We start from the raw sequence: 72,089 nt of genomic DNA on the forward strand, positions 1-72,089 counted from the left end.
TGTGACCCAGTATGTCATCTATCTGGGAGAATGTTCCATGTGCACTTGAGAAGAAAGTGTATTCTGTTGCTTTGGGATGCAGAGTTCTAAATATATCTGTCAAGTCCATCTGATCCAATGTATCATTCAGGGCCCTTGTTTCTTTATTGATCCTTGTCTAGATGATCTATCCATTGCTATAAGTGTAAGTCCCCGGCAATTACCACATTTTTATCAATAAGGTTGCTTATGTTTGTGATTAATTGTTTTATGTTTTTGGGGGCTCCTGTATTCGGTGCATAGACATTTATAATTGTTAGCTCTTCCTGATGGATAGACCCTATAATTCTTATATAATGCGATTCTTCATCTCTTGTTACAGCCTTTGATTTAAAGTCTAGTTTGTCTGATATAAGTATGGCTACTCCAGCTTTCTTTTGACTTCCATTAGCATGACAGCTAGTTCTCCATCCCCTCACTTTCAATCTGAAGGTGTCCTAGGTCTAAAAGGAGTCTCTTGTAGCCAGAAAAAAGATGGGTCTTGTTTTTTTACCCATTCTGATACCCTATGTCTTTTGGTTGGAGCATTTAGTCCATTTACATTCAGTGTTATTAAAAGCTATGAGTTTAGAATCATTGTGATGTCTGTAGGTTTCATGCTTGTAGTGATGTCTCTGGTACTTTGTGGTCCTTGCAACATTTCACTCACAGAACCCCCCTTAGGAGCTCTTGTAGGGCTGGTTTAGTGGTGATGAATTCCTTCAGTTTGTGTTTGTTTGTGAAGACCTTTATGCCCCCTTCTATTCTGAATGACAGACTTGTTGGATAAAGGATTCTCGGCTGCATATTTTTTCTGTTCATTACGTTGAAGATTTCCTGCCATTTCTTTCTGGCTTGCCAAGTTTCAATAGATAGGTCTGCCACTAGTCTTATGGGTCTCCCTTTATAGGTTAGAGCCTGTTTATGCCCAGCTGCTTTCAGAATTTTCTCTTTATCCTTGTATTTTGCCAGTTTCACTATGATATGTCATGCAGAAGATCGATTCAAGTTACATCTTAAGGGAGTTCTCTGTGCCTCTTGGATTTCAATGCCTTTTTCCTTCCCCAGATCAGGGAAGTTCTCAGCTATGATTTGTTCAACTACACCTTCAGCCCTTTTCTCTCTCTCTTCCTCTTCTGGAATTCCGACAATACAGATATTGTTCCGTTTGAATGCATCACGTAGTTCTCTAATTCTCCCCTCATACTCCTGGATGTTTTTTATCTCTCTTTTTCTCAGCTTCCTCTTTTTCCATAATTTTATCTTCTAATTTTCCTATTCTCTCCTCTGCCTCTTCAATCCGAGCTGTGATCACCTCCATTTTATTTTTCACCTCATTTATAATGTTTTTTAGCTCCTCAAGACTATTTCTTAGTCCCTTGATCTTTGTAGCAATAGAGTCTCTGCTGTCCTCTATACTTTTTTCCAGCCCAGCGATTAATTTTATGAATATTATTGTAAATTCTTGTTCCATTATATTGCTTAAATCGTTTTTGACCAATTCGTTAGCTGTTGTACTTCCTGGAGTTTCTTTTGCAGAGAGTTCTTCCAGTTTGTCATTTTGGGTAGTCCCTGGGGTGGCGTGGAACTGCAGAGTACTTCCCCTGTGCTGGAGTAACTTGTGTTGGTGGGCGAGGCCGTAGTCAGACCTGATGTCTCTCTCCAGCCCACTACTGGGGCCACTGTCAGACTGATGTGTACATTATCTTTCCCTCTCCCAGGGCAGAACTCACTGTGGAGTGGTGTGGCCCCTCTCTGGGCTACTGGCACACTTCTAGGCTTGTGGTGCTGCTTCAATGGGATCTGGCCAAGGGTGTATTAGCCGGGTGGATCCTCTTTCGTGGGCCTCTTGTCTACACATGGCTCCAGACAGTCCATTTTGTTAGTCTTCTGGAGGTTTTCTAGGTTAGTTAGGTAGGGTGGGTGGAATCTAAGTGATCAGCAGGATGAAGTGAGCCCAGCATCTTCCTATGCTGCCATCTTCCTACCTCTTGTTTTTTTCTCAAATTTGTTTCCATACAACACCCAGTGGTCGTCCCAACAGGTGCCCTTCTTAATGCCCATCACTCACCCTCCCCCCCTCACACCCCCCATCAACCCTAAGTTTATTCTCAGTTTTTAAGAGTCTCTTATGGTTTGGCTCTCTCCCTCTCTAACTCTTTTTTTTCCTTCCCCTCCCCCATGGTCTTCTGTTAAGTTTCTCAGGATCCACATAAGAGTGAAAACATATGGTATCTGTCTTTCTCTGTATGACTTATATCGCTTAGCATAACACTCTCCAATTCCATCCACATTGCTATAAAAGGCTATATTTCATTCTTTCTCATTGTGTATATAAACCACAATTTCTTTATCCATTCATCCGTTGATGGACATTTAGGCTCTTTCCAATGGAAAAAAAGTCTCTTTAACAAATGGTGCTGGGAGAACTGGACAGCAACATGCAGAAGGATGAAACTAGACCACTTTCTCACACCAGTCACAAAAATAAACTCAAAATGGATAAAGGACGTGAATGTGAGACAGGAAACCATCAAAATGCTAGAGGAGAAAGCAGGAAAAAAACCTCTCTGACCTCAGCTGCAGCAATTTCGTACTTGACACATCTCCAAAGGCAAGGGAATTAAAAGCATGCTGTCTTGATGATTACAGCTTTGTAGTAGAGACTTCCTTTCCTCTTTATCTCTGTTTCTAGGCTACCTACCACATGCTTGGAAATCAGATTTAAACTCCAGCTGTTCACAGTCAAATCTGATTGCCCTAAATCCAACACCTTAACCTTAACCCATTTGCCATACTGTCTGCTGTGCAGAGAAAACTCTGTCCCAATTTTTATTCATGAAGGAGAAAGAATGAGAACTTTGGATTTAAAAAAATCTAAAAAGTTTTTCATTAGTAAGTCAGCCTTAGTGCTGAAGCAAATCAAGGACCTGAAAACATTTCAATTCCTTGAAATAATGGAATGAACTTGGTTGATGAACAGGTACCATTCACCATTCATAACTGCTAAAACAATAAGTTTCTAAGATTTCTTATTTCATGTTTTCTTGGAAAGTTTAACTAAAGGACCCTTTTAAGTTAACATAATATACTTAAGCAGATTATAATTAATGTAATTTTATATATATAAAAAAGATTTGATATGTCTTTAACTTATGTTAATATGGGTTGAATGTAAGTGAAACAAAGGATTTTCCAATTTAAATTGTTTAGGAAACAACTATGATATGACAGGAGAAAAAGAAATAAGTATATAACAATATCCACATCTTTTAAAAAGTCACCAAAATACATATACAAAATTTCCAAACATTCAATAGTCGTAAGATAAGCTTATATATTCTGAAATTATTTCACATTGAATTTTCTTATTACATAAATATTTAAAACACTAGGCTTAAATTTTAACAATTTTATTTATAAATATTAAAATGTGGCTTAAATTAAAAAGTTAAATCAATTAGATTTGCTAGGTCAACACAAGAATTTCGACCTGTGAAGTTAAGACTGTTGACTTCACAGAACTGAGCCAGGCTACGGAGTGCTGATGCCTACATACAGTATTCAGACCACAAGTTATGTGCTATGCCTGTGATAAACATTTTATTTTTTGTTAAGTACCAAGGATTTATAGACACGTATGTCTTATTCTAGGTCTTTATTAAAGCATGTGAACTTCTAAAAACATGTGCTTTAGAGTCAAATTCAAACCAAACAGTTTTAAGCTATTTAACCAGGCATTTAAGTGGATGTAGACAAAGAAGGACAGATGTGGGTATGAGGCATTCATATTTACTTGAGGAATAAAAGTTTTGTTTTGTTTTTTGTTTTTTAATTATGACAGTGGGGCACCCGGGTGGCTCAGTTGTTTGATCGTTGATCTTCGGCGTAGGTCATGATCTCAAGGTGTGTGAGTTCCAGCCCCACATCAGGCTCTGTGCTGATGCCGTGGACCCTGCTTCAGATCCTCTGTCCCCCTCTCTCTGCCTTCCCCCATTCATGCTCTCTCTCTCAAAAAACAAACCATAAAAATTATGACAGTGTGCTAGGTAGTATACTAAATATAATTACCTGATTATCTGTTCTTGTAGTTTTTTAATGTTTATTTATTTTGGGAGAGAGAGAAAGTTAGAGTGCAAGCAGGGGAGGGGCAGAGAGAGAGAGGGAGAGAGAGAATCCCAAGCAGGCTTCATGCTTTCAGCACAGAGCCAGAGGCAGGGCTTGATCTCACAAACTGCAAGATCATGACCTGAGCCAAAATCAAGAGTTGGGCCCTTAACTGACTGAGCCAAATCTTGTAACAATAATTTTAATCTGGTTTAAGCAAAGTTCTTAAAAGCATTAGTTATTTCATAAGGCTATTCTTACAAACTAATGTTTTAGAACTTCTCAAAACTCATGATATCTTTGTATAAACATAAAAATGACAGAGATAATCTAATATATCCCTTGTCTAGGATATATCCCTTGAGAGATATCTGACCCTAAAATCATTGAAAGTAGTTATGGATGGTAGACACACACAAAGTTACACACAAAATAGGAAAATTTTGTAGAGTCCTATTTTCCATTGTATTTATTATAAAGAACTCTTTCTTGTTGCTTGTTTCCAGCAGATAGCATAATATCTAACAGGCTTGTTAAACTATACATAATACTCTGAAAATTGTGGCGTGCCTCACCAGGGAGGCTTACCCCCAAACTCCTCAGCCTCAGTATCCCAAGAAATGATCACAGACATAAAAAGATTGTGACAAAATATATCTTTGTAACTCACCCTGTAACCTCACTTTAAAATCAAACTTCTCCAGAGACAGATGCATTTTTCTAGCTGGGCATCAAAGCTCTGTAGACAATTGCTTTTGGACAGGCATCATGGCTGAGGACACTATTTCCATGAAAATTCCCACTTTCAAACTCATTCTGGAACAACATTCCAGAAGTTCTCTTATTCCTTCACAATTCTCCTTTCTTCCCTTCCATTTCTTTGTGAGATGCACAGTGGACTAAAACACTGGGCTCTGCACCATTAAGTGCACCTGCAAGTCACATAACTATTTCCTCATCCAAGAACAGGATAGATAGGCTTATCTTTTAATATAACTTATAAAGAATGTGGCACACATATGGACCATAGATTTAATTTTTCTTGTAAGAGACCAAAGGGAGGAGTCAAATTTACATATTGAATAAAATAAATCCCAATAGGGCAAGGTTTCCGCCATATATTTTTGTCTTTTGAAAGCAGGAAACAAATCTTCCTTTGCAAAAGGGAATCCCTGTTACAGAGCTAGGCAAAGAATCTTGACATTGCACATGACACCCTATTCTATAGCCAAGAATATTATTCTGTGATTTTTAATCACAATCACAATCCATGCATACGCAGACAAGTTGATGGTAATTTCAATTCTATTTATGACAAAATATCAGTTGACCACTGCACAAACAGAGGCATTCATTATTAGTGGGGATTGGAAAATGTGAGCAGAGTAGTGTAGCTCATTCATTTCCAAGCATCTTCAAGAATAAAAGAAAGAAGCTAGATTCAACAAGGTATTCAATTCCATTACATACATGATAATAAAAATCCAGAACAAGAACCATTACTAAAAGAATCCTAAAAATTTCTGGAAATTTTTACAAATGTATTGTGTCCACAATTTTTCTCATGCCTTCTCTGTTTTAATGCAATTATAGGTAATAAAACCCTTGAAACAGGGAAGTTCTCTGTGTAACTGTTTCAGAGAAAGCAAAAAAAAAAAAAAAAAGAAAGAAATTAACTCATAAGATAGCATACTACCTGATGGCTTACCCTGGATGGGAAAGACAAGAGAAAAACTAATAGGTAGAGTTATCCTTAAATAGGAAAGGTTAGCCTTGTGTCTCCAACTGATATGGTGAATAAAGATCAGTTTGGGGTCACCTTAGAACTGAGGATGACCCTCAAGTCCAGGAATAGGCCCAAATGGTTACATTAAGTGACAAGAGGGGAAAAAAAGGAAACTAAGGTAGAAATCCTGCCCAGAAGACTTTATAAAGGTAACAGGAAGGAAAAAAATAAGAAGAGGATGAAGAAGACCAGAGAGCAGACAAAAAGACATAGGAAAGGAGATATAGATGGTTCTACTCAGTTTGTAATTCTCTTCAGGGTTTTCTTCAGAGCAAGTTTGATATCTTTATTCCTGAGGCTATAAATGAAAGGGTTGAGCATGGGTACCACATTGGTGTAAAACACGGAGAAAAATTTCCCTTGGCTCACAGACCCAGAAAATGATGGCTTGACATGAGTGAGCAACCCAAATCCATAGAACAAGCCAACAGTTACTATGTGGGAGCCACAGGTGCTGAAGGCTTTGGGCCAACCCTGAGCTGATGAGATGTGAAGGATATTGAAAAGAATCAAAAAATAAGAAATAAAGATAATGAAGCTAGATGCAATGACAACTGAGCCCACAATAACAGAGATAACCAGCTCACTGGCATAGGTACTGCTGCAGGAGAGCTGGAGGAGGGGAAAAATATCACACATGTAATGGTCAATGGCACTGGAGTCACAAAAGATCAACCTGATCATGCACCCTGTGTGGACCATGGCACCAGCAAAACCCATCACATATGAACCAGACATCAGCAGAGAACAGACTTGAGGGGACATGGTAATGGTGTATAACAGAGGTTTACAGATGGCCACGTAGCGATCATAGGCCATGGCTGTCAACACATAGCACTCAGAGTTGACAAAAAAGCAGAAGAAAAATAACTGAGTCATGCATCCCATTAAGGAGATGATGTTCTTGTCTGAAATAAAGCTCATCAGCATTTTTGGGGTAGAGACAAATGAATAACAGAGATCAATCAGGGACAGATTGAAGAGGAAAAAGTACATGGGGGTGTGAAGGTGTGAATTCAGGCAAATTAAATTAATTAAGCTCAAATTGCCCACCACAGTGACCACATAGTTCACCAAAAACAGAAAAAACAGAGGTAGTTGGAGTTCAGGTTGGTCTGTTAATCCCATAAGGATAAATTCAGTCACAGAGGAGTCATTTTCCACAGCCATTCGCTTCACAGGCATGATCTGCAGGAACAGAGGTAGAAGCCGACATTAACAATAGACCCTCACTCTTGTCTCCAGAGGTAGAGATGCATCTGCTGGGTTACAGGCTCAAGGTTATCTAAAGACACATGCAAGGAATCCAAGGAGAAAGACTTCCTATGATTATTCTGAATGACTCCTCATTTTCTCCTCTAATTCTACACATGCTATTTGTGCAGAAAGAATGCTGGTAGACCCCCAATGTCTCTGCACATCATTTCCTCCCTTCTCCCCAGTTTCCATTCAGGATTAAGGCTGACAAGAGCAATAAATTAATAAATTGGTGTTGTTCCCCACAACCCTTGACTTGTGCAGTCTGGAGTCTGAAAGAAAATTATCCAGACAAATGTAATTCAACCCTCACCTTCGCTTTCCTAGAGGCTTCACTGCTGCTGGACCTTACGGCCACTTCTACTCTACAGTCCTGAGGGGTCAACGTTTCTGACAAGGAAAAAGGCAATACCCATCAGTACACCCTAGGTCTTTGACAGGCTAAAAGAGGCATTCTGGAGAACAGGCCATGCTCTCTATTTGAGAGTTTGTCCAGAAGTCCTCTTCACTTGCAAGAAGGAAAACAACCTTATTTGAGCTCCAAAACAATTGACTCAAATGGAAATCTATTGCATGACCTGTAGTTCTGGGGAAATTGATTAGAATCACAGAAGACTTATTCTCTCCCTCATTATTTCCTTCCAAGTTAAATGAGTCCACTGAGGATAGACATTATTGAGCCTATGTTTATATCCTGTGTCATAGACCTAATGTTGGATCCCTTAAGACTCCATGTTCTGCTCAGTTTATAATTTCACAATAGACATTCTTAACCCTCAATTCAGAGGAAGGAAGTTCCTCATCTCCTTCATCATCCCCTGGAGTCTTTGCACAGTTCTAAGAGGAAAATCTGGGCATGGTCACTTGCCATTTCTAGCATTTTCCTAAAGCCTCTGGGATCGCATAAGCAAAACATTAAATCATAGCTGTAGCCCTGTCCATGTTTGTGGATCTCACTCCTGTAAAGGGATATTCTAGCAAAGTGGTTGAGAGAGTGGGAGTGGGCCCTCAAGTGAGACTGAGTTTAAGTCTGGGCTTTAAAGTCCTTAATTATGAGACTGAAGGCAGTGATAACTTCTCCGTCCCGTGGATGTATACTTTTATATTTACTTATACCTATGTATATCTATAAATGAGTTTAGTAGAGCAATCTCATAAGGATTTCTGTGAGGATTAAATGGGTTAAATCATATAAAGTATCAGAAACACGCCTGACACATAAAAGGGGCCTGATAAGTGTTGGTACCCCTCCCCTGTTCCCAATCCACATTAATTATATCAAGGTTTTTCAACCTTGGCACCATTAACATTTTGAACAAGATAATTCTTTATCATGAGACCATCCTGCATATCGTAAGTTGAAAGCATCCCTGGCCTCTACCCATTAGATGCCAGTAGTATCCCCAGCACCAGTTGTGACCAGCAAAATGTTCTCCAGACATTGGCACAGGTCCCTGGGGCGGGGGGCAAAATCACTCATTTTGAGAAATGTGGATCCACATGTAGATCTATATCTACATATATATGCACTTCTTCCTTAAGTACCTCTCAGAAAGCTCTATCTTATGTCCACTTATGTGCCACAAGCACAAAGTTCCCAAAACTGAAGTTAGCATTTTCTTACGATTTCCATTGCTCCTCCTCCAGATCATCATTTTCACCATCATCCAAGGCAACTAGTCTACAAACTAAACTGAAGCAATTTCCTCTCACTTGCCATCTTCATCCAGTCTCCAAGTCCCAGAGAATCCAACTCCTTGAAAGGTTTGGTCTTCCCTCTTACACAGTTTCTGCATGCTCTCATTATCTCAAATTCAGATTACTCTAACAGTTTTCTAACCTGGACTCCTACAGAAGATAAGAATTTGGAACTTTTCTACCCCCTTTCATCACTGCACATTCGTGCACATTCTCTTCTTGCTCTCTATTCCTAATTCCTACCGACATATGGTTATAATCATAAATTATCTGAGTTAATGCCATTTTAATCCATTCTGTCACATCAGTGAATTTCAGGAAGAAACAGAGACAAGTTGCTTACATTGTCTTCCGTCTTTAACCCGAGTCCTCCACTGCACATCTAGGATCACACTAAGTCCACAGGAACCTGGAGCCTGGAGTTTAATGTTCCAGGTCTTGATCAGTTATATTCCACCCAAAGTAGATGGTACATGAGGGCTAAAACTCCATAAATAGACTTTCTCTTTATTTTAGAGATTTTACTGGCTCATTTCATTTAATGAACAATTTTTTGAGCATTTAGACTACAAGACAGAGTGAAAACGAACAGAATGAGGTATAGGCCTTGACCCTATGATTTCTCAGTATATTAAAGAGATAACCAAGGAAACTGAGATTTGTAGCACTATTAGTTATTGTTAGCCAGTCACAGTGCTAGATTCTTTATCCACCTTCCCTCATGTCACCTTACACCCACCCCCTAAATCAGGCAGGAGGGATTAATTGCCGTTGCAAGGTCAAAACAGCAACTGCCAGAGCAAGATTCACATTTAAATGGCTATGAATCCAAAATTGATTTATTTTACCACTACATAATTGTGTGGTATAGGTGATATACACAATTTTCTAAAGCATACATAAAGACTCCTTCAAATTAAGTGACAGAAATTCAAGTCAAATTTATCTCGATAAGCCAGCCTGTAACACAGAAGTGTGTGAAATTGGTGAATTGAGAACGCACATGGCTTCTTGTGTGGCTGTACAGGACCAAGTCCTTCATGGGTATGTCTCTCTTCCCAATTTTTGTTCTGTTTAATTCTACTCAGTTTTAATCCTAGATGGGTTCTCCCCATGTAGTGAAAAGAGAACCATCAAAATCCCTAGATTTAATCTTACCAGCTCAGTAACTCTAGGGAGAAAAGAAAAATGTTTTTTTAATAGTTATGGCAGAAAAGACAAGTCAAATGCCTATTTCTGACTAATCACTGCCATTGAGATTCGGCATGTGCTGATTGGACAAGACAATGTCTTCTAACGTGAGCAAATCAATCCATCAAAATCACATAAAATGAGTTACCCATATCAGACAAGGTCCAGTCAGGAAAAAACAAATGGCATGATATGTACTTCCTATAGAGTATATTTAAAACAAAGAATTGGTTTATACAGATATTGCCAGGGGGAAAGAGAAAAAAATTGAAAAATATAAAGACTGTTAAACTACAGAAAATATTAAACTACAAAAAAGTATAAAGACAATTAAACTATAGAAAATAACCATTTTCACAACTGGTGGAACACATAGAAAAGGAAGAATAACCAGATTCTGGAATCTCAGAGGAGCAGCTCTATGGGATCGGTGCCTGGATGAATGGAAACCCGACAAGTGCTTAAGCTGCTCAGGATACACACAGCCCATGCACTGAAGCTTGGGCAATACAGTTGCCAAGGGAGTGTTGTCCAGCTACTGACTGTGCATCTAAGGAGGTATGGAAAGTTAAGCACATTTCCATGTGCTTATTGGCCATTTGCATGCCTTTCTTTGGGATGTATCTTTCAAATCATTTGCCCATTTATGAAATGGCCTTTTTATTATTGAGGTATCTCTTAATTTTTAACTTGTTACATATTATGGTTACAATACCTTTGTCAGGTATATGTATTGCAAACATTTGCCAAGTCTTTGGCTTGCCTAAGAATAGTTTTCTGATAAACAGATGTTCTAATTTTTTTTTAATTTTTTTAATGTTTATTTCTGAGACAGAGAGAGACAGAGCATGAGTGGTGGAGGGGCAGAGAGAGGGAGGGGGACACAGAATCCGAAGCAGGCTCCAGGCTCCGAGCTGTCAGCACAAAGCCCGACGCGGGGCTCGAACTCACAGACCACGAGATCACGACCTGAGCCGAAGTCGGACACTCAACCAACTGAGCCACCCAGGCGCCCCCAGATGTTCTAATTTTAATGAAGTTTATTTTGTCTTTGTTTTTTTTTTCTTTTGAATGTAGTACTTTCTAGAGTATGTCTAAGAAATCTGTGCCTACACCAGCATACTTTTCTATATTTTCCTCCAGAAGATTTATTTTTAAGCTTTATATGTGTGGTTTGATATATTTAAAATTAATTGTTGTATATGGTGTGAGGTAGAGGTCATTTAATTGTTTTCTCATGAATAGTATTTCCAGCATCAATTTGCTTAAAAGATTTTCCTATCCCTATGGATTTACTTTGCTGCTTGGTCAAAAATCAATTGACTGTATAAGTAAGGATTTCTCTCTGAACCTTCTATGCTGTACCATGACTTATTTATCCATCTTTATAACAAAACCAATCTGTCCTCATTACCAGAGCCTAAATCTAAGTGGTAAAATCAGTTAGTGTAAATCTTCTGTGTCATCTAAAGTTCCCCAAGAAGCAGATGCCAAGGAATAGTTAGACCTACAAGACATTTATTGTGGTAAATCCCTGAGAAGGATAAAGTGGGAAGGAGAAGGAATCAATGATAAAGGCTTTCAGACTGGGTTGAAACCTCGACACCTAAGAAAGAAGGAAGAGAAGGAAGGACAGGGTAGGAAAATGTCAGCCTACAGTGCAGTTCTAAAAATTCTCTGTTAGGATGACAGGAAGTCCCTAAGCAAAGACTGCCTATCAGAAGATGCCATGTTACGCAGATATTGGCCAGCTCCTGTCTGACCCATCATGCTCAGCCATCGGCTGGGGACATCTCAGAGTGAGCGTGGACTCTGCCTGAACATGATGGTGAATCCAAAGGAGTATCAGCTATAGACTATTAGTCAACAATTCTCCACACAGCTGGTTCTCTTGAAGAGGAGCTCTCTATGACTGCCACAGTCCACTCCCCAAAACAAAATATATCCCAGTGTTCTTTCTTATTTATCTATTATTGTTATTTTATTATATTTTATTAATTATTGTCTTAGCAATAAATTTATTATTGTTGTTATTCAAACAAGACAATCCAATTCAACAAGCATTTCTTGCCCTCCCAATGTATCTGAAATTCTAATATACTAATGAGAAAACATGGAGAGATAGAAAAATTGAAGGAAACAGCATCTACTGTAAATATTTATTTTCTTATTGGTGAGACAAAGTGCTGTGGTCAAATGTTGAAATCCTAACCCCCAAACATGATATTAGAACGTGGGGCCTTTGGGAGGTGCTTAGTTCATGACAATGGAATTCTCATAAGTATGATTTATACCTTTTAAAGAAGCTCCACAGAGGGGTGCCTGGGTGGCTTAGCTGGTTAAGCATCCAACTCCTAATTTCAGCTCAGGTCATGATCTCATGGTTCATGAGTCGAGCCCCGAACTGGGCTCTGTGCTGACAGTGCAGAGCTTCCCTGGGATTCTCTCTCTCCCTCTCTCTGTCCCTCTCCCACTCTTTTCTCTCTCTCTCAAAATAAATAAATAAACTTTAAATCAATCAATCAATCAATCTCCATAGAAATCACTAGTTCCTGCCACCATGTAAGGATGTAATGAGAGGTGTGTGACCTAAAAAACTGCTCTCACCCATTTGTGCTGGCACCCTGATCTTGAACTTACAGACTCCAGAGCTGTTAGAAATAAATTTCTGTTGTTTGTAAGCCACTAAGTCTGTGGAATTTTATTATAATAGCCCAAATGGACTATGAGACAGGTTTAAGAAAGGTCACAAAATGTTGCTAGAAATAAAGTTTATTATCATTAATATATACCCTTTCTTCATGATAAATTTCATTAAATAAGTAAAAGTGTTTAACATGTTTCTCCCAATATTCAATATTTTCCTTTAAGTGATAAGTAACAGACTAGTCATACACCAATCATCCCCCATATTTGGATCCTGAGATACATAGTATTATTCCTTTAATCATATATATTAATGCTATATTTGGCAATATATGTATTCACTTCAATTTAAATGAACTAGACTGTTTGAAGCTCTCAAAAGCTGTGGTGTACAGAATGCATTTTGCCATTTTCAATGGGAACAAGAAAGAACAGAATGGTACAAGGAAAAGTTGGTAAGAAAATAGAACAAAATGAAAATATCAGAGGACTTGATTATACTTTAGGCCATATACACAGTTTGTAATGAACACATTTCATTGAATCCTCCTGCCTATACCAGCAATAATATGGAGAAGAATAAGAATGTTTCTTTAGTTTTTGGCACTTCTGTGTTTAAGAGAGATAACTGTAAATTCAACTTTCTGTGACTTATGAAGCTTATCATATTTGTTCAGATTAAGAATACCTTAGAGACAGAAACAGTATGAAAAGAAAATAGCCAGTATATTTTTTCTTTTTATAAACATGTTATTAGTTATTTAGTAAGCTGGTTTCAGGTACAGAAATACAAAAGCAAACAATGAAACAAAGTAGCTATAAGGGAAATGCTATGACGGGTCTATTAAAACACAGATAACACAATCTGCAGAAACAACACTGATAATGATCAAAACCTCTTGAAAAACATAATAAAATTTTTAAAATTGAATTTCTTGGGGTACCTGGGTGGCTCAGTCGGTTAAGCGTCCAACTTCAGCTCATGGTTCGTGAGTTTGAGCCCCATGTCTGGCTCTGTGCTGGCAGCTCAGAGCCTGGAGCCTGCTTCGGATTCTATGTCTGCCTCTCTCTTGGCCCCTCCCCTGCTCACACTCTGTCTCTCTCTCAAAAATAATTATACATACAAAAATTTTTTAATAAAAATTGAATTTCTTTATGTTATAATTTCTAATCAGAACATGTTTCTCCTTTGGGTTTTAAACAGTGCTTTCCACAATGTAACTTTCATATCCTTGTTTCTCAAACTGTAGATTAAGGGATTAAGCATGGGCACCACATTAGTGTAGAAAACTGAAGAAATTTTTCCCACGTCCATAGACCCCGGAGAAGAATATTTAAGATACATGAATGCTGCCGAGCCAAAGAAAAGAGAAATAGCAATGATGTGAGAACTACAGGTACTGAAGGCTTTCGATCGTCCTTGAGCAGATCTGATATGAAGAATGCTAGTGAGGATAAAGACGTAAGAAATTAGGATAGTAAAACTGGGTACTGTGATATTAATTCCCACGACTATCAGAACTACTACCTCGTTGACATAGGTGCTGCTGCAAGACAGTTGGAGGAGAGGAAGAATATCACACAGGTAATGGTTGATGACATTGACACTGCAGAAGGTTAGTCTGAGCATGCACCCTGTGTGGGCAGAGGCTCCAGCAAACCCCATCATATATGCAGCAACAGTCAGCAAGGCACAGACCTGACGGGACATGGTTACCTTATACAGCAACGGATTACAGATGGCCACGTAGCGATCGTAGGCCATTGAGGTCAACGTATAGCATTCCGAGATGACAAAAAAGAGAAAGAAAAACAGCTGAGTCATGCAGCCAACATAGGAGATGATATTCTCCCTTGACACAAAGTTCATCAGCATCTTGGGGGTGACAGTGGAAGAGTAACAGACATCAATGAAGGACAGGTTGAAGAGGAAGTAGTACATGGGGGTATGGAGGTGAGAATTTAGACTAATAAGAGTGACCAAGCCAACGTTGCCCACCATGGTGACAACGTAGATCACCAGAAACAGGAAGAAGAGGGCTTGCTGGAGCTCTGGACGGTCTGTTAGGCCAGCAAGAAGAAATTCAGTCACTAAGGACTCATTCCTAACCAGTATTCTTCTCTTCAGAAATCTGTGAGAACAGAAGAAACTTCCATTAATAGAGACCCCAGCTCTCTCCTTCCTTACATGCTCTTATTTATGAGAAGACTCAGACCAGCAGAAATCGAATAAGTCCCTTTGCTTCACAGGGTCCAAATGGACTGCACACATAGCCATTGGCATTAAAATCACTCCGTCTTTTGTTCCATGAGTGTATGTGACAAACAGCTATTCCTGTCTTTACTAGAAGATACAAGAATGGAGTGGCTGAGGACTAAACCCACCTAAACCTCAGAAGGGAGGTATCCCCCTTCTCTCCCTCCCACTCATCTGATCCTTCATTTCCTAGTTCCTACTCACATTTCCACTACCTTACCAGATACTTCAGTTCCCCAGTGATGACTAACAAAAAAGAGAAACTTCTGCTAGAGTAGAGCTCATTCAGATATTTTGCTTCCTAGAAGGAAGTCTCTCAGAGTCTACAGGGTTTCCAGATCTTTCCCACAAGAATCTACAAAGTCAACTGATAACACTTATTGAGGAGACCCTTGGTAGCCTAAGACTTATATTTAACCATACATCAGGTGTTTCTACACATTCTCCTCCTTTGTTCCATCCTAGCTGGACAGAGAATGTAAAAGGAAGGTGGATGTGCTTCCTTCTCTTTGTAGGAGGGCACAAAAGAGAAACATAATTTGGATGTTGATTAAATTAGTTAAGTTTGTGAAAATGTAGCAAGCTATATACTTAGGACATTTAAACTTTATTGTATGTGTATTTCAGCTGAAATAGCATATTTCAGCTAAAAAATATTTTTAGGAAAAAAAACAAATCTTTTCCTCTGATGTTTCTATTTTCTGGACATGCCACTTGGAACTGCTGTAGCTCTCCTGCTACTAGACTGAGGATGAAGCCAACACAGGAAGGGTGTGCTAAGAATAATGCAGGCAGTGGATTAAGGGCTGCATACTTCTGAATTCCTTGCTATTCAAAATAAGTACTTTCCCCCATTTTTCAGCCACAGAGTGAGAGAAAAATGGAAACTTGCATAACTCACTCTCCTTCCATTGAGATAACTCAGTGCTGATTCTTCGTGAGTTTCACCTCCACTTCCCTGTAAGAACTGGCTTTTATGATGTCACCACTGAGCAGATATAGATAGTCACAGGATCTTCTTCCTTTACTGGCAAAAGAGCAATAGCATAGATCTCCCAGACCGAATGTTCCAGGAGTCAGCCTGAGAAGTAGATCAAACTTCTAGTTATAAATTTACGAAGATAGTTTGAAGGGAAACCACACAGGTGACACCTGACCCATCATGACATAGAGCACAAGGCTTTTGCTTAAGGCTTATAATTCTTTTAGACCTCATTAGAAATACGGTGTAGGTCTTCCCTAAGATCTCCCCATCGTGATAAACTCTGCAGGGAAGAATCTGATGTCTGAGTTTACATACTAATTGTAACCGTAAATGTTAATTTCCCAACAGGGATTACATATTCCCTAGGTTTTAGGAGAAAGGGTCCTCTGCTGTCCCTTAGAAGGATGCATATAAATAGCATCACTGAAAATGTCACTAATTATTCTGTGTAACCCAGTTCTAGTCAGAATTTATACACATCTCCTAAAGTTTATTTATTATGCTTTTTTAATATTTTGAGAATTTTAAAATAATCATTAAGTATATTTTATAGACACAGCAAAAGGATACTTTTGTTTTCAGAGATTATTGTTTAAATAGAAAGTTATTTGATAGAATAACAACCCATTATTCTATGAAATGTTACTTTGCGTTGTTCTGACTCAATATGGCTTTGCTTTCCACATATTAAAATTAAATCTATAAGAAAAATCACTGGTAATAGGTTTCCATCTTAAGAAAACACAATTTTAGAATTCCAGAGTATATATTAATTTCTCCTTATGCTTGTGAGAAGATATCTAAAGTTTACTTTCAAATGAATATAGATTCACAGGGAATTATAAAAATAACGTAGAGATTTCCTGGAACTCCAGATTCCTACCTACATCTCCAACAACTGTAGTATAATAGCAAAACCAGTAAACTGACTTTGGAACAATAATGTTAAGTAGAATTTAGGACTATAGATGTTATTCAGCTTTCAGCAGTTTTACATGCACTGAGAGTTTGTGTTGTGTGTGCCTGTGTGTGTGTGTGTGTGTGTGTGTGTGTGTGTATGTGGAGATCAATGCAGTCTGATCCCTTGTACAGATTCGCCACCACAATTAGGACACAGGACTGTTCCACCAGCTATTCTACCCCTTTACAGTCAAACCCAACCCCTTCCACCTGCATCTGTCTTCCGGCAACCACTGACCTGTTCTCCACCTCTTCAGTTGATTCCTTTAGAGAACAATAAGTGAAATCATATAACATGTAACCTCTGAGATTAGTGTTTTTCACTAAGTACCATGTCCTGAAGTCCATCCCAGCTGTTGTATGTATCAGCGGTCTGTCCCTTTCATTGCTGAGTAGTATTCTGTATTTTACAATTCAAGTTTATTCAACCTTCTGTAGTAACTTAAGATTTGGGTATTGGGAGGCACCTCGGTGGCTTCGTCAGTTGAGCTTTCGACTCTTGACTTCAGCTCAGGTCATGATCTCATAATCGTAGGATTGAGCCCTGCATCAGGTTCTGTGTTAGGTGTGGAGCCTGCTTAAGATTCTCTCTCTCTTCCTCTTTCTCTCTCCCTCTGCCCCTTCCCCACTCACACTCTCTCTCAAAACAAAAATCTGGGTATTGATACAAAACTAAATCTGTTTTATTCATGGAAAATGTTTCAGGGACAGGAGCCCGATGACAGCTGAGACTGGTTCAACTAGGAATTCTCTTTAAGCTAACCTGAGTCAAGGCTTTCATTCTCCCTCTCTAAGAATAGTGGCTGAAACACCCAGAATTTAAATAGGTCTTATAATCAGTCAAAGACAAGGGGGAACACAGTGTATGTACCAACATGACTCTTTCTGAAAGTGTACCTTAGTAGTCACAATCAAATAGTCAGGAAAAGGCATTTGAACATAATGCAAATTCTATTCGCTACAATTTCTTATTCATTCAATCTCAGTACATGTGTATTTGAGTTTCAGAGTTGCAAACCCATACGCCTTTGGGAAACCAATTTATCAACCAGGGTACAGTGTTTATGTACAGGTTTTTTTGTTTTTACCCTTGCAACTATAGTCAAGTGTTTCTGTCACAGAAAGAAGTTGTAAGTATACAAAAGGCGGAGTCTAGAATGAACTATGTGGTGCTAGATTAGCACCACATAATATACATCTTAATACACATATTAAGATACATAGATTCAAAAAGATAGGTAGATAGATGATAGATAGATAGATAGATAGATAGATAGATAGATAGATAGATAATAGACAGACAGATAGATACACAGCATTTGAATACATACACGTATTTCCTATCTCTCTCCACTAAGAGGGCCTAGAAGCAGTGATACCCTAGTAAAAATGAACACATCCGGGGTGCCTGGGTAGCTCAGTCAGTTAAGTGTCAGACTTTGGCTCAGGTCATGATCTCACAGTTTGTGAGTTTGAGCCCCGCGTTTGAGCCCCTGTGCTGACAGCTTAGAGCCTGGAGCTGGCTTCAGATTCTGCATTTCCCTCTCTCTCTCTGCCCTTCCCCTGCTTGTGCTGTCTCCCTCTCTCAAAAATAAATAAATATTAAAAGAAAATTTATGTTAAAGAAATGAACACATCCAACACCCAGACCTTCGTTTCTTAATAACATTCTCTGATAATAACTGGGCACCTTGGAGAAATGATTCATTTTGGGGATGAACCAGGGAAATCACAAAATGATTCTGAAGCATCTTATAATATAGAAAGTACAGAATTGACTTTTAAAAAAGAAGACAGAGTCATGGCAAAAGCTTACAGTATCCAACCTGGGAGCTCTGAAGGAGCAAAGCTGGACCTATTTGAACAACAAAATAAGTACCGTTGACCCTTGAATCACATAGGCTTAAATATATTAGAAAAAATTTTTAGAGTCTTTGACAATTTGAGAAAACATTTATTTTCTCTAGCTTATTTTATTATAAGAATACAACATATAATACATATAACTTACAAAATATGTATTTATCAACTGTTTATGTTACCAAGAAGGATTGCAGGGGCGCCTGGGTGGCTCCGTTGGTTAAGCGTTCGACTTCAGCTCCAGTCATGATTTCACGGTCCATGAGTTTGAGCCCCTAGTCGGGCTCTGTGCTGACATCTCAGAGCCTGGAGCCTGCTTCGGATTCTGTGTCTCCCCTTCTCTCCGCCCCTCCCCCGCTCACGCTCTCTCTCTCTCTCTCTCTCTCTCTCTCTCAAAAATAAAAGTAAACATGAAAAAGAATCTTAAAAGACAACGCTTAAAGAGAAATTGAGCTGTCAGAAAGATTCATTACGGTGTCTTTATTGAACTCGTTTTATCTTAATAAAAACCTTGAGCTTTGAACTCACTTCTCTACTTATCACAGATACCTCAGCAGCAATCGGAAGCATCACTGACTTGATATGTGTGAGCTCAATTTCTGCCCAATGATTCTCTGCGTACTTGAATATGTTGATGCTGAACGATCTCTCAGATTTCAGACTTAAGAAACTGAATAATTTTTTTTTAAATCTCAGTTGACTGACATCTGATTCCAGCCAAGATAGAATACACCATTGCTCCCTACTCTACCCTCTTAAACTAAAAAACGCTGGGCATAACACAACAAACAAACATAGGAAGACATTGAAAGGTAAAAACAAGACAGACTTCCATGGAGTATGGGGAATTGAGGAATATGGCTGGTAAGTTCCCTGGGTTGTTTTTTGCCCTAATGGTACACTGAATAAGCCTGCAACCCCAAACTACCAAAGACAGACCCAAAAAGCTTTCCTCTAACCAAATAAATAGGAAAAAAAAGGTAGTCTAGTAGAACAGAAAACATTTTTTATAATATCCACCCAACAACAGGCAAAAATTAAATGACAACCTGCCTAGCAACCCATGTCAGAAGGGCCAAGCAGAGAGCTACATCTCTACCCTCTGCTTGAGGGTAACAGGAAGTACTCTGATTGCTTCACAGGGGTGATGCCAGCAGGGCCATGTGGAGACTGAACTGCTATCCTCTGGCTGGAAATAGGAAGCGGCATTCTGATGCCCCCACCAGCACAGTGTTAAAGACTGGGCAATAATCTGAACTCCCTTCCTACTCAGCAGCAATTAAGTTGAACAAAATGATACTAATTGGCACTCTATATTCCCTGCTGGTATAGAGTCAGTGGGGCCAAGTGGGGAACTAGCTTCCATCCCACCCAACAGCAGTGATGTGAAACGAGACTATACAAGATAGTGCTAGTCGTCATACTCAGTCCCACTTCCTCCTGCTGTCAGTGGGTTCATCAGGGAACTAAACTTCTACTCCTCACCCAGCAGCAATGAAGCGCTGTCAGTAACTGTTCCATTCTAGCTAAGGTGCTGCCAAAGAACTGAAGTGGGAGTTGAATTTCTTTTAGGTTTATTTATTTATTTTCTGGAGAGGGAGAGAGAGAAAATGAGCAGGGCAAGGGAAGAGAGAGATGGAGAGAGAGAACCTCAAGCAGGTTCCACCCTGTCAGTGCAGAGCCCAACATGGGGCTTGAACTCACAAACCGTGAAATCGTGACCCGAGACAAAATAAAGATTCAGATACTTAACCCACTGAGGCACCCAGGTGCCCCAGTGGGAGCTGAATTTTTATCCCACATGTCAGTAATGAGGGGGATGCAAGTCAGCAACCCAATGACACTGGAAGGACATTCAGGGCTCGGCAGGGATCTGAATATCCAGAAGTATCTGAATCTGCACGCTATACCTAAGCAAGGTGACCACTAAAAAAGAAAACCACATGAGATCCATAGTCTCACAAACTAATATACAAAATGTCCGGGGCACAACTGAAAACCATTCATCATATCAATGACAAGAACCACCACCACCACTTGAAGATGAAAAGAGAACCAACAGATGCCAATATGGAGATGACTCAGATGTTACAACTATTTGAAAAGAATTTTAATACAGTAAACAAAATTGTTTCCACAAGCAATCACAAATACTTTTTTTTATTGTTTTAATTTTGTTTTTGAGAAGCATGCAAGCAGGGAAGAGGGACAGAGGGAGAGAGAATCCCAAGCAGGCTCCAGATCAGCACAGAGCCTGATGTTGGGTTTGATCCGGCAACCCTGGGATCATGACCAGAGCTGAAACCCAGAGTCAGACGGTCAACTGACTGAGCCACCTGGACACCCAAATTATAAATAGGCAGATTATATCTTTTAAAACACATTATAAAATATGTTAGCAGAGAGATAGAAAATACTAAAAAGAGCCAAATGGGACTCTTGCTTCTGAGAAGAAGGAAATGGTATATTTTTTCCTTATTCCTCCTACAATTACAACTAAAAACCCTACACATTATATAAAAAACAAACATAAGAAGATTCTTAAGGGTAGAGGGGAGGACACAGGCTGGTAAGGGGACTGAAGATTCACAGTCAGTTCCCTGGATTACTTTTGTCTCCTATGTCCCAAATTTGAAGGAGTTGGCAATAAAAATTTTCAATAAGCACAGATATTTTTAAAAATTAAAGTCGACAGAACTGCCTCCCTCCCAGTGCTGCAGGGCCCCTCCTTCAGGGGACCACTGACGGCAAAGCGAGCTAAGCCTGCCCCTCCTGCCCCTGTGCACCTTGCAGATCCACCCCAGCTAATAGGTCCTTGGCCAGATCCCACCAAAGCAGCATCACAACCCTGGCACTGTGCAAGCAGCCCAGACAGGGGTCACACCACTCCACTGCCCTGCCCCCGGGAGAGGGGAAGATAAGGTACACACCAGTCTGACCGTGGCCCCAGCAGTGGGCTGGAGACAGACATCAGGTCTGACTACGCCCCGCCCACCAACACAAGTTACTCCAGCACAGGGGAAGTACTCTGCAGTTCCACGCCACCCCAGGGACTACCCAAAATGACAAACTGGAAGAACTCTCCGCAAAAGAAACTCCAGGAAGTACAACAGCTAACGAATTGGTCAAAAACGATTTAAGCAATATAATGGAACAAGAATTTAGAATAATAGTCATAAAATTAATCGCTGGGCTTGAAAAAAGTATAGAGGATAACAGAGACTCTATTGCTACAAAGATCAAGGGACTAAGAAATAGTCATGAGGAGCTAAAAATGCTATAAATGAGGTGCAAATAAAATGGAGGCGATCACAACTCAGATTGAAGAGGCAGAGGAGACTATAGGTGAATTAGAAGATAGAATTATGGGGGTGACTGAGTGGCTGGGTTGGTTGAGCATCCAACTTCAGCTCAGGTCATGATCTCACAGTCCATGAGTTCAAGCCCTGCGTTGGGCTCTGTGCTGGCAGCTCAGAGCCTGGAGCCTACTTCGGATTCTGTGTCTCCCCCTCCCTCAGCCCCTCTCCTGCTCGCACGCTGTCTGTCTCTCTGTCTCTATCTCTCTCTCTCCCAAAAATAAACAAACATCTAAAAAAATAAAAATAAAATAAAATAAAATAATGGAAAAAGGGGAAGCTGAGAAAAAGAGAGATAAAAAAAATCCAGGAGTATAAGGGGAGAACTAGAGAACTAAGTGATGCAATCAAACGGAAAAATATCCATATCATAGGAATTCCAGAAGAGGAAGAGAGAGAGAAAGGGGCTGAAGGTGTACTTGAACAAATCACAGCTGAGAACTTCCTTGATCTGCAGAAGGAAAAAGGCATTGAAATCCAAGAGGCACAGAGAACTCCCTTAAGACGTAACTTGAATTGATCTGCACAACATATCATAGTGAAACTGGCAAAATACAAGGATAAAGAGAAAATTCTGAAAGCAGCTAGGGATAAACACGCTCTAACTTACAAAGGGAGACCCATAAGACTAGTGGCAGACCTATCTACTGAAACTTGGCAAGCCAGAAAGGAATGGCAGGAAATCTTCAACGTAATGAACAGAAAAAAAATATGCAGCTGATCTCCTCTTGTGAGATCTCATCTGAAATGCCACCTCTTCAGAAAAGCCCCTCCGCCCAACCTAAAGCAACCACACAGTTACTCTCTGTACCACTCACCTTCAGATTCTGCATTTTTCTGCTCTATTCACATGTGTTCATCACCTGTCTCCTCTCCCTGCCCATTTGCACCCCACCTCCATCTCGCTGTAGACAATGAACCCAATGAGAGTGTACATATTGTCTGTTTTGTTCACCACCGTATCCTCTGATGTTTTAAAAACAGAGCCTGGTAGAGGATAGGTGCTTTTATTTGTTAATTAAATAAATGATATCATTTGTAGCATCAAAATCTGAGACAAAAGGGAAAATGAAAATAATAAAGGCAAAATGCTGACTGCTAATGAATTACAGATTTGAAAGCCCATTTGAGGAAAGGACAAAAATTCCTCTGCTAATAATTGGTGAATATTTCTAGTAAAATTTTTCCCAATGAAGACATAGCATGTCTTATTTCCTGTCCTAAAGTCCCAAGAGGTAAAACCCAGTGTAGGATGCTTTTATTCCTAATGGCTCTAAAAGGTGATATCAGGGGGTGCCTGGGTGTCTCAGTCCATTAAGCATCCAACTTCGGCTCAGGTCATGATTTAAACAGTCTGTGGGTTTGAGCCCCATGTCGGGCTCTGTGCTGACAGCTCAGAGCCTGGCACCTGCTTCGGATTCTGTGTCTCCCTCTCTCTCTGCCCCTCCCCTGGTCACACACTCTCTCTCTCTCTCTCAAAAATAAACAAACATTAAAAAAATAAAAATAAAATAAAATACAATAAAAGGTTATCTTGTCCTTAGGAGCACAGACCAGAAGGAAATCTTGCTCTACCACATTCCCTTGAGACTTAAGTGAGAAGAGCATCTCCATATTCTCAGCTCCTTCAGGAAATGAAGGAATCTCCTAAAACAAAAGCCCCTACAGCACTCAAAAAGACCACACTCAGTTCCTCAAACGCAGTAGCCTTTCAGTTAAGGTTTATTAAATGAATGAATAAATAGCTGAAACTCAAGTCTGACAAAGTCTATATATCCAGGACAAAGTTTTGTAGGAATTCCAGACATACCTCAGTCAAAAATCTCACAAGTTATCCTTTCTGGATTTACCTCAATTCAACCATTTAAACTTAAATCTATAACTTCTGAAAATAAGTTGGAGAACAACAAATGAACTACTTTTACTTTCCATGAAAAGATAAAGGACAGATCCTCCTCTTCCTTATATTGTCTTTGTGAAATGACTTATAAATAATGAGCTTAATTTACCCTATATTTGAATCATTTGCATTTCTACTTTGATTTCTTACTGTTCTCTCCATAGCTTCATACACTGTGTGCCTTTAGTAGGAGTTGGCATCTGTAACTAACACCATTTCTACTCAAGAGAACACCCTTTTCTTAAAAGTCTTACTCAGTGCAATTTTGACATCTTTGTTCCTCAGACTATAGATAAAAGGATTCATCATTGGCCCCACAATGGTATAAAAAACTGTGGATACCTTATCTTGATCCAGGGACCCAGCAGGAGAAGGTTTTAGATACATGAATGCTGATGCTCCAAAGAAGAGAGAAACAGTAACTATGTGGGAGGTGCAGGTACTGAAGGCTTTGGACCTGCCCCCTGTAGAACGGATACGGAGGATGTTGGAGACGATCAAGATGTAAGAAATGGTGATGATGAGACTGGGCATTATTACATTGATTCCCACCACAATGAAAACCACCAGCTCGTTGACGTAGGTGCTTCTGCAGGAGAGCTGAAGGAGAGGAGGTATGTCACACATGTAATGATTAATGATGTTGCCATCACAGAACGTGAGCCTCAGCATGCACCCGGTGTGGGCCATGGCACCCACAAACCCCATTGCATATGTTCCTGCCATCAGCATGAGGCAGACCCGGTGGGACATGATGGCCTTGTAAAGCAGGGGCTTACAGATGGCCACATACCGGTCATAGGCCATCGATGTCAAAATACAGCACTCATCAATGACAAAGAAGGAGAAGAAACAGAGCTGAGCCACGCACTCCTCGTAAGAGATGGTGTTTTGCTTTACAAAACCTATCAGCATTCTAGGCATTATGACAGACGAGTAGCAGAGATCAATGAAGGAAAGGTTGAAGAGAAAGTAGTACATGGGAGTGTGCAGGTGAGGCTTCAGACCAATCAGAATAATCAAGCCCATGTTCCCCATCACGGTGACCATGTAGATTCCTAAGAAAATGAAGAAGAGAGGCAGCTGGAGTTCTGGCTGTTGTGTTAAACCCAGCAGGATAAACTGGGTCACTGAAGAGTCATTGCCTGCTGCCATTGTTCCCTAGGGTGTATCTGTGAGAACAGGACAGAGGGTGACATTAAAATGAGCACCCAGCTCTCTTCCCCCAATCCCTCCGTAATGAGACAGAGTCCCAGAATGAGAAGGAACTCACACCCACCCTCCTGTGTGCCACTGCTGTCTCAGCCTTTGCTGAGATTGTTGAAAGATGTCTATCAAAAAGTCATAAAGGGCAATATCCATAGGGATAAAATGCAGGAACCCTGTGATCATCTCTTCTATACGCCTTCTTTGACAGTCCACCAGTCCCACCTCAGGGACATCTGCCATCTCAGCAAGAGATATATCATTTCAAGGGGTCTGTGGCTCTCATAAAAAAATATTTGGAAAAAGAATAGTAGGAACGATAAAATGCAATCCTCACTCTTCTGCATTAGAACTTTAATATTGGACCTTGGCTCTGATGAATTTCAGGGATGAACAACCCAAAACAGAGATCTTCTTGTTATTTTTGTTTTGAGTAAGTTTTGAACTGATGGAGCCAGAGCACAAACCTCAGAACCACAGACTCTGAGGAGCCAGGAGTTACAGATCATGATTTCTGATGGTGGTTTTGCCCAGTGTCCTCTCAGACTAGGGGGAAGTAAATATCATCTGCTAGTGCCAGAAGATCCACCTGCTAACATGACCCAAAGGAGTTTTCATGGGTGGGAAATCCTAGGGAACTGATTAAAAATTGGAAGACCTGTGTTTTCCCCAAAGATCAGACTTTGCAGTGGAAAACAATTTTTACCTAGTCTACATTTACAACTTAGTTCATGAGAATAGCATTGACCATTGGGAGTATGCCATTTTGCATACAATTTCATTTCCTCCCAAATGGGGTACATCCCCAGATAGAAGAACATGATGATCTTTCCTGCATCCACAATGGTTTCTCCCTAGCACCTATCACTCTATGAAATACTACCCATTTATTCATTTATTCATTTGTTGTGTGTTCCCACCACACACTCATGTACCCACTTACATTTGAATTTAAGCTCCAAATGGATTGTGTCTATTTTCTCCAGTGCTATCCCTGTAGCACCTAAGTGTTCAATAAATATTTGTATAATAGAAGAATAGATGAATTCCATATTTCCTGGAATTTATAGTGGATACTACAACAGAATTTCCTGGAATTTATAGTGAATACTACAACAATTCTTGGCACACAGGCAAAGGCTTGTGTGGTGTCAATGGTTTTCTCTGTAGACCTGAATGTGGGAAGAAAAAGACATCAGTAAGACTAGTAAAGGTCACTACTGAACTCTTAGATACCATACAGATCAGAGTTACTGAGCTTTCTCCCTGAATGTCACATAGAGGACTTACTTTCACAGGCTCTCAGAGAAGTTCCAATGTCTCCCCCTCTGGACTGCAGCATGGAGTGAGATCAAAAGTCAGATTTAGGTCAGTATAGTGGCATTTGGCTTTCAAATGCCAAAATCAAGATCAGCTTATTATGAGAGGCCATTAAGCCACTCGAGATTTTAATTCTTATTTGGCACAGGATAGAAAAGATCAAAGCGTGGATTTGGAAGGACTAATATGGTGGAGGCCAGCAGTGGGGACTGGTACAAGAGAAACTGAAGGAAGGAGGAGCTATGAGAGGCAATTATAATATTAAAATAAATAAATATATAATAACCACATAAATAATATATAATAAATATAATGCAAGAGATGTTGTAAGGAAGGACTCATCAGGACTTCACACAAAGGGGAACAGATATAGGCAAGAAATTCCCAAAGGTACTAGCATAGGGATTTGGATAAATTATGGTGTTGCTATAAACAAAGAGAACTCAGAACGAGTAGAAATATTCATATACATATACATTCAATTTTGAACATGGTGGACTTCAGTTGCCAACTGGACATCCAGGTAGAAGTATACAGCCTACTTAAGGCTAAATGAAGTTGAAGACACAGACCAGAATACGAAAAAAAAATTGGAGATTAATTCTATAAAGGTTAAAGCCATGACATTATGTGAACTTAATGAGAGAAAGAGTAAAGGGAAAAAGAACAGAGGTCAAGAAAAATATTTAGGAACTCCCTCATATGGGTCTACACTTAGGATAATTTAAAACCAACCATTACTAAAATGGGTCTCAATTATTATTCTCGGACTCCTCAAAATTACAAGGGGACTAAACATTCCTCAGGGTAAATTTGAAATATGTCCCAAAAGATAGACATTCCTTGGGCGGCAGTAGTGATGAGGACCTTGGAGATTCATTAAAACATGTGTTTTCTATAGAAATGTTAAGAACTCTTATTTAGGTGATCTAAGAACCAGAAACACTCCCTTTAACTTCATATTATATCAAATCACATTGCAAGAAGAGTTTTATGCCAAGGTTCTAAGCCAGAGCTGAAGGTCATTTTTTCACCTTTAATACAACCAGTGTTAATATGTGCAATAGAGAATGAGTGTAGAGGGACTCTGAGCTTATCCATACATTGCAAAACTATCTCATTCATGTCCTTTGTTCCACCTACATAACAGTCACCTTAGCCTAATTCAATTGTAACAAAGTATGTGAAATGGTGACCCTTTTCATGAGACCTACCAGAACATCCCTTGACTCCGTTTTAGTAACTCAAGCCCAGTATGGTCTAACTTGTCAAAGTGAGTGGTAATTTAAGCCTTATAGTATATTCTCATAAAGATGCAGAAAAGAAAAACTTATTTTTGACTAAATCAATTTTTAATTTGCAGGACAATGTCTCACTGAGCTAACCTGCTATAAACACCCAGAAATGTTAGTTAACATATTTTTTAATTTTTTAAAAGTTTTTTTAAAATTTATTTTGAGAGCGAGAAAGAGAGGAGCAGGGGCAGACAGAGGGAAAGAGAGAGAATCCTGCACTAACAGCACAGAGCCCTCTGCGGGGCTGGATCCTACAAACCGAACTGTGAGATTGTGACCTGAGCCAGAACCAAGAGTCCAGCACTAAACCGACTGAGCCACCCAGGCACCCCGGCCAATATATTTTTAAGGGTAAATATATAACTGAGGTAACAAAAAGAAAATTAAGTCTACAAGTGCCAGGAAGGAAAAGGAAAACAGAATCTAATTCAGTAAATCTGGAGTGGGCACTAGATTTTGTACTTCTAATGACTTCCCAGCTAACACAGAAACTGCTGTTCAGATGAGCATATTTTGAGGAGAAAACCTATTGGTCATCCGGCATTTAGACCTTGGCAGGTGTCTGCAGTTTATCGCAGTTTTGCCACAGGTAAATGCCTGCTTCAGTATAGACAGAGCTACACATTCAGGGTCTCAATAAAGGTGCATGGGTTTCAGAAAAGGTGAAAAAGCAAAAAGGCAGGCCAACTTTAACAAATGAAAGGGCAGGGCACCTGGGTGGCTCAGTTGGTTGAGCACCCAACTTCAGCTCAGATCATGATCTCAGGAGCCCCGCATCGGGCTCTGTGCTTACAGCTGGGAGCCTGGAGCTTGCTTCGGATTCTGTGTCTCCATGTCTCTCTGCCCCTCCCCTGCTCCCTCTCTCTCTCTCTCTCTCTCTCTCAAAAATAAATAAGCATTTAAAAATTAAAAAAAAATAAAAGGGCCACAGAGATGGTGTGAGAGATTCGGGGTCAGAGTAAGCTAAACTCCAGGTGATCTGAGCAGAGAGCATCTACATAGACCCTGGCAAGCAGACTGAAAATAAATGAGTAACTATTCCATATATGCACAAGAATAAATACCAAATATGAAATTTGAGTTAAAAAATTCAAAAGACGAGGCACCGTATGAAAACACAAATTTTAAAACATACAAAACTATGCTAATTGTAAGTTATTGGTACATATGTAAGTAGGTAAAATTATAAAAACTGTATTCTGGAGAGGAGGAAAAATTCTTCTGCTAGGGTCTCCAGCTGAGCCTAAGAATTAAATTGACATGAGACAGATTAGTAGGGAAAAAACATCCACCTTTTAATTTTTTTTTTCAAAATTTATTTAAATTCTAGTTAGTTAACATATACTGCAATATTGGTTTCAGGAGTAGAATTTAGTGACTCATCACTTACTGTGCATGGGATTTGTCACAAGAAAAGTGAAAACCAAAAGAAATAGCTTAGAGCCAAATGCTTACAATTGCAAGCTGGACAAAGGGTAGCAAATTGTGGAAACGTTGACATGGCAAAGGGGCTTTAGCAAGGGTAGCTAATTGTGGAGAAGCAACTAGAAAGGCTTAACAAGGTTTGTTTGTAAAGACTTCCCTCACTGGTGATAATGATTTTTGCCTCCCAATGTAGGGAGAACCTCTTTCAGATAATATTTGTAGCTTTAATCTTTTTCAGAAGACTGGCTTTGCTGTATGCCCTAAGTTCTTGTGTCATGTTTTTAATATTTTTAGACCTGATTTTTTTATTGCAATATTCTTTTTATTGTGGTAGTCTAGAACTGAACACTCAATATCTCCAAAGTATGCTTTAGACCTTACTTAAAAAAATTTGTTTTTAATGTTCATTTATGTTTTGAGAGAGAGAGACAGACATAGCACGAGCAGGGGAGGGGCAGACAGAGAGGGAGACACAGAATCCGAAGCAGGCTCCAGGCTCCGAGCTGTCAGCACAGAGCCCAACGCGGGGCTTGAACCCACAGACTGTGAGATCATGACCTGAGTGGAAGTTGGAAGCTTAACCGACTAAGCCACCCAGGCACCCACAGACCTTACTTTTAAAAAGAGTTCTCTATTTACAGAAAAACTGACAAGATAATACAGAGTTCTCATACATCCCTCTGGCACACATTTGGCCCTAATACCAACATTTTACAATCATATGGTTACATTCATTACAAAAGATGAACCAATATGGAGGCATTATTTTTAACTAAAGTCCGTAATTTATTTAGTTTGGCTTTTACCTAATGTCTTCTTTTCTTCGTAGGGTCCCATATTACACTTATGTGTCATGTCTCTTTAGGCTCCTGTTGGCTGTGACAGTTTCTCACACTTTCTTTGCTCTTAATGACATCACAGTTTTGGAGAGTACTTGTCAGGTATTTTGTAGGGTGTCCCTCTACTGGAATTTGATGATTTTGTAATGATTACACTGAGATTATGGGCTTGGGAGATGCAGATCACAGAGGTAATGCCATCTGCATCACGTTGTGTCAAGAATATATACTACCCTCATGGTTTATGAATGTTCATTGTGACTTTGATCACTTGGCTGATGCAGTTTGTCAGGTTTCTCCACTGTAAAGTCATGCTCTCTGCACTCCAACTTCCACTCTGTACTTTTTAGGAAGGAGTTACTATGAGCAGCCCACACCTAAGGAGTAGGAAATAGTAGCCCACACCTAAGGAGTAGGAAATTCAATTTGTTGAATTATTTATTTATATCAACTTGACCATATGAAGAGTTACTTATACACTGGATTATAACCCAATATATACTTTATTTACTCAAATTGTCCAGCTCAAATTTTCCAGTAGAGCTCTTTCAGTTGCCTCCAATGCCCCTTTGGAACACTCCCAGTGTGTGTGTGTGTGTGTGTGTGTGTGTGTGTGTGTGTGTGTATTTGGTGTGTTTATAGCACTTCCTTACTCTGTGGCATTACAAGATGCTCCAGGCTCATCTCAGTTATCTCCTGCCCTGGTTGTTGAATCAGCCATTTCTACAGGAAATGGTATTAAATTCTTTGTATTAGGGAATGGTATTAGAAACCAAGATCCCAAAGCTGGTTGTGCTTGTTACTATGGGGGTGTCATTCTTTTAAAACCCTTTCAGTTGACAAAACAAAGAAATATGTTTGTATACTGACAGATGTATATACATGTGTAACCATCTTTATCTCTATTAGGCTAAATGTGAGTTTGTACTAATGTTTCCAACTCTCATCTATTATCACATCCATCATTCTAGCCTCCATTTAATTCCACTTATTTGTAAATTCCCACTCCAACAGCAAGAAACCTGGCTCCCCTCCTCCACCATCCATTTACTTAATTGTTCAATTCCAGTATGCATGTTGCAGCAATATCAGAATTCTTAACTAACATCCCCAATAGAAACCAACTTCATCAACTAGAGCGCATGCTTATGTACAGTTCTTTTGCTTTTAGTCTTACGAACTTCACTCATTTCTAGCTTTTATTCCCCTTCTCCTTCACTGAAGTTGTTTCATAATTTTGTAATGCACTAAGATTCCCTGTTCATTATTTGTGTTCCTTCCGGGGATTGCCATGACTTCAAAAACAAGTTTTTAGACTTCCATACATTAAGCTTCATTCTTTGTACTGTAATATTCTTTGGGTTTTGAAAAGTACATAACATCACTTGTCTATCATGACAGTGTCATATGGAATAGTTTCACCGTCCTAAAAATCCCCAGTGTTTCTTTTATTCACCCCTCCTGGTACCCTCCGAAAACCTGACAACAACTGATCTTTTTACTGTCTCTATAGCTTTGCCTTTTCCAGAATGTCATACAGTTGGAAACATATAGTAGCTAGCCTTTCCAAACTGGCTTTTTCACTTGGAAATAGGTCTTCAACACTCCTACATGTTTTTTCATGGTATGACAGTTCATTTCTTTTTATCTCTAAATAATATTTCCTCCTACAGATATATCAAAGTTTATCCATTCCCTTTTTTAAGAACACCTTGTTTGCTTCCAGTTTGGAGCAATCATAAATAAAGCTGCTATGAACATTCATGTGAAGGTTTTTGTCTGGACGTGAAATTTTCAAGTCAGTTGGGAAATATTGAGAAGCATCATTGCTGGATTCATAGTGAAGACTCTGTTTGCTTTTATAAGAAACTGCCCAGCTGTTTTCCAAAGTAGCTGTACCACTTTGCATTAGCACCAGCAATGAACAAAAGTTCCTATTGCTCTACATCTTTGCCAGCAATTAGTACTGCCAGTTTCTCAATTTTAGTCATTGTAATAGGTTTGCAGGGGCATCTCATTGTTATTTTAGTTGAAAATTCCCTAAAAACAAATAAAGCCAAGCAACTTCTCAAACACTTATTTTCCATCTGCATATCTTTTTTGGTGAGGTGTTTGTCCAAATATTTGTCTCATCCTTTCAGTTGTTTGTTTTCCTACAGTTGAGTTTTAGAATTCTTTGTATATGGTGGCTACAAGTTCTTTCTCAGATCTATGCTTTGCCAATATTTTCTCCCATTCTGTGGCTTGATTTTCCTTTTTTTAAATTTTTTTTAACATTTATTCATTTTTTGAGAGACAAAGACTGAGCATGAGTGGGGGAGGGGCAGAGAGAGAGGGAGATAACAGAATCCGAAGCAGGCTCCAGGCTCTGAACTGATAGCACAGAGCCCAACGTGGGGCTTGAACTCACAATCTGTGAGATCATGATCCGAGCCAAAGTTGGACACTTAACTGACTGAGCCACCCAGGAGCCCCTTGACTCTCCTTTTTAAAACAATGTTGTTTCCAGAAGTGTTTTTAAACATTTAAAGTTTGTCTTACCAATTTTTTTTCATGAATCATGCTTTGCTATGATATCTAAAACCTCACCAATCACCAAATCCAAATTCACCTAAATTCACCTAAGTTCTCTGAGTTCCTTTAAAAGTTTCATAGTTTACGCTTTGAATTTTGTAGTTTACAATTGGTTGATGATCTATTTTGAGGTTGTTTTGTTTTGAAAGGCATAAGGTTTATGTCTAAATTCATGTTTTTGCATATGGGTATCTGATTTTTCCAGCATCACTTGTTAAAAAGATTATTATTTCTCAACTGATTTGCCTTTGTTCCTTTGTCAATAATCAGTTGACAATATTTTGTATGTTTATTCCTGAGCTCTCTCTTCTGATCTGTTGGTCTATGTATCTTTTCTTTCATCACACAGTCTTGATTATTATAACTTTATAGTCGGTCTTATAGTTGAATAGTGTCTGTCCTACAACTTTTTTCCCCTTCAGTATTTTATTTGATATTCTGGCTCTTTTGCCTTTCCATATAAACTTTGGTGATATCCACAAAAATTTGCTAGAATTTTGATGGGGATCACACTGAATCCATAGATGAAGTTAAGAAGAATTGACATCTTAATGTTATTGAGTATTCCGATCCATTAACATAGAATATCTTTCCATTTCTTTTGATCTTTTTAAGTACGTTTACTAAAGTTTGTAGTTTTTCACATCTAGATACTACAAATATTTTGTTAGGTTTATAACTAGGTATTTCTTCTTTACTGGGGATGGCCACAGAGGTGCTAATATGAACAGTATTGCGTTTTCATTTCAAATTCCAATTATCCAATTACTGATATATAGGAAATAAATTAACTTTTGTAGGTTAACTTTGTATCCTGTGACTTTCATATAGTCACTTACTAATTCCACGAGGTTTTGTTTGTTGCTTTGTTTTTGTAATTGTTGTGCTATCAATTTTGAGAGATTCTCTATAGAGATAGTCATGTCATCTGAGAACAAAGACAGCTTTATTTGTTTCCTAATCTGTATAAGTAGCAAACTTTTAAAAGTTATCATTCCAAGAAGCAATACAGGCCCAAATATATTAATAAATCTGAAAAATTTTATTTCAGCATTCTTGTCCAAACTGTAATGAGATACCATTGTATGCACACCAGAATGTCTAAAATTAATAAGACTTAAAATACCAAGCATACATGTGGATGTGGAACAACTGTAACTTTCATACACTACTGTCAAGAGAGTAAAATAGTGTAAGTACTTTGGAAAACAAATTGGTGTTTTCTAATAAAGATACACATACATGTACTGATCCAGATACTCCACTGCTAACTATACATCCAGAGAAATTAGTATATACAAAAAACTATACTTAAATATTTATTCAAGTTTTATTTATAATCGCCAAATTTCCAACATTACAAGAATAGATAAGTAAACTGTGGAAAATAGATCCAATGAGATACTTCTCAGAAAATAATTTAATGATATATGCAGCAATATGTTTAAAATACAAAAATGATTATGTCAAATGAAGAAGGTAGACACAAACGTATAAACAGTTTGGTTTTATTTTTAAGATTTTTAAAAAGAGACAAAACTACTCTAAAGTGAGAGAAATCAGAGCAATGGGGGTTTCTGTTGACTAGAAAGGGGAATGAGGAAAATTTCTGGGCTCATTGAAATGTTCCATATCTTTTTCGGGGTGGAGTTTATACTTAGGCAAAAAGTCATCAAGGTGTATATTTAATATTTGTATATTTTACTATATATAAACTATACCTTATTAAACAAAATTTGAAATATTTCATATCTTTGTAAGTAAAATTTATTTGTGTAAAAATATGCAGAGTTCAATACTTTAAACAATATATTGTTAGGCAGATACACTGGGACTTACAGAAAACTAGTGTGTGTGTTTTGTAATGTAATCTCTATTACTTATTACAACATTTAGTTTATTATTGTTGTTATTCAAACACATGAATAAAAGGTAAGAGGTATTTCTTACCTCCCACTATATTTAATATTCTAAATACACAAATGGGAAAAGCACTTTTTGGGAAACATTTGTGGTTTTTGGAAAAGCATTTATGGCAAGTAGGAAAATTATATGAAAAAGCATCTAGTTAAATATATTTAGTATCTTATTGGTGAGACAAGGTTTCAGTAAATTCACAAAATGTTGCTGGGAATATAGTTTATTTCTATTAATATACACCTTTTTCATGATAAACTTCACTGTATTAATAAAACAATGGCTAAAATTTTCCTCTTAATACTCTGTGTAGTATTTTCCTTAAGGTGATAAATTTTAAAATTTACAGTAAGAACTATATGCTCTTTTTCAAATACTTGGTATCATTTTAGATGGTAAAGAATGCAACTTTTATAATACACTAAACCACCAACCCAAAACCCCCTTACTGGGATCCTGAGATACATATGTATTATTTCTCTAATCATCCCCTCTTACTACTATGATTGGCAATGAACAATGGAGTCTATGTATTGTCTTAGATATTGAATACATCGCCCTGATAGACACTCTCAGAAGCAGGTAGTATGTCATATAGATCTTGCCATTACCAAAGAACAGAAGGAAAGTCAGAATAATAACAGAAAAAGTGACAAGAAAAAATAGAAAAAAAGGCCACTATTGGAGGGATCTGATCCTACTATAATCTTTACACACAATTTGAAATGCATTTCTTTGAGTGCTGCTGCCTATACCAGTAACGATATTGTTAAGAATGAGAGCTCTTGTAGTCCAAATGTCCAGCGATGGACAAATGGATAAAGAAGATGTGGTATATATATACAATGGAGTATTACTCAGCAATCAAAAAGAATGAAATCTTGCCATTTGCAACTATGTGGATGGAACTAGAGGGTATGTTATCCTAAGTGAAATTAGTCAATCAGAGAAAGACAAATACCATATGACTTCACTCATATGGGGACTTTAAGACACAGAACAGGGGCGCCTGGGTGGCTCAGTCAGTTAAGCATCCGACTTCAGCTCAGGTCACCATCTCGCGGTCCGTGAGTTCGAGCCCCGCGTCGGGCTCTGGGCTGATGGGTCAGAGCCTGGAGCCTGCTTCTGATTCTGTGTCTCCCTCTCTCTCTGCCCCTCCCCCGTTCATGCTCTGTCTCTCTGTGTCTCAAAAATAAATAAACATTAAAAAAATTTTTTAAGAAAAGACACAGAACAGATCAACATAAGGGACAGGAAGCAAAAATAATATAAAAACAGGGAAGGGGACAAAACATGAGACTCTTAAATATGTAGAACAAACAGAGGGTTGCTGGAGGGGTTGTGGGAGGGGGGATGAGCTAAACGGGTAAGGGGCATTAAGGAATCTACTCCTGAAATCACTGTTGCACTATATGCTAACTAACTTGGATGTAAATTTAAAAAAATAAAATAAAATAAAAAGAATGAGCTCTTGTAGTGTTTGTCATTTCTATATCTAGATCAGAGAGGTCTAACTTCAACTTTATATAACTGATAAAACTAATCATATTTGCCCATATTAGGAATAGCCCAGAGACAAAAGCAGTATAGAAGTTATTTTAAATATCAGTGCATAGTTTCTATTTAGAAAACATATTACTTTTTTTTTTATTTTTTTTAACATTTATTCATTTTTGAGAGACACAGAGACAGCGTGTGACTGGGGGAAGGGCAGAGAGAGAGGGAGACACAGAATCCGAAGCAGGATCCAGGCTCCGAACTGTCAGCACAGAGCCCGATGTGGGGCTCGAACCCACGAACTGTGAGATCATGACCTGAACCGAAGCCGGACACTCAACCAACTGAGCCACCCAGGCACCCCAGAAAACGTATTACTTATTTATGTAAACTTGCACAAGATGATGGAGATACAGAAGGAAAAATGAGACGAGATCAGCTATCAGAAAAATCACAAGCACGTCTATTAAACCACACAAAGCACAATCTCTAGAAACAACATGTTTATGATCACATTCTCACCTTGAAAAACACCAATAATTATAAAATAAAAAGTTGAACTTCTTTATGGTGTTGCCACTTCTAATTAGAACATGCTTCTCCTTTGGATTTTAATCAAGACTTTCCTCAGGCCAATTTTGACATCCTTATTCCTCAAACTGTAGATCAGGGGATTGAGCATGGGCACCACATTAGTATAGAAAACTGAAGAAACTTTCCCCTGCTCCATAGACCCCGGAGAAGAATATTTAAGATACATGAATGCTGCCGAGCCAAAGAAAAGAGAAATAGCAATGATGTGAGAACTACAGGTACTGAAGGCTTTCGATCGTCCTTGAGCAGATCTGATATGAAGAATGCTAGTGAGGATAAAGACGTAAGAAATTAGGATAGTAAAACTGGGTACTATGATATTAATTCCCACGACTATCAGAACTACTACCTCGTTGACATAGGTGCTGCTGCAAGACAGTTGGAGGAGAGGAAGAATATCACACAGGTAATGGTTGATGACACTGACACTGCAGAAGGTTAGTCTGAGCATGCACCCTGTGTGGGCAGAGGCTCCAGCAAACCCCATCATATATGCAGCAACAGTCAGCAAGGCACAGACCTGACGGGACATGGTTACCTTATACAGCAACGGATTACAGATGGCCACGTAGCGATCGTAGGCCATTGAGGTCAACGTATAGCATTCCGAGATGACAAAAAAGAGAAAGAAAAACAGCTGAGTCATGCAGCCAACATAGGAGATGATATTCTCCCTTGACACAAAGTTCATCAGCATCTTGGGGGTGACAGTGGAAGAGTAACAGACATCAATGAAGGACAGGTTGAAGAGGAAGTAGTACATGGGGGTATGGAGGTGAGAATTTAGACTAATAAGAGTGACCAAGCCAACGTTGCCCACCATGGTGACAACGTAGATCACCAGAAACAGGAAGAAGAGGGCTTGCTGGAGCTCTGGACGGTCTGTTAGGCCAGCAAGAAGAAATTCAGTCACTAAGGACTCATTCCTAACCAGTATTCTTCTCTTCAGAAATCTGTGAGAACAGAAGAAAATCCCATTAGAGACCCCAGCTCTCTCCTTCCATGCTCTCATTCATAAGCAGAAGACTCAGAAGACTTTGCTTCACAGGGCCCGAATGGATTGCCATACACAGCCGTCAACATTAAAATCACTCTGTCTTTTGTTGCATGAGCTTCATGTGACAAACAACTGCCCTTGTCTTTACTAGAAGATACAAGGATGGAGTAGCTGAGGACTAAGCCCACCTGTTGGTGAGCTTCAGTAGGGAGGTATCCCCCTTCTCTCCCTCCCACTCATCTGATCGTTCACTTCCTAGTTCCTATGTTTCCATTATCCTACCAGATACCTCAGTTTCCCTGTGACGACAATCATGAAAGGGACGATTTCTCTTGGGCAGAGAGCATATCATAATTCTGCTTCCTAGAAGAACGTCCCTACCAGTCTATAATCTTTGCAGATAGCTTACTGCAAGAATCCATGAAATCAATAATGGGTAACAAGTATCGAGGGGAACTTTGGTAGCCTAAGATTTATAATTCAACATGTAGTCAGTGTTTCTACATATTCTGCTTCCCTGTTCCAGCCTAGCTGGACAGATAATGAATAAAGAAAGGTGGATGTGCTTTCCTTGGTTTTGTAGTAAGGCATGAAGCAGAAACATAACCAATTTGGATACTGATTATTTAGTTGTTAAGTTTGTGAACACATATCGAGCTGCATGCTTATAACACATAAACTCTTTTATATGTCTATTTCAATTTACAACTTAAGAAAGAGATAAATCTTTTCCTCTGATGTTGCTACATGCTAGATGTCACTTGGTCCTGCTATGGCTATCTTGCTACCACACTGAAGATGAAGCCAACAGAGGGTATGCTTAGAATAAGCAGAAAAGTATACAGAAAATATACAGAAAAGTATATAGCCAGAGCTTTATACGTTGAGTTTCTTGTTATGAATTATAAATATTTTTCCTCATTTTACAGGAACAGAGAGCATGAGAGGTAAATAGAAACTTGATTAACTCACTCTCCCTCCATGGAAATAACCATGCTGACCCTGTAAGTATGGTTCACCTCCACTGGAAGAAGAACTGGCCTTTAGGATGTCAAGGTTGAGCAGAGGTAGTCACTGAATTTTCTTCTTCCTTTACTGGCAAAAGGGTCATAGCATAGATCTCACAGTCTGAATGTTCCAGGAGTCATTCTTGGCTGTAGATCAAACTGGTCATTATAAATTTATTAAGAAAATACGAAGGGCCACTACATACTTGAGACCTGAGCCACTGTGTCAGAGCTCAAGGCATTTGTTTAAGGCTTATATATTTTTTGGATCTGGCTAGAAATTCAGGTGTGAGTCTCCCCCAGGACCTTCCCATCTCAATAAACTCTGTAGGGAAAGAACTGGTGTCTGTGCTTACATCCTAATTGTGACAGTAAATGTTAATTTCCCATCAGAGATTATATATTCCTTATGAGAAAGGATCTTATGCTGTCCTCTCTAAAGGTTCAAATAATTCATGTCATTGAAAATTTCTCTAATTATAATTCTAGGTAACATATTACTTTTAAGGATTTAGGTTCATACAGATTTATGGACATTTCAGTAAAGTTTATTTTACCCTTTTAAAACATTTGAGTTCCTTTAAATATTCAGTGCCTTACAGACATTACAGTCTATTTTAAAGTGATAACAACTTAACTTCAATCACATACAAACCTTTATCCCTTTACTTCCTTCTCATATTTTGTTTCTGATGTCACAATTAATCTTTTTATATTGTAAATCCATTAACAAGTTATTGTAGCTATAGTTATTTTTAGTACTTTTTTCCTTTAACCTTTACTAGTATTAAGTGAGTAACCACCATATTGCAGTATTAGAGTATTCTGAACTTGACTGAATATATTTAAATTTTCAGTGTGTTGTATATTTTCTAATGTTTTCATGGTACTAGTTAGTGTCTTTTTGTTTCAGCTCAGAGAACTCCTTACAGCATCTCTTATAAAGCAAGTCTAGTGGTAATGAATTCCCTCAGCTTTCATTGAGAGAGTTTTCATTTCACCTTTATTTTTGAAAGACAACTTTACTAGGTAAAGTGTTCTTGGTTGGCAGTTTTTTCTTCCAGCATTTTCAGTATATCATCCCTCTCTCTCTGGGCTGCAGGGTTTCTCAAAAAAAAAAATCTGATAGCCTTATGTAGGGTTCCTGGTCATATGAGGGTTATTTTTCCTCTTACTGCTTTAAAAAAATTTTTTAATGTTTATTTTTGAGAGAGAGAGAGAGAGTGAGCAGGGAGGAGCAGAGAGAGACGGAGACACAGAATCCAAAGCAGCTCCAGGCTCTGAACTGTCAGCACAGAGCCCGATGCGGGGCTCGAATCCACAGACCATGAGATCATGACCTGAGCTGAACTCGAATGCTCAGCCAACTGAGCCACTCAGGCGCCTCTCCTCTGACTGCTTTTAAAATTCTCTCCATTATCTTTCGTTTTAGACAGCTGAATTATAATGTGTTTTGGAGAAGATCACTTTGGGTTGAAATATTGGGGTGACCTATTAACTTTATGAGTTACAAGTCTAAATCTCTCCCCAGATTTAGAAAGTTCCCAGCCATTATTCCTTTAACCAAGTTTTCTGCCCCTTTCTGCATCCTTCTCCTTTGGGAACTCCAATCATGTCTACAGTGTTTTGCTTAATGGTACTCCATAGGCCATGGGGGCTTTCTTTATTCATTTCATGTTTTTCCTGTATTCTCACTGACTGCATAATTTTAAATGTCCTGTTTCTACTTCACAGGCTTATTCTTCTGCCCAATCCAATCTGATACTGATGCTCTCTATTGGATTTGTCATTTCATTCATTATATTCTTCAGCTTCAGAAAGTTGGCTTCTTTTTTTTATGATTTCTATCCCTCTGTTAAACTTCTCATTTTGCATAGTTTTCATGATTTAATTGACTTGTCTTTATGTGTTTTCCTGTAGCTCGCCATGCTTCCTTAAAACAGCTATTCTGAATTCTTTATAAGACAAATCACAGATGTTCATTTCCTTGTGATCTGTTTCTGGAAAATTATTGTGTTCCTTTGGTGGTGTCAGTTTATGCTGATAATTCATACTCCTTGAAGACTGCTACTGTCTTACTATCTGAAGAAGCAGCCACCTCCTCCAGTCTTTCTGACTTGCTTTAGGAGAGAATTACCTTCTGTCACCCCTGCTAGTGATTCTGAGCCTTTCTCTGACCTTTTATAAGGTTATTCCTGCTCCATACTTTTTGTTTCACCTTTCGGTAGTATTCTTAAACTTACATGCCTTCACTCAATCTTGCAAAACCAGGTTGGTTGCCAAGAGCCTCCGTTTTGCTTTCCTTAAAATGGGACTGAATGCTCAGTTTGTGATTTCTCCCCAGCCTGCAGTCTGGCCATCTTTCCGCATGTGCTCACTAGCCATCTGCAAAGACTCTCTCACTGGAAGCACATGCAGGGAGTCATCCACAGGGTAGGGTTATGTGTGAGTGAGGGGGTGCCCATGACTATTTGGAGTTATCCCCAATGGCTCATTAGCAAGCAAGCTTCCTGATGGAGTCCACAACATGATTAGTAGGATCCATATCCTTTTTTTGTTGTTGTTTATTTATTTTTGACAAAGAGAGAGAGAAACAGAGCATGAGCAGGGCAGGGGCAGAGAGAGAGAGGGAGACACAGAATCCAAAGCAGGCCAGGCTCTGAGCTGTCAGCACAGAGCCCGATGTGGGGCCCGAACTCACAGACCATGAGATCATGACCTGAGCTGAAGTCAGACTCTCAATCGACTGACCCACCCCATATCCCTTTGATGCCCTCCAACAGCCCTACCTGATACCTTCCCAGACAACTCCCATGCTCAACCACATGATATACCTAAGCAATCTGGATGGGATGAAAAGAAGTGAATCTCACAAAACAGATGAACATAAGGGAAGGGAAGCAATAATAATATAAACAAGGGAGGGGGACAAAACATAAGAGACTCTTAAATATGGAGAACAAACAGAGGGTTACTAGAGGAGTTGTAGGAGGCGGGATGAGCTCAAGGGGTAAGGGGCATTAAGGAATCTACTCCTGAAATCACTGTTGCACTACATGCTAACTAACTTGGATGTAATTTTTTTTTAACGTTTTTATTTATTTTTGAGACAGAGAGAGACAGAGCATGAATGGGGGAGGGGCAGAGAGAGAGGGAGACACAGAATCGGAAGCAGGCTCCAGGCTCTGAGCCATCAGCCCAGAGCCTGACGCGGGGCTCAAACTCACAGACTGTGAGATCGTGACCTGAGCCGAAGTCGGACGCTTAACCGACTGAGCCACCCAGGCGCCCCTGGATGTAAATTTTTAAAAAATAAATAAATAAATAAAAATTAAAAAAAAGAGAAGTGGATCTCTTTGGCAGTGTCTCATACAGCTAAGGAAACCAGGCATTCACTCACATACTCTCACTTTCCCCAGTGAGAGAAATCACAAGTCACAGGTTATAAGAACACCTCTTTGGCACTGGGCTGTGCTGCCTTGGAGGACGCAGGACATAGGTAAAGTGAAACTATTCCTCTTACCTGCTTCAGTACATCCAATCTTGGATTCTTAATTTGCTCCAACAGTGTGCTGTGACTTCTCCACAAAACTTCTAGGCTTCTACAAGGGCTCTCTCATCTGTGGGTGATTGTAGAAACTGCTGTTCTTTGTGAGGAAAACAGTAAAAAGTTGTCATTGTGCCATGATGTAATATATTGTTCGTCTTATGATCTTATTATGTTATTCATCTTGGAATTTTCTTTAAGCCAACTTAAGTCAAGACTCTCATCCTTTCTCCTCCAAGAATAAAAACTGAGACACCCAGAATTTGGTTGGTATTATAATCAAAGACGAGGGGAACACAGGGTATGTCCTACTATTACTCTTCATGAGAGTGCACAACATCATTATTTGTGTGTGTGTGTGTGTGTGTGTGTGTGTGTGTGTGTGTGTGTGTGTAAAATGTGTGTGTGTGCTGTGTTTGTTGTTAACAACAAAACATAAACAATCACATTTTAGGAGATATAGGATACAGACAGGAGGCTCCAAGGGCTCTGGCTGGACTCCCAAACTCTGGCCTCTCCATGGACAGAAGGCTTCACTTCCTGCAAAGGTTTTCTCTTAATAACAGGCCTAGAACAGCCTGCTCAGAACGGCAACATACCAGTCTGCATAAAAACAAACCTGACTTTTTCCACCCCAAAAAAGTCCATGCTGTCACCCCTACCTGAGAGGTGGCCTTGGTAACCAGACAGTGAGCTGTCAGGGAGTGAAAGTGTCCCCCAAATACCACCCTCTTCCCTTCTCCAGCTTCTCAGAACTGCTGTCTTTGCTCAGTGGCATGGTTTCTTAAATGTTTGCTCTTATGATTTCTTTTACTTTAAAAAAACAAAAACAAAAACTATCTGAAAAGAAATAGCAGAAACACTAACTTCACAATGCTAGAACCTACAGCAGGGGAACTTTCTAAGCATCTCATGCCAAAATGGGTCATTCCAAATCAAAGTCACTCTCTGGAGGTGAAAAAGATACAAGAAAAAGAAGAGAAGAAACTTGGACACATTTTGCAGGTCTGTGACAAAGAAGAAAGGGCCCAACGACAGGGTGAAGTTGGGGTCTGCTGGGTACCTCCAGGGCAAGGACCACTCCCACCTCATAGCGTGCCAGGACCCTGCAGAGCAGGGGGGCGGGGCTCAGGCACCACCATACTCCCTCCCCTGTGCTCACCTGTTCAAGAACAAGCAGTCCTCATCCACCCTCTTTCTGGGCATGGCTGGGAATGGGCCTGTGAGCGTGTCAGAGCATGCCGGGACCCTTCATGAGCTGGGGTATCGTCACCCATCCAGACTGGGTTTTATTGTGCTGTGAAGCCTAATGCTCTCACTCCTCACCAAGTGCTAGCTGGAGCCTTGCTGGAGGAGCGAGCCAGATCGGTTTCGGTTGGCATTGGCAGGGCAGCCTCTCGGGATCCTCTGCGCTCTGCCCCCTTGCCAGCACTGGCCCTGTTGTACTTCCTGAGAAAAGTGTCATTTGGGCCTAGCTCCACCCTCCCTCGAAAACTGCCTGCAACCAGCTCTGCTTCCCCAAGGCAAAAGGACAGGCCACCAAGAAAGGGGCTGGGCGGGCAGCCAAAAGATGAGAATCCAAGCAGGGCAGGAAGTGAGCCCTCACCGATTTGAGATGGAGATGGGAGAGAAAGGGAGAGAAAGTGGGATGCCCTGAAAGAGAGGATAGGGCTGCCAGGAGATGGTAAAGAGTCAGCAGAATGAAGAAGCAAAGCAGCTAAGAGGCTGTGAGTAGACAGGAACCCTGAGAATGCAGAAGCCCTGAAACAGGAGGCCCTGAGAGAATGGGGGGCTGAGGTACAAAGAGATGGTTCCCTGAAGTGAATGAAGGCCTAACACGGTGGAGGCAGATGCATAAAGAAGGAGGTGGCTGAGGGCCCTGAGACAGACACTGAAAAATGATGGGGGGAGGGGAGGGGGGGGGCGTAAGGCATGGGGCATTGAGGAGCTGGACAAGGACAGAAAGGCAGAGGGGCTAGAGGCAGGGCATCCACGGAGTGAGTCCCAAGTGGAGCCGAGTTCTGCCTCTGCTCAGATGGTTCCAAATTGCTGTGGCAGGAAGGCCAGGCACTCTAGCTGACACGTGGCAGAGATGCGGCCACCTCCGACTGAACTTCCCCGTGGGTCCAGGAAGACTTACTTCTTGCTTTTGAACGTACCCTCGATCTTGGGCACGAACTTTCCCGCCTTGCAGTCCCTGGCGTCTTCCTCTGCTGGGCCCTCCCCCTGCCAAGGGCCACTAAACTGCTCCTTTTTCCAGAAGACCTCCCAGCAGCTTGCAGACGCTTCTCCTTGCGCGTGCTTCACGCTGCGACTCGCCCCTCCACGCCCCCAGAGGGCAGTGTGCGGTTCGGCAGGCCTCGTGTCCCCAGGCTGTCAGAGCGGAAGATGGCTGAACATTTGTCCCCGTCGGATGTGTCAGGGGCCAGGCTGCACGCAGCAGGCAGGTGGCCTCGCTCAGGGCTGCCCTGGGCCACACCAGGGACTCCATGGCGTTTCTGGCCGTGGCTTTCGAGTCATCTCTCAGGTTGCTGCTGTATAAGGCATTGGCCGTGGCGGAGGCCGCACGCGCCCACGAGTCCCACTCCTCTCCTCTTGCAGCCTCCACGCTGCCCCCAGGCCCAAGACGGCCTCTGGGGCTCTCAGGCTGCCGGTTCTCCAGCAATAGACCTCCTCCTCTGCGCACCCGTCACCCTTGGGGCTTAGCAGCTGCCGAAGCTCTGGAGCCCTCGCACGGGACCTGCATGGCACCCGCAGCCGCCTCTTCCGCCGACCCGGTCTTGGGAGACTCCGCAGAGAAGGTGAGAGTGAGGCTGCCCCTGCGCTCCGGCACAGGGGACACCAGGAGTACCCGTCCCTGTGCTCCCAATAGCCTGCGGTGAGGCTCCCTTTTGGCTCCGAGTGGAATGGAGTGGAGGTGGAGCGGCCCTGCGCGGAGAGGAAGTACAGGGTGGGCGGAGAGGGGGCGCTGTGACGCAGGGTGGGGGAGCAGCTGTGTGGCTGCGACCAGGATGGCGGCACCTGTAGCTCCGCCTCCCCGAAAGTGGGACGGAGTCGTGCAGGCCCCTTGGGCAGCACGCTCACTGCAGCGCCGTTTATTAATCAAATGCAGATCAGCCAGCGAAAGGCATTTGTGTATGACAAAATTTCCGTTATTTACAATGTATTGTCATTCGGTCAATCCCGGTATGCATGTAACAGTTTCAGAGTTGCAAACATACTCCTGAGAAGGACAAATTTAGCAACTAAAGTACCATGCTTTATACATTTCTTTTTACCTTCAATTTACAATATCTAGTCAAATAAGTAAATAAATGGTAGATAATGGAGCCAGGTTTCCCATTGTCACAGAAATAAGTTACAAATAGGCAAAAGAGGGAGGCTGTAATGAGTCCTGTGTGGCTAGATTAGAGCTGGAGCTAACGGCATTAATTCGTGTTTCTATTAAATATATATTAAGATAGGTGGATAAAGAGATAGTTAAATATGGAAATACACACAAGAGTTTGAATACATACACATATTTCCTACCTCTTTCCACTGAGAGTGTTACTGAAACCCAAGTTTAGCTGCCTGTCCTTCAAAAAGCCGATAGAGTTTTGATTGGAAAGAAATGTGAGCTTTATTCCTCTTGAAGAGAAGGCCGACTCTGCCCAAAGGCCAACTCCAAGGTTTCTCCCTGGCCCAGGGGTTTTTAAAAGAATTTAGGGCAGTTAATCAATAAAGAGAGTACAATGGTCAGTAACATTTCTTGATTACTTGATTACCTGCCCTTGATTACAGGGGTTTGTCAAGGGGGTCTGGTTTTAGTTTCCTGAGCTGCATGGGAGTTTTGTTCTTTCTAGGAAAGAATGCATGATCTATAGATATACCGGGAAAGGTTAGTTAATCAATCGCACTGGTAAGGTGCTTGCTAATGCTTAAAGGTTGGCCAGAGGGGTCAAGGCAGCTTCAAGAGGGCCTGGAAGCAGTGATACCCTAGCAGCAATGAACATATCTAGCACTCAGATCTTATTTCTGAATAAAATCCTCTGGTAATAAGAAGTAGGGCTCCTTGGAGAACTGATACATTTTAGAGCTGGACCAAGGAAATTTACAGAACGATTCTGAAACATCTTATACTGTCAGAGCGTTATAAAAAAAAAAGTTGATTTTTAGAGAGAAGATGGAGTCATCAAAAGTTCATAGAATTTAACCTGGGAGCTCTTAAGGACCAGCTCTTAAAGCTAGAACTATTTGGAAAACAAAATAAATAATGACATTATTGGATTATAATCCAAAGAATAAAGTAAATATCCGTGAATCCATATGAATTTCAAAAATACATATCTAGATTAACTCTTCCCCAGGAAGTAGAATTTAATTCCTCTTTCCCGGACATAGTGACTTGCTTCCAAAGAATTTAATAGGAAAAGGGAAAAATAGTAAATTTACAAGGAAGAAAACTGATACCACCTTAACCAGTTGATCAGAGTTAGCATCGCTAGTGAGAAGTCAAGTTGATATCATATAGGCTTGGTTATAATGCGTTGGTAAAGACTCTTCACTCTACATTATTTTCCAGTATGACCATAAGAAAGTGGTATACAAAGCCAAATGAGGGCATTCTATAATATATCTGATCTACACTCTTCAAAATTACTATTGTCATTAAAAAGGCAAAGACTAAGAAATTGCCACAGATCAGAGAAAACTAAGGAGATATATCAACTAAAAGCAATGTGGTTTCCTAAATTGGATCCAGGAACAAAAATATGGCATTACCATAGAAACTGGCGAATCCAAGTTAAAATCAGTATTTTCATTAGCAGAGTTGTACTGAAGTTATTCTCACTCTTAAGAAGTGTACCATGGGTATGTATGAAATTTACACTAGGGGACTCTGCATGAAGGGTATATACAGGAATCCTCTGTGCTATGTTTGCAACTTTTCTATAAACACACAATTATTTTTAAATAAAAAGTTATTTACAAAAGCACAAATCTCTCATCTCCTCCCAATACGTAATATTTGATTTTATATAAACCTCTCTGTAGATTTGAAAATATAATTTTTTCCTTTCGACAAATAGGAAAGCACATTTGCACACATGTTTATCTTTTGGGAAGATGGGCAAGAGTCCCATTTCATGCTTAGACAGGATCCTCACTATGTGTCATCTTGGTATGATATAGCACTCAACCTTCGACGTTCCACTATAGAATCCAAGAGGGAGAGAAGTTCTGCCCCAACATTCCCTGGCAGACAGAGGACAGGCATGTTGACCCAGACTCAACCAAACCCATAACTCCTATCTAAGATTTTGACCTGGAACAAATAATGCAAATGTAGTGAGATAACTTGGAACCATTCATGTAGCTGCAGCTGTGTCCAAGGCTGAGTCAGTGATAGGAAATAGGGTGGGGATCCTGCAACATCAGGGTGGCCTGAAGTCTGAAATACTTCCTGCCCTTGACCCCTGGAGTTGCTTTGGTCCTGCCTATTCTCCAACTTTGGTTTTCCAACTTCACATCAAATCTCTCAATTCCCAATGTCCTTTCTATTAACTTTTTCTTTTTAAAAAAGCTAGAGTCACCTTTTTTCCAGTTTAATTGAGATATAATTGACATACAGCTTTTTATCACGGTCACTTTCTATTGTTTGTCCACATAAACCCTTAAACTACCGGACAAAACATGTATCTGTCAATGGGTTAAAGTATAAATTATAAACATAACTAAACTTAAGAATACAAGATTTTAGGGTGTTTAACAATTATTAAAATTTGTGTAATCCTTGTACTTCTCAAAAGACAAGAAACTAGCTTCCTCTTTGGCAAGCGATATCACTATTGGCTTTCTCAATAATTAAGTCACGACTTATGAAACAGGTTTCATATAATATCAACTCATTTGCTGCAGTTTTGTATTTTTCCAGCAAAAATTATTAGAAGTCACAAACACAGTTTACTTTTTTTTTTTTTTTTTTTTTTTTGAAAAAGATGGGTAAGTCAAACAGAAAAGAATGTCAGTGTATCTTCCAGCTATGGCTGAGTGAGAAGTTCAGCAAATCTCCTCTGCTATAGCATCTATAAACTTGGACAGAATTGGCAAAAACAATTTTGGCACTCTGGAAATCAAACCAAATCTGAGAACTGTTGATGCTTCAAAAGTGTTGAGCTTTATGTAAGACAATGGGAATTCATGATGTTTTGCATCAGCATCTGCTTCTCCCAGCTTCTCCCATCAGCATCCCCTATTCTCAGCTTCTCCCATCAGCATCCCCTACTCCCAACTTGGTAGATGCAGAGGTAAGATAAGAGGTAAGGGTGGGGCAGGCCTTGAGGACCAGTAACATCAGTACCCACATCACAGAGCATGGTTGTGGATATGATGTTAGTGTGAGAAAGCAAAGAGGCCCAGTGCTTCTACTAGCCTGAGGTTGTGGTTGGTTGTAGTAAAGTGGGTAAGGGAGTGACTTTCAAGTCTCTCTGAATTTAAATCCAGAGGGTTTCTGTACTTCTTAACTGTGAGATCTTAGATCAGTTATGGAACCTCTTTCAGCCTTGGTATCTACATCTATAAGATGAAAATAATTGTGTGGATTAAATAACTTTCTGCATGTAAAATAGTGGAACACTGCCTGAAACATAGGAAGAGTCTGATCAATGTTTTCCTCTCCTCCTTCTTGTTCATATTCACCATGAAGCTGTTCCTGTCTTGCCTCCGGGACAGGAGTTTTATTTTATGTCAATTTATGTGCAATTGATTTGTGTTTGATGGCTTTGTATCCTGAGACCTTGCTAAGTCCACTTATTGGTTCTAGTATTTTGGTTTTGTGGGTTTTTTAGGATTTTTTGTATTAATAGTCATATTATCTGTGAATAATGTTTATTATCTTTTTTCTTTTTTTACTTGCTGGAATTTTATTTCATTTTCTTATGCTATTTCAAGAGTGAGCCTCTTCACCAAATGCAAAAGAGAGAGGACAATCTTAGCTAATCCCAATCTTATGGGGAAACATTCAGTCTTTACCATTGACTGTGATGTTAGATGTAGACCTTTTATAAATGCCTTTTGCTGAATTGAGAAGCTTCTTTTCTATTTCTATTTTTCTGATTTCTTATAATAAATGAGTATTTTATCATAGTTGATCACATTACTTTCTCTTCTATTCTGTTAATGTTATGAATTCTTTTGAATGACCTTCAGAAGTGAAACCAACTTTAAAAATTAAAAAAAAGGGGGGGGGGCACCTGGGTGGCTCAGTCGGTTAAGCATCTGACTTCAGCTTGGGTCACGATCTCTCCGTTTGTGAGTTCGAGCCCCGCGTCGGGCTCTGTGCTGACAGCTTGGAGCCTGGAGCCTGCTTTGGATTCTGTGTCTCCTTCTCTCTCTTCCCCTCCCCAACTTGTGCTCTGTCTCTCTATATCTCTCAAGAAGTAAATAAATGTAAAAAAAAAAAGAAGTGAAACCAACTTTAATTTTGTGTGATGAACCCCACTTGGTCATAATGCATTATCCTTTTTATAGAATGTTATACTAGATTAATTTTTTTTAAGTTTGTCTATTTTGAGAGAGAGAGAGCACAAGCAGGGGAGGGGCAGAGAGAGAGAGAGAGAGAAAGAATCCCAAGCTATCAGCACACAGCCCAATGCAGACCTCGATCGAGATCATGACCTAAGTTGAAATCAAGAATTGGACTCTCAACCAACCGAGTCACCCAGACACTCCAAATTAGCTTATATTTTTAAATTATTTTTGTACTTATGTTTCTCTTTTTTTATTATTTCAAGTTAGTTATCATACTGCATAGTCTTGGCTTCAGGAGTAGGACCCAGTGATTCATCTCTTACATATGACACCCAGTGCTCATCCCAAAAAGTGTGCTCCTTAATGTCCATCACCCATTTGACCCATCCCCCCACACACCTCTGCTACAGCAACCCTCAGTTTGTTCTGTGTATTTAAGAGTCTCTTATGGTTTGTCTCCCTCTCTGTTTTTATCTTATTTTTCCTTCCCTACCCCTATGTTACCTGTTTTGATTCTCAAATTCCACATATGAGTGAAATCATATATCTGTCTTTCTCTGACTAACTTATTTTGCTTACCATAATACCCTCTAGCTCCATCCACGTTGTTGCAAATGGCCAGATTTCATTCTTTTTCATTACCAAGTAGTATTCCATTATAAATAAAAGCAAAAATGTACTTATGTTTCTGAGGGATATTGCTGTATTTTTTTTTCATGTGATTCTTTGTCTCATTTGAGTTTCAGGGTTTTTATGGCCTCATAAAATGTGTTGAGAAGTATTTTCTCTCTGTTTATATTTTGAAAGAATTGGCATAAAATTGGTAGTATTTCCTCCTTACATGTTTGGTAGAATTAACCAATGAAGCCATTGGGGTCTGACGATGTGAGTGTGTGTGTGTGTGTGTGTGTGTGTGTGTGTGTGTGTAAAGGATTACTTAATTCAATTTGTCTAACAGATTTAGGACTCTTCATATAATCTATTTTGACCTAGTAATTCTTTACACTCTTCAGATCTTCATTCCCAAAAGAAAACATCTATATTTTATATGACAGTGTAGTTATTTACAACAAGGTGGCCATCTTGAAAAATAGCAATAGTCATAATTATCCTATTTTCAGTATTCTGATAATTTTTTGAATATTTACTTTTTCTTAGAGAACACAAATTTAAATGATGACCAATAGTGTTTTTAACAAAACTAAAACCAAAATAATATTTCTGAGTTCACTGAGAAGTGAACCATCTTCAAATCAATACAATACAGCTCTTTGACATATACAGAATTTCAAAGATAATATTTCTGAAAGGACTTCCAGGAATCCAAAAAAAATGGCAGCTGCCTAGATCTGCACCTGCCAATATGTCTGATAAAGGTAACACACAACATTAAGAAGAACAAATAAAACACCATAAAAACAATATAGTCATAGCATTATCCAAAGATAAGAAATACCCAAACTTCAAAATAACTGTAAATTTGAAAAAGATGAAACTACAGTTCCCAGGGAGCAGTCTCTCTGAGTCCTACTCTCCTTCAAGCTTTTGCAATGAGCAAGGGCAGGTAGGGAAAAAAAACTGGGGAAGAGAGAAGAGGGCAGTTGTGATGGATCTAATTGGATCTTTAACCACAGTCAGAAAGAGTAAGTGCACACTAATTCTGAGAAAGAAAAAAATGTGCCTTAATAGATCAGAGCAAGATATACAGGAAAGGAATGAAAAGGATATGCAATTTGATGTGGTACCTCTTGGTACTTCAAGAGAAGAAAAATAAAATAAAATTCTTAAGGTACCCTGTATGGAGTAAAGAAATAATAGACATTAGTAAATAGACAAGTCAAATAACAAAATAAAATTTGTATTTTAATGGTTTACAAAAAATAAAAATCTTAAAGATTAGAACAAGGGAAAGGAGGAAAAATAGGTAAAATCAAGGAAAGAATAGGATTCCTCACTGGATTTGGCTCTCTCCATTTTTTACCTGAGAACAATATTCTATTGAAATCCCTCCCAGAGTTGTGCAGTGGAGGCTGGGTTCATTTTCTTGGTGTCAATCACACTTTAAAGATGCATCTTTTTCAACAGAATACTTCAATTAAAAGTATAGGCATTGAGCAGCAGATATAGATGTTTTTTTCTTTTTCTCACTTTTCATTTTCCGTCCTCATTTTGGACTCCCAAACCCCAAATACCTCAGGGATAGTCTTGGATAAAGAGTGTTAAAGTTGATGCCCTGCCACATGTTGACAACTGGAAGTTACAAAAGTAGGTACCCAGATAAGAGCTACTCTCTTTTGTGGGATCTGAGTAGATGGGCAAGGGTCATAAAGCCCCAGAAAACAGGCTAGTCTAATACAGTCTCTTGCTAAGCCATTTTCCCTTGAGTTGTGCCCCAACTCTTAGTAAGGTCTATTTTGAAATTTTAGCTAATATAAGATCAAGTAAAGGAACGATCTATTAATGACTTGAGTCAGAGTAATAAAAACAAAGATATAGTCAGGAGGAGCCAAGTGGAGCCTTCTTGTCTATACATGGAGAAAGTCTTTCCGAGAAGAAAGTCACGTAGAACCAAGCACATTCGAGAAACTGAAAGAGAGAGATACAACCTCTGTGACCCCTTGCATCTAGTCAAGTCTGAAGTAAAATGCATCCCTGGACTTCCCAGTTAAATGAACTTTTTTTGTTTGAGTAAAGTTGATTTTACTTAAAATGAAAAGTAATTTATCATAATGAAAAGGTTTTTAATCAATACGTGTCACTACTGTACCTTGTGTAGACTTCTATGACAGTGCTTACTCTTTTCTCCTGCATAGCATCGTAAGAGAAATTAATCTTACATTATGAAAGATCTGTATTTGAGTCCTGGCTCTGCCATTAGTTGTTGTGAGTTTGGCAAAAATCATTTAACCCTACCTTTGGTTTCTTCACATGTGAAACAGACATGCCTGTCTCAGGTAGTTGTGAACATTATAAAGGGCAAGTTAATAAAAGAATTTAGTATTGTGACTAACACCTGTTATCCGTAAATTATACAATTCTCAGTTGCTTCTCTAATCAAACTGAGAGAACCCAGGGGCAGGATCTGTATCTTACTGCTTTTTGTGCTCCAAGTACCTTGCAACTTAAATCCTCTAAGAGATGTTTCTTGAATGAGATGAATCAGTAAAGTTCTAAAATAATCAGTTGACCTGTGTGTGGAGGAGTTTAAACCTCAGGGCCAATACCCTCTCTAAGCAGGGACACACGTGCTTTTTGCCCATAGAATTATGCAGACTTTGTATGCTCCCAGACATCACCTTAGGAATTCAACCTAATACTTACATAGCACTTACCATATACCAATAGGGCTCCTGATTAGAGGTAGCAGATTGAGCCTATGTATTTAACCACTCTTACTTTCTGAAAACCCACTGGAATGATAAGAAAGGCATTAGAAATGAGAAGCACAAGTATGTTACATAAACCCACTGGGACAAGGAAAACCGTAGGGGGAAGAAGGGTAGGAAGACATTTGGAAAGCTGGAAAGCAGAAGAATGATCAGTAACTGACTCAGTAATCCCCAGGAAGCTCAATTCTAAGCTGCATGGTAGAAACAAATATGATATGCTACGTCATCTTCCATATGCTCAGGAATGTGGTGGCACAAATCACCTCCGATAGTAGAGGTGAAGGAAAAGGTAAAAATAGGAGAGCTCCATGAAAGTCTAAAAAAAAATAGTCTGATCCCCAAGTGAATGCTTCTCACCAATCAAGAAGCAACTACATGCTATTTAGAAATACAGAGTTAAAGATGAGAGGAAAAGAAAAGGAGAGAAAAGAAAAAGGAAGGAAAGGGGAGGAAGGGAGGAAGGGAGGGAGGAAGGAAGGAAGGGGAAGAAAGAGATCTGCTAATAGCACCATGGATAAAAATGAGTAAGATTGAATCCTTGCCCTCAGGAATGTACAGTCCAAGTGTAACGAAGGTACACAGGTGAGCTCGCTGTGTGTAAGTGAGGGCATGCGCAAGACGCCTCAGCAGCACACAGAGAAAGCACCTTAGGTGCTTGGGGACAGGGGAAGAGGTCAGAAAGGTTCCATCAGAAATGATGCCAGGCCTGAGTCTTGGAGAATAAGTAAATGGTATTCAAGTGAAGAAGAAGGGAGAAGGCATGTCAGGCAGAAACAACATGGAGCCAAGAAATCATCAGAATGTATGAGAGGAACTTGAGACGCCTCAATATTACTGGAGAGTACAATCCAAGGAGTGGAGGCATGACACATAAAGCTGTGGACACAGTTAGGAAGCAGACTCTAAGAGAGCTCTCTGTGACAGGCTGAGAGGTTTGCATTTGTGTTGGGAAACAAGCGGAAGGGTTTTAGGCAAGGGAATGTTGCATTCTCTATAGGTAATTCTATATAAAATGTAGGAATAGATATCCAGAGAAGATGGTGTGGTCAGCAGAATTCTAAAACATGTCTCCCTAATGACTTTTTCTCTTGTATAATCCTCTCTCCTTTGAGTGTGGGTGGAACTTGTAAGTATAATGAGATGTCACTCTAGTGACTGTGCCATAGTATATGGTATAGCTGACCTTAAAATAGAGAGATTACCAGGGTAGGCCTAATCTAACCACACAAACATTTTGAAGGCAGAGAGTATTTATCAAGCTAGTGGCAGAAAGGGATATATCAGAGAGAGAGTCAAAGCACAAGAAGGATTCCTGTGTTATTTATTGCTGGGTTGAAAAAGAGGGGGCTAGAGGACAAAGAACGCAGGCAGCCTCTAGAAGCTGAGGGTGACCCCCAGCGGACAGCCAGCAAGGATGTGGAGACCTCAGGAAGCTGAATTCTGCCAACAACCTGAGTGAGCTTAGAAACAGCCTTCCCCAGAGCCCCCAGGAGGAAATGCAGTCCTGCCCACATACTGATTTCAGCCTGGGCAGAGAATCAAGCATGACATTCTTTTTTATTTTCTTTCTATAATTTATTTAATTTTTATAATTTACATCCAAGCTAGTTACCACATGGTGCAACAATCATTTCAGGAATAGATTCCTTAAGCCCCTTACCCATTTAGCCCATCCCCCCCTCCCACAACCCCTCCAGCAACCCTCAGTTTGTTCTCCATATTTATGAGTCTCTTCTGTTTTGTCCCCCTCCCTGTTTTTATTTTTTATTTTTTGCTTCCCTTCCCATTCCCATATGTTCATCTGTTTTGTATCTTAAAGTCCTCATATGAGTGAAGTCATATGATATTTGTCTTTCTCTGACTGACTGATTTCCCTTAGCGTAATACCCTCTAGTTCTATCCATGTAGTTACAAATGGCTTCATTCTTTTTGATTGTGGAGTAATACTCCATTGTGTTTGTGTGTGTGTGTGTGTGTGTGTGTGTGTGTGTGTATACACCACATCTTCTTTATCCATCAGTCAATGGACATTTGGGCTCTTTCCATACTTTGGCTGTTGATAGTGCTGCTATAAACATTGGGGTGCCTGTGCCCCTTTGATACAGCATACCTGTATCCCTTGGATAAATGCCTAGTAGTGCAATTGCTGGGTCATAAGGTAGTTCTATTTTTAATTTTTTGAGGAACCTCCATGCTGTTTTCCAGAGTAGCTGCACCAGTTTGCATTCTCGCCAGCAGTGCAAAAGAGACCTTCTTTCCCTGCATCCTTGCCAGCATCTGTTGTTGCCTGAGTTGTTCATGTTAGCCATTCTGACAGGTGTGAGGTGGTATCTCATTATGGTTTTGATTTGTATTTCCCTGATGATGAGTGATGTTGAGCACTTTTTCATGTGCCTGTTCACCATCTGGATGTCTTCTTTGGAGAAATATCTATTCATGTCTTTTGTCCATTTTTTTCACTGGATTATTTGTTTTTTGGGTGTTGAGTTTGATAAGTTCTCTATAGATTTTGGATACTAACCCTTTATCTGATATGTCGTTTGCAAACATCTTCTCCCATTCTGTCGGTTGCCTTGTAGTTTTGCTGATTGTTTCCTTCACTGTGCAAAAGTTTTTAATTTGATGAGGTCCCAGTAGTTCATTTTTGCTTTGGTTTCCCTTGCCTCCAGAGATGTGTTGAGTAAAAAGTTTCTGCAGCCAAGGTCAAAGAGTTTTATGCCTGCTTTCTCCTCAAGGATTTTGATGGCTTCTTGTCTTACATTGAGGTCTTTCATCCATTTTGAGTTTATTTTTGTGTATAGTGTAAGAAAGTGTTCACTCTTCTGCATGTCGCTGTCCAGTTTTCCCAGCACCACTTGCTGAAGAGACTGTCTTTATTCCATTGGATATTCTTTCCTGCTTTGTCAAAGATTAGTTGGCCATATGTTTGTGGGTCCATTTCTGGGTTCTCTATTCTGTTCCATTGATCTGAGTGTCCGTTTTTGTGCTGGGACCATACTGTCCCAGCTTGATGATTACAGCTTTGTGATACATCTTGAAGTCTGGGATTATGATGCCTCCCACTTTGGTTTTCTTTTTCAAGATTGCTTTGGCTATTCGGGTCTTTTCTGATTCCATACAAATTTTAGGATTGTTTGTTCTAGCTCTGTGAAGAATGCTGGTGTTATTTTGATAGGTATTGCACTGAATATGTAGATTGCTTTGGGTAGTATTGACATTTTAACAATATTTGTTCTTCCTATCCAGGAACATGGAATATTTTTCCATTTTTTTGTATCTTCTTCAATTTCTTTCATAAGCTTTCTATAGTTTTCAGTGTATAGATTTTCCACCTCTCTGGTTAGATTTATTCCTAGGTATTTTATGGTTTTGGGTGTAACTGTAAAAAGCATGACCTTCTATACCAGACGTCTCACCTACTTCTGAACCGTGACTAATAAGTGGGTGTTCTTTTAAGCCACTAAGTTTGTGGTAATTTATTATACAACAATAACAAGCTAATATATAGGGTGATGGTGTGACCCCAGGTTAAGAAAACTTTTAGAGTATTCCAGACTTGAGGCAAGAGAGCTGTATCAGAGGCAATGCAGTGAACAGGAGGGGTAAGAAACCAGGAATTTTAAGGAAATAGAATTATGTAAACTTTGAAGATAAGATGGTAATGGTTAGTGAGAATGAGGAGCCCTGAATAATAACCCATTTCTAGGTTAGCTAACTCGGTAAAGGATGGTGCCATTAACATATAAAAGGATAGCAAGAGGAGACCACAAGGGACCACAAGGAGATGGTGAATTCAGTTTAGTGGGGATGTCTAGTAAATAGTTGGGTACCTTGGGGAAGAGGACCATGCTATAGATATAGATAAGGATAAAGAGAAAGGCAATCTAATACTTACTTAGGACTTACCCTATACCAAGAATTTCCCTAAAATGTGCTAGAGATTATGAGGCATTTAATCCTCAAACAATCTAGGAAGGTAGGAATTATTATTAAACTTATAATGTAGATGAGGTAAAAAAGCCTCAGAGTGATTAAGTAATCTTTCCAAGATCACACACATACCAAGTGGAAGAATTTGAATTCAAGCTTGATTAATTTGACTCTAGATCTCATTCTTTTAACATTTCTCTATTACACTTTTCTAGAGATGTGAAAGACACCAAAAGTATTAGAGTTATGACACATACTATATCAATCACAGAACAATAACAAAAAAAAAAAGTATTGGGAATGGCAATGGCTCTGCCCCTGAACACTCCTCTTTTATAATTGAGCACGAGCTCTAGGATAACTAGGAGCACAAAGGAGGCTACTTCCTCCCTGCATGGAAAATTTGAAATTCTTAATGTGAGCTGATAACGTAGAGAACGTTGAGTCTCAAAGGAACGAGTGTTAATATATTGACAAAGGATGTAAACATAGGCTCAATAATTTCTTCCCTCAGGAGCCTGGTCAAACTTTGATGCTAAATGAGCCTTGTTTTCCAAGCTTCTAAACAAGTTGCTGAGATCCATGGAGAATAAGATAAATTCACAATATTAGCCCGCTGATGATTTGGAGACATAAAGTTGATGCATTTGCCTTGCCCCAAAGATATTTTATGCAAATCCACAAACAAGGGATATTGGCTTCTCCATTTTCAGAGGCTTTGTCTCCTTCAGGAAAGTGAAAGGAAAACACTTAAGTGTCTAGCAGTAGTGAGGTCTCCAGGCAGAAGGAAGTTGGGCAGCTGAGTCTTTCTGTTCTCATGTTTTCATTCTCACAGCTGCAGCAGTAAAGAGGTGTGGGGAGACCACCTGTCCTTCCTGAACAATTTATTGTGATTTTGAGGTAAGACTGGATGAAGGGAATGGGTAGGAGATGTTCAGGACGATAGGGGAATTCAAATTCCTCCAGTTACTATGTGTGTGATCTTGGACAAGTTACTTAACCTCTCTGAGCCTTTTTACCTCTTAGCACTTTCATTAAGCCAGTTACTGAGTTTCTGAAAGGTAAAAGGGAGACAGTGGGTTGAACAGTGGGTGCAGTGGGTATCATAGTGACTTTACTGTCTCAGAGCCTCAAGAATATTCATAGGAAGTGGTCCCATGTCCAACTGTCGGCTCCTTTGTTCTCTGTCTGTATGGCCTTGACCAGCCTATTCATCTCTTCAAGATATTGCTTTCACATGTGACCATCACTTCATCCTGGTTTGTGTCAGCCCAGGGGAGGTTAGGAGTTATGGGTGAGATCTGAAAACATGGAAGAAAAGGACAAATGAGAAAAGAAAAGTTAAAGGTGGAGAATCCTTGCCCTGGCTCTTCTTCCAGGGTGCTGTCCCTACAGCCAGACTCAAGCTCCCGTAGAACAAAGCCTTATTCTAGAAACAAAGGATCTGAATCCTCTCCTGATTTGACACCTCTCTCCTTTTCTCACAGATCACACCCTGGCAGGTAATGGCTATGGAAAATGACTCTTCAGTGACAGAGTTCATCCTGGTAGGATTTACAGACCGACCTCAGCTCCAGTTACCCCTTTTCTTTCTCTTTTTACTGAACTATGTGGTCACTATGGTAGGAAATTTGAGCCTAGTTAATCTAATATGCCTGAATTCTCACCTGCACACTCCCATGTACTTTTTCATCTTCAACTTATCCTTCATAGATTTCTGCCACTCTTTGGTCATTACCCCTAAAATGCTGATGAGCTTTGTCTCAGAGAAGAACATCATTTCCTTTACAGAATGCATGACTCAGCTGTTTTTCTTCTGTTTCTTTGTGCATTCTGAGTGCTATGTGTTGACAGCCATGGCCTATGATCGCTACGTGGCCATCTGTAAACCTCTGGTGTACACGGTCACCATGTCCCCTCGGGTCTGTTCTCTGCTGATGTTTGCTTCTTATGTGATGGGGTTTGCTGGTGCCATGATCCACACAGGGGACATGGTCAGATTGTCCTTTTGTGATTCTAACATCATCAACCATTACATGTGTGACATCTTCCCCCTCCTCCAGCTCTCCTGCAGTGGCACCTATGCCAGTGAGTTGCTGAATTCCATTATTGTGAGCACAGTTGTCATAATATCCGGCTTCATTATTTTCATTTCTTATGCTTTGGTCCTGTCCAATGTCCTCCACATCTCATCAGCTCAGGGTTGGCCCAAAGCCTTCAGCACCTGTGGCTCCCACATAGTAACTGTGGGTCTGTTCTATGGGTCTGGGTTGTTCACACATCTCAAGACCTCTCCTGATTCTGTGGACCAGGGGAAGTTCTCAGTATTTTACACCAATGTAATACCCATGTTGAACCCCCTCATCTATAGTCTAAGGAACAAGGATGTCAAATGTGCTCTGAAAAAAACCCTGAAGAGAATTGCAAACTAAGCAGAATCAATGTTTCTGAGTTGTTGGTGTGTATTGTTTCTGAGTTGTTGTGTATGTGTGTGTGTGTGTGCACATGTCCTCATAATTTTTTTCGGAACAAGTTTGTTTTAAATACTTCATCCTCTGTAAGCATGTCAATTAAACGTGCAAACATTATTGAATTTCATGGTTACTCTCAGTCCCATACTGACTTGAACTTTATTCTTAACATCATGTTCTAAGACTCAGCCCAATCCATACTTCCTTTTTAAACCACCTCCCACTTTGCTTCTTTCTATGTACTTTTCATATATAAGCAAACATTATAGCGGTATGCTCTCTGATTAGGTCACCCCTCTTTGTTTTCCCTGAAAACAATTGCATATGGCCCTTCTGTTTTTCAGCATTTGGAGAATGTTTACTGTGTAAGTTATAAATTTCCCTGAATTTCAGAGTTCTTTTTATCCTGGTTTCTATACTGGATTTCCTAACCCACAGAGGAGATAGAAAAAGATTCCTTGTTGAGCTTTTGGTTTTTAAAAATGTTTATTCCTGAGGATGGCTAAGAATGGGTGAGGCTCACCAACCTTCCCACCTTCTTCAAACCCACCAGTGATAAAAATTACAGACATTTCTTTAGAAACATGGGTATGTTTCATAACATTGAGAAAATGGTTTGATATAATAGAGAGAAGGTTGCCACTGCCCTGGCTGCTGATCAGCTTTTTTCTCCTAATATTTTCATAATTCTTAAAAAATATTTTGACCATATTGAATGAAACAGAATTCATAGCTTAAGGAGTGTCCTTGGCCACAAAATAAAGTGTCAGGTTCAACATGAGGCTTCTCTGCCCAGATGCACAAAAAGAATTCCCCTTTGCAAAGGTTGGAAGCTTTTCTTATTCTGTTCAAGACCTACAAACAAGAATGAGCAGACCCTTCCCATGGAGGGCTTCATGCTTTCAATTTGTAACTTTCACTTTGGAGGAGACAGAATTAACATTTATGGAGTTCTTAAAAAGAGTTGTCTCTTTTCAAATGCTATCATAATCCAAGTCTTAGTGCCCTGTTTTATAGATGGAGAAACTGAGATTCAGAGATTCAGTTCAATTAGTTCAGAGCAGAGCCCAGACTTCTACCTAAGTCATCTAACAACAAACCCTGTATTCTTTCCATATTATCATTTTGCCTCTCAGGGTGGAATTGAAGGAGAAAGATAGGAAGTATAAGAAAAGGGAGATGAAAATCTGGAGAATTATTTTAGAATCAGCTAGAAAGGGTAGGAATGACACCCTTAGCCAAAAATCCCTATAGTGGAAGAATGGTCCATTAAGGCTTTAGCACCAAGCTGGAGAAATGCTTATGCTTCTAGAAATATTTAATATGAATTTTTATGATTTTATAGCATAATATTGATGAGGCATGACTGAATCTCTGTAAATACTTTCAAAATGAGACAACTAATTACAATAGTTTACATTTGAAAAAAAGGGGGAAAATGTAGTGTTTTCATACTACAAAATATCAAAAATTGAGCTCTACCAAATTTCTTGTTTTATGTAAATACAGAGATACAATACTAATTTATTTTCCTTAATGATTCTCAGTGGGGCCAAAGAAAGACACTCCATACATGCTATATCAGTGACTATGGTATGCTCAACAAAGTTTCAGTAATATCTGTGAGATATTTATGCTTAGTCAAAGGGATTGCAAGTATTAGCTTATAAGTACCACAAAAAAAAAGAAAGAAAAAAAAGAATAAGTATGACATATGTTAATACCAGTTACAAACTGAGAAAAATGAACCTAATTAATTTAAGTTGATTTAATCTGACTTGTTATAATAGCATTGGATATAAGATATTTATAAATATAGATGATATGGATAGATACAGATGATATAGATATAGATATAGATATAGATATAGATATAGATATAGATATAGATATAGATATAGATATAGATATATCAGACTGTCATGATTTTGTTTATATCTCTGTCTAATCAAATAGAATTTGACCACCTAATCTTCTTTCTTTCTCCTATGCGTGGTTAGACTAAACTCTGGCAAAATAAATATTTATGTAATTAAATTTACATAGGTGTCTGATATGAATTTTTCTCTAAGGCAAATTAAAAGTTTATGTTAATAAAAACTTTCATTTTTTTCCCATAGAATTAGTTTTCTCTAAACCCATGGCTATAAATCTTCAAGACCAAAAAAAAAGAGTCTGGTTTGATACAATGGAAAGAAATGCCATTCTTTCTGTTATAACACACGTGTCTTTCAAACTGGCTAATGTTCTAGGTAACCAGCACTCCCCACTTGCAAAATAACTTGTTTCTCCTGAAGTACTTGGAGCTCCTTTGAAACAAAAAAAGGAACTGTTTCATTGGATTACAGCACAAATTAGGAAAAGCATGCAATTTTACCTTCAGAAAAAAATGAAATAGGGTTTTGTTGTACTATTTATTATATATGTGAAATTTAAAACCTGTCTCCAAAATGCAACCTATGTCTATGTCAGTAGGAGCTAACAATAGCAAGTGAATAAATTAGCTGTGTATGCAAAGTGGCTGTGGAATTTTTATATCACGAAAATTCATCATGGTAGATAAAATTTTGTCTCAGGGTGGCAGCAGAAACACAGTATGGACATCTGTGCTGTTTTCCACAGTCCTCAGGCCTGGCTTGAACCATGGTAAAAATTGATTGCATTTTAGCGTCCTCATTAGGACTGGCAGTTACCTTGCCCTAAATCCTAGGCTATTCGGATGCTAGGTATCAGATACCACACCAGTTAAGCAATGTCATTATTGGCTTTACCAATAATGAGTCCTCTTTCATGTAACACCAACCTCATTTGCTACAGTTATGGGTTTTTGCCGCTAAAAGCTATTAGAGGTAAGTTACATACAAATTTTGCTTCTATTCAAAACTATAAGTTATTCTGGGGTGCCTGATTGGCTCAGTCCATTAAGCGTCTGACTTTGGCTCAGGTCATGATCTTGCAGTTTGTGGGTTCAAGCCCTGCATCAGGCTCTATGCTGATAGTTCAGAGCCTGGAGCCTGCTTTGGATTCTGTGTCTCCCTTGCTCTCTGCCCCTCCCCCGGTTGTGCTCTATCTCTCTACCTCTCTCTCAAAAATAAGCATTAAAAAAATATTTTTAAACTATAGAGAAGACAGGATCAAAAGGACTTAGTTTACCTAGATTATCTAATTTAGGCTACATCCAAACCATATTCTCAGGATATTTGGTGATAATATCATCATGGCACGTTGGTACCAGGCTAAATTCAACATAATGTTAATTTCACTCACTATGGACTCTGGAACCTACAACATTTGTTTAGGATTAAAAGTAGAATGAATAAAAGAGAATTAATCAATAAGGCAGCATGTGCCAGATAATGCTCATTGTCTTTGAGCTCTATACTCTTCTCTCTCCTTTGTATCTCCAAGGTTAGAAACCTGCTGCCTGCATATCAGAAACACTCCCACAATCTTTTTTTTTTTAATGTTTATTTATTTTTGAGAGATAGAGACATCATGAGCAGGAGAGGGCAGAGAGACAGAGGGAGGCCCAGAATATGAAGCAGGCTCCAGGCTCTAAGCTGTCAGCACAGAGCCCGACGCGGAGCTCGAAACCACGAGCCGTGAGATCATGACCTGGGCCGAAGTCGGACGCTCAACCAACTGAGCCACCCAGGTGCCCCACTCCCACAATCTTGATACAGCAATGAATAATTTTTTCCTTGTCTTTTAAGAGCTTTAAGTCTATACTAGAGTCTGACAAGCAGTTTTACACTTACAGTGAGGACAACAGGTACAATAGTGCCCAGCCATATGAAATTGGTTTAGGAGGCTGGAAGATTTAATAGAGAAAGTAATGTTTAAAAGAAAACAGAGGAAGGACATGAGTTAACTGAACAAAGACAGAAATGAGCATTGTCTGATGAGAAGGCAGGTGGGAGCATGGTAGGGAGGATGTATTCTAGAACAGTATGAGGAAAGGGCCAAAGGTGATAGAGCATGACGCATTCCAGGAAGAGCCCAAGCATGCAAATGGAAGCGTACATGGTGATTACAAATTAGGGCTGTAAAGAAATACAGCAAAATGTTAAATACTGGCTGATTCTGGGTGATGTCTAAGGTGTGGCCTGGGATCTACAGTGAGGATTTAGTCAATCTAAGCAGAGGCTGGATGTCATCAGATTTCCAAGACTAAGGCTGGGCACCAATAGAGGAGCTGGGGGAGGTTGCAACAGGCCAAGGAGGATGCATATGTCCACCAAATACTGAGTTTAGGAATTCAAGCTAAGGCCCCTGAGAGATGGGCATAGGTATCCATATTGCCCATCTTGGTTATTTTCAGCTCAGACATGAATATGGATGAACCGACAGAACACAAACCTCAGAACTTGAGACTGTATATAACTGGGTCAGCATGGAGAGACTCCTTCCTCTCCAAGGTCACCAGCCTGAGAAATTCTTGTTGTGTACTCCTTAGCTCTGTTATTTAGAAATAGGACACTAAGAGAATTCACTGTTCTGATCTTTCTTGCAGGGATGACTCTCCTAAATTGCCTAAAGTAATAGTGTTTATCCTCTTGAGTTATTCATCCAGTCATTCCACAAATTTTTTTTTGAATACCTATCATAGTAGGTGCTGTGCTTGGGATATAATATAGAATAAAACAGAATCCCCTACATTTGTGGAACTCATTCATACTGTGGTATAGAATGGTGGCTATGACCAGGTAGAAAAAATGTCTGATTTCCCTCAGTTTTGAGATGAAATATCAAACAGAATAGGTTAAAAAAATGTGGTTAAGAGAAATCAACCCAGAAGGGTGCCTATACTCAGGTTAAGCATTCACCTCTTTGATTTAGGCTCAGGTCATGATCTCACAGTTTGTGAGATTGAGCCTCACATTGCAGAGCCTGTTTGGGATTCTCTCTCTCTCCCTCTCTTTCTGTCCCTCCCCTGTTTGTGCTCTCTCTCTTTTTCTCTCTCTCTCTCTCCCTCAAAATAAATGAATAAACTTAAAAAAAGAGAAATAAAGAAAAATCAACCCATGGAGAGAATAATGTGTGCAGCTGTGCATTTGAGTTCACTCAGAGGAAAATGACCCTTTTTCATTTGTGATTAATTCTGTTCCTTTCTTTTCTTTCTTCAAATTTTTATTTAAATTACAGTTAGTTAACATGTAGTGTAATATTAGTTTCAGGTATAGAATTTAGTGTTTCATCACTTATATATAACACCCAGTGCTCATCACAACAAATGCCCTCCTTAATACCCATCACCCACCTACCCTCATCCCCTGCCCACCTCCCCTCCAGCAACCCTCAGTTTGTTCTCTATAGTTAAGAATCTGTTTCCTGGTTTGCCTCTCTTTTTTCCCCCTACTAAATTCCACATATGAGTGGAATCGTATGGTATTTGTCTTTCTCTGACTGACTTGTTTCACTTAGCATAATACTCTCTAGCTCTATCCACATCATTGCAAATGATAAGATTTCATTCTTTATGATGGTGAGTAATATTCCACTGTGTGTGTGTATACATATACATATACATATACGTATATATGTATATGTATACACACACACACACACACACACACACACACACACTACCTCTTCTTTATCCGTTCATCAGTCAATGGATATTTGGGCTCTTTCCATAATTTGGCTCTTATCGATAATGCTGCTATACACATTGGGGTGCATGTGCCCCTTTGAATCTGTATTTGTGTATCCTTTGGATAAATACCTAGTAGTGCAATTGCTGGGTTGTAGAGTAGTTCTATTTTTAACTTCTTGAGGAACCCCGATGCTATTTTCCAGAGTGGCTATACCAGTTTGCATTTCCACCAACAGTGTAAGAGAGTTCCCCTTTCTCTTCATCCTCACCAACATCTGTTGTTTCCTGAGTTGTTAATTTTAGCCATTCTGACTGATGTCAAGTGATATCTCATTGTAGTTTTGATTTAATACAGTCCTTTTTTAATGGAGAGAATTTTTTTTTGTATATTACCCAATCTTTCCCAAATATCATCTGTTTACAATTATGATCAGCAAAAGAAAACTACCAGATGATTGATTTCATAATGAAAGCAATGATAATGGATGTTTGCCCTATGGAATTTGTGGTGGGATTTACCCTGACTCAGAGTCTCCTCATGATCATAGAAGAAAGTAAAACTCAGCTAATATCACCAAGAATACCTGCCTAGAAGAAAATTTTGATCTTCAGCCCGTTTCTTTTATTTTTAAGATTTTAAAAAATTTAAATCCAAGTTAGTTAACATATAGTTAATAATGGTTTCAGGAGAAGAATTTAGCGATTCATCATTTACATATAACACCCAGGGCTCATCCCAACAAGTGCCCTCCTTAATGCCCAGCACCCATTTAGCCCATCCCCCCACCAATATCCCTCCAGTAACCTTCAATTTGTTCTCTGTATCTAGGAGTCTCTATGGTTTGCCTCCCTCTGTTTTTATCTTATTTTTCCTTCCCTTCCTCTATGTTCATCTGTTTTGTTTCTTAAATTCCACATATGAGTGAAATCACATGTTTGTCTTTCTCTGACTGACTTATTTCGCTTAGCATAATACACTCTAGTTCCATCCATGTTGTTGCAGATGGCAAGACTTCATTCTTTTTGATCGCCAAGTAGTGATCTATCGTATGTATATACCACATCTTTATCCATTCATCAGCCGATAGACATTTGTTCTAGCCGCTGTTTCTAAAACTTTCTCTCCTAAGTAGGATAGACAGAGTTGGAAGCAAAAACAAAAACCCAATAGTTTTAAGTTTGTTTAGTTGGTTGAAAGAACACAGATTTTGAGAAAATTTTCAGGATCTAGAGCTAGACATATATGTTTAAGACTTGACATGAAAGGCACAATCCATAAAAGGAAAAGCTTGTAAATTTAACCTTACCAAAATTAAATGTTTTAGTTCTGTCAAAGATTCTAGTAAGAGGATAAAAAAAGAAGATATGGAAGAGGGAGATATTTGCAAGCATATATCTGACAGAGAACTATTATCAAGAATATATAAAGAACTCTCAAATCTCAACAGTTAAAGAAAATAAAGGGGCACCTGGGTGACTCAGTCGGTTAAGTGTCCAACTTTGACTCAGGTCATGATCTCACGGTTCGTGGGTTCAAGCCCCATGTCAGGCTCTGTGCTAACAACTCAGAGCCTGGAGCCTGTTTCAGATTCTGTCTGCTGCTCCCCTGTGCACTCTCTCTCTCTCTCTCAAACATAACATAAAACATTTAAAAAATTTTTTTAAAGAAAAGAACAGTAAGTTAGAAAAAGACATGAACAAACATGTTACTGAAGAGGTCAGGCAGATGACAAATAAACACATGAAAAGGTATTCAATATCATTAGGGAAACACAATTAAAACCACAATGAAATAACACTGCAAATCTCTCAGAATGGCTAAAATAAAAAAATAGTGACAGTACCAAATGCTGGCAATGATATAGAAAAACTGAATCACTCAAAAGTCACTGCTGGGAATGTAAAATGTTACAATCTCTCTGGTAGAGTTTTCAGTTACTTAGCAATTGCACTCTGGAACATACATCTCTGAGCAAGGAAAATTTATTCTCACACAAAAACTATACACAAATCTTCATAGCAGCTCTATTTGTAACAGCCCAAAACTGGAAGCAACCCCAGTATCCTTCAGTAGGTTAATGATTAAACTGCATATGTCTAGATACCATATGTTTTCACTCTTATCTGGGTCCTGAGAAACTTAACAGAAGACCATGGGGGAGGGGAAGGGGGAAAAAAAAGGGAGGGGGCCAAGCCATAAGAGACTCTTAAAAAATCTGAGGGTTGGGGTGCCTGGGTGGCGCAGTCGGTTAAGTGTACGACTTCAGCCAGGTCACGATCTCGTGGTCCGTGAGTTCGAGCCCCGCGTCAGGCTCTGGGCTGATGGCTCAGAGCCTGGAGCCTGTTTCCGATTCTGTGTCTCCCTCTCTCTCTGCCCCTCCCCCGTTCATGCTCTGTCTCTCTCTGTCCCAAAAATAAATAAAAAACATTGGAAAAAAAATTTTTGATAAAAAAAAAATCTGAGGGTTGATGGGGTGGGAGGGAGGGCAGGGTGGGTGATATTGAGGAGGGCACCTGTTGGGAAGAGAACTGGGTGTTGTATGGAAACCAATTTGGCAATAAATTTCATATTAAAAAATAAATAAACTGCATATGTCTGTCCACCTCATGGAATACTATTCAGTAATAAAAAAGGAATGACCTATAGGCACATGCAACAACCTAGGTGAATTTCAAGGAAATTATACTGAGTCATGGACTATATTATTCCATTTATATAATATTAATTAAATGAAAGAATTTTAGTGTTAGAGAGTAGATTATTTGTTGCCAATGTTTAAAGATGAAAATGAAGTTTAAGGAGGGAGATGGATGTGATTAGAAAAAGACATGAGAGGTCTTTACGGTGAAACCATTCTATATCTTGACTGTGATAGGTGACTACACAAGCCTACACATGTGATAAAGTTGTATATAACTAAACACACATACACACACACACATACATACACACACAAATGAGAAAAAGTAAAACTGGGAAAATCTAAATATACACACACAAATGAGAAAAAGTAAAACTGGGAAAATCTAAATAAAACCAATAGATTATATGAGTATCAATAATAGTTGAGATTTTATACTATAGTCTTAAAATGTTGCCATTGAGGGAAACTGAATAAAAGATACACAGTATTTATCTGCATTTTTATAACTTCATGTGAATCTACAATTAAAATCAAAATTAAATTTTAGTTTTTTAAAAAAGATAAAGAGGGCCCCTGGGTGGCTCAGTTAGTTAAGCATCTGACTTCAGTGTATCCTTAATACATATTGTTCTGGGGCATCGTATGTGCATTCTATTCCTACCTACATGAATTTCCCCCACCAATAGAGCCACCCAACATACCAAGGGATTCCCAAGATTCAAACTGGGCCCACTAGAAGTATATGTGTTAAATGCATATTTTGTCCCACATCAGTTCAGATTGATGAAAGTTAAGTTATAGTCAAGCAGTTTAGGCTCAATATGTAGAACCAAAAAATTGATCAAATATCCCTAATCTCTGTGCATTTGTATTCTCTTTGGATGAATGAGTCATCCACACCCAACACAGCCCAAATCCACCTTTCTTCCCCACCTCCTTCCACTACTGTATCCAGATATCTATTTTAGCTCTTCTGCATCTGAACTACCCTCCAGAAACTTTTCTTCAATTCTCTTCATTCCCAAAAGCATCTACATTCTTCCTTTCCAGGAAGCATTCATTTGATTGAGACTTCTGCCAGCTTTATAGCAACTAAAGCTTCATAAAATCCTAGGCATAAAGGTAAAAAGGAAGACCAAGGCTGCAAAATATTCAGTTTCTGAATTTACTAAAGATTTGGGAACTCTATCATCTACATAGTCAGAAAGAGAGGGAGAGAAAGAGAGAGAGAGAGAGAGAGAGAGAGAGAGAGAGAGGAAGGAAAGAAGGAAGGAAGGAAAGTGTACATATATTTTAACATGGTATGGAGAATATGTTTATAATCTGATTCACTCAGACTTTTATTGTTGTTGCTCTTGTTATTTAGATGAAACCTACAATTTCATCCAAAACTCAATGAAGATTCTGCTATATACTAAAGGTAGTAAAATAAATACTTTTTAAAAAGGAGTCCAGATAAGCCTAACAGAGGTTCATAGGGTCTGATGAAGTGGTGGGCTTCACTAATTAATGGTGAAATTACCTGTCTTGGGTCTAGATTTATTTGTTCGGATGTATGCTCCATGGTGTAGTGCTGTATCCCCAGTGCCAAATGCAGGGCCCAGTACATTATAGATGCTCATTTAAATGTTTCTTGCATCAATATGTGCAAAAGGAAAAAAGCAATGGGAGTGGCCACCATCCAGAGCAGCAGATGTGTGTGGGAAGTGGGGAAATGGGGGATGAAGGCAGTAGAATTCTATGTCAGGAGCTGGTAACAGAGCTTCAGAGAATGTGTCTGTACTCCCATGGACTATTCTCTGAGCTCTGGCGAGAGGGGCAACAGACAAATGTGACAGAAACTCGGGGGCACAAGCAGCTGTTCTTTTCCTTAGAGAAGAACAAAAAGAGCAACATATCCTCTGATTAGTAAAGAGGGAGGTGGCAGGAGAGAGTAGTGTGCTGCCAGTGAGATGTCTGGTTCTTGAGCACAGCAAGATCTTTCTGGAGACTCCCAGAAATTCTTTTTTTTTTTTTTAAGTTTATTTATTTATTTGAAGAGCGAAAAGGAGGGAAGGAGAGAATCCCAAGCAAGCTCTGTGCTGTCAGTGCAGAGCCTGACCTGGAGCTTGATCTTATGAACCCTGAGATCATATCTTAGCCAAAATCAAGAGTTAGATACTTAACCAACTGAGCTACCCAGGTCCCCCTCCCAGAAATTCTTGGGGGAATTTCATAAGACCTGAATTCTTACATTAGTTAGTGGAAGTACAAGCAGGTGAAAATTATCTATTTTAATATATCATTAATAGTTTTTAAATCTTAGAATTAGAGGTCTTCTAGTGCAACCACCCCTATCTGTGGTGAAATAGCTTTTCAGACGTTTCATTCAGCTTCTCAGATATTTGTAGCCATGGTCACTTGAAGGAAGAGCCGTCTCCAGCACCACAGATTATCAATGTCATGGATCCAACAAAAATATTTTCCCCAGGCTCTGTTAAATGTGGCTCTGGAAAGCCACAAACTTTTCAAAATGTTATAAACAAGCAAAACAAAAATTGCTTTTAATTCACAAAATGTTTAATTCCTATAGGGATAAGTATTATATTTAAGAAGTGTACAATACTCTTCTTACCCGCTAGACATCAATTAACTTTGAAGGGAGACAAATCTTCTAGTCACATTGTTATTGGAGGACTAGTACAAACAGTATTTTGAAGTATCTACATTTGTTCAACAAAAAGTTCTGTGAATTTTAATTACAATCGTTATAAAATCCTTATGTGATTTTTAAGTACAGAAGAAACTATTAAAAAGAAAGAAAACCCCAGAAAAGAAAGAAAATGGAATGGAGACAGAACTCACAAGAGAAATTTTAAACGCTAAACCAGGCAGTTCATGGAAACAGCCACCAGGCTGTGCTGGTGATTCAATGATGTCATTTAAACAAGCAAAAAAAAAAAAAAAAAAAAAAAGAATTTTACTTATAATTTATATTTTACATTTTTCTTAGGCCCCTAAATGTATTGCCATGGATTTTACATAACTCCCTACATAAAAATTTCAACTCATTATTAAAACACATAAACTTTTAAAAAAGATGTTCTTGAGGGAAAAATTTAAGCAGGTTGAATATATTCAATTTTTAAAACTTACTGGGGGCACTTACAATGTCGTGTGATGAGGAGAGAATGGATAAGACATGGCGATCACAGTATAAATAATATACACAAATATAAACAAAATGTTTCAGTAGAATGTTAGCTGCAAGCATCATTTTTGTTATTTTGTTTACTGCTCTATCCCCAACACCTAGAATATAATGCAAGTACAAAAAGAAATAGCTGTTGAGTAAATGAAAGATTTAATGAATCAATGATTATATAACAGATGTTTGTAGAAAATGCTATGGATATAAAAATTAGTTATTATATTCTCTAGTTTTAAATGCTTACCAATATAACATATGGTCCAATTTTATTCCTGTAAAACAGTGTTTTAACTATCTTAAGAGCATTTGATGAAAATTTAAATTTTGCAAATCCCTAAGATATACCACAAAGGGATAGCCTCATTTGCTATTCTCTAGAATAAATGGTGTCAAGAAGATAAGTTCTATATTTTGTGTAATCGCACCAGAATATTTTATATCACTAAATTGCATTACAAAGTTATTTGTCCTTATTTTAATTTTAATATACAAAATTATATGGCAATAAATCTTTTTTTTTAACCAAACACAATGTCCCCGAAAATTCTGACATATTCCCAGACTGAAGTTGATCTACCCCTAATCTTGTGAGAGTTGTTGAAAATGAACCAAGGTTAAATGTTCCATTGTAACTGCTTTCTTCATCTGGTTCTGGAGACAAACTTTTTAAGGATATGTGCGAGTGACCATTTTTGAATCTAAACCAACACAGACTGTATCTCACTTACAGGATAAGTGTCTACCCTCTCTTCCATGTTAATTTGCAACCATTTCTCCAGATTGTCACTTTCTCTTCTCCTCTCATGTTTCTATATATATATTTCATATTCCTATTTCTTTCCATTTCTTCCTAGAAAGCAATGTGTATTAGTGCAAAAAAACACTGGCGTTAGAGCCAGATAAAGTAGGGTTTAAAAATAGGATCTGCCAAAAATCATGATTACCTCCATAGATACAGAAAAAGCATTTGGCAAAATACAGCATCCATTTATGATTAAAACTTTCAACGTGGTAGATAGAGAGGGAATGTACCTCAAAATAATAAAGTCCATAGATGACACACCCACAGCTAACATCATACTCAACGGTGAAAAGCTGAAAGCTTTTCCTCTAAGAT

General features: G+C 39.2%; 5 protein-coding genes across 6 annotated transcripts; 1 reads left to right on the forward strand and 4 right to left on the reverse strand.

Annotated features, from left to right (window-relative positions):
- Positions 1–6,148: 6,148 nt before the first annotated feature.
- LOC102966776 (olfactory receptor 143-like) lies at positions 6,149–7,105 on the reverse strand. Its single transcript, XM_007074046.2, has one exon. The coding sequence runs from the start codon at positions 7,094–7,096 to the stop codon at positions 6,149–6,151; it is 948 nt and encodes a 315-aa protein (XP_007074108.1). The 5' UTR covers positions 7,097–7,105.
- A 6,769-nt stretch (positions 7,106–13,874) lies between these two features.
- LOC102954035 (olfactory receptor 8B3-like) lies at positions 13,875–15,872 on the reverse strand. Its single transcript, XM_042958200.1, has 2 exons — positions 15,862–15,872; positions 13,875–14,835 (listed from the first exon to the last, which is right to left on the reverse strand). Exons 1-2 carry the CDS (start codon positions 15,870–15,872, stop codon positions 13,875–13,877), a joined length of 972 nt encoding a protein of 323 aa, XP_042814134.1.
- An 8,371-nt stretch (positions 15,873–24,243) lies between these two features.
- On the reverse strand, positions 24,244–25,262 carry LOC102954321 (olfactory receptor 147-like). The gene has a single exon (XM_007074081.2). It carries the CDS (start codon positions 25,174–25,176, stop codon positions 24,244–24,246), a length of 933 nt encoding a protein of 310 aa, XP_007074143.2. The 5' UTR covers positions 25,177–25,262.
- Positions 25,263–36,680: 11,418 nt separating this feature from the next.
- On the reverse strand, positions 36,681–41,237 carry LOC102954597 (olfactory receptor 8B3). Of its 2 annotated transcripts, none has more exons than XM_042958214.1 (2): positions 41,220–41,237; positions 36,681–37,607 (listed from the first exon to the last, which is right to left on the reverse strand). In XM_042958214.1, the coding sequence occupies exons 1-2, from the start codon at positions 41,235–41,237 to the stop codon at positions 36,681–36,683; spliced, it is 945 nt and encodes a 314-aa protein (XP_042814148.1). The 2 variants fall into 2 exon arrangements, with proteins under 2 accessions (XP_042814148.1, XP_007074144.2); XM_007074082.2 differs by lacking the exon at positions 41,220–41,237 and adding an exon at positions 37,781–37,806 and having other exon boundaries at positions 36,681–37,614.
- A 15,266-nt stretch (positions 41,238–56,503) lies between these two features.
- On the forward strand, positions 56,504–59,502 carry LOC102967068 (olfactory receptor 143-like). The gene is made up of 2 exons (XM_007074047.1): positions 56,504–56,515; positions 58,573–59,502. The coding sequence occupies exons 1-2, from the start codon at positions 56,504–56,506 to the stop codon at positions 59,500–59,502; spliced, it is 942 nt and encodes a 313-aa protein (XP_007074109.1).
- Positions 59,503–72,089: the final 12,587 nt, after the last annotated feature.

This window comes from Panthera tigris, chromosome D1 (genome assembly GCF_018350195.1).
Source record: "Panthera tigris isolate Pti1 chromosome D1, P.tigris_Pti1_mat1.1, whole genome shotgun sequence".
In the NCBI taxonomy this organism is placed as follows: domain Eukaryota; kingdom Metazoa; phylum Chordata; class Mammalia; order Carnivora; family Felidae; genus Panthera; species Panthera tigris.

Excerpts from the sequence above, each read along its gene's own strand:
- LOC102954321 (XM_007074081.2), bottom strand. The coding sequence starts at position 25,176 with ATGGCAGCAGGCAATGACTCTTCAGTGACCCAGTTTATCCTGCTGGGT.
- LOC102966776 (XM_007074046.2), bottom strand. The coding sequence starts at position 7,096 with ATGCCTGTGAAGCGAATGGCTGTGGAAAATGACTCCTCTGTGACTGAA.
- LOC102954597 (XM_007074082.2), bottom strand. The coding sequence starts at position 37,806 with ATGAAGCTCATGCAACAAAAGACAGA. Across the intron at positions 37,615-37,780 it reads CTCATGCAACAAAAGACAGA|GAATGAGTCCTTAGTGACTG; the intron begins GTGATTTTAATG and ends AATACTGGTTAG.